Source organism: Cervus elaphus, chromosome 1 (assembly GCF_910594005.1).
Source record: "Cervus elaphus chromosome 1, mCerEla1.1, whole genome shotgun sequence".
Lineage (NCBI taxonomy): Eukaryota > Metazoa > Chordata > Mammalia > Artiodactyla > Cervidae > Cervus > Cervus elaphus.
The window spans coordinates 4552633-4623462 of NC_057815.1; positions in this window are offsets into that span (position 1 = coordinate 4552633).

Consider the following 70830-nt stretch of genomic DNA (forward strand, 5'->3'; position numbering starts at 1 on the left):
CTCGGGATTCTCCTCGAGGCTTGGCAGGGCAATTGGGACGCCTCTCCAGCTGAGGCGGGAGACCAAGGGTCCCTTTCTACGTGCCACAGGAATCCTGGGACTCCTATCAAGTTTGACGAGGAGTCAGGCATTGGCTCCTTTGGAGGCACTGATCTCCGCGTACCTCTGGAGTTTTCAAAGGATGTGAGGCCTCCGGTCGCGATGAGGTGGGGAACTAGGTCTTTCTCTGTGGTCTCCACAGGGGATTCAAACATCCTTTCGACTTGGGAGATGCAAGACGAGCCTGCATTCAAGTCACTGCAGGGATATCCGGCCTTATTTCGAGTCAGGGTATCGTGGTGTCTATTCGACTGGAGGCTACAAACTCAGGGTCCCTCTCACATACCTAGAGCTGAGAGAAGCCTCCTCTTGAGGTGCTTGTGGTAAGGTGGTATTCCTCTGGAGTCGAAGCCAGGGACTAACCCCTCATCTCGAGTTGATTTTTGTTCCACGGAGCTCTTTCGTGTTGCTACAGTGACCTCAGGATCCCTCTAGCCTTGAAACAGTGTTCTTGGGGTTTCTCTGGAGTGCCATCAAGGAAATCAAGGCTCATTTCATGTGTGATGTGCAACACGGAATTGCTCTGCACGCAGTGCAGGGGAATCGGGCCTCATCTCGCAGCGAGGGGGAAGTCTCATGGTTCTTCTCGAGTTGCGGCGGGAACATGGGGTATATTCTCGAGTTACGACGGGGATAGCCCTTCCACACACGTGTTTGTTCAGCCCCGTCAGGACTCCTGCCTAGTTGCGAGGGACAACTCGGGATTCTCCTCGAGGCTTGGCAGGGCAATTGGGACGCCTCTCCATCTGAGGCGGGAGACCAAGGGTCCCTTTCCACGTGCCACAGGAATCCTGGGACTCCTATCAAGTTTCACGAGGAGTCAGGCATCGTCTCCTTTGGCGGCACTGATCTCCGCGTACCTCTGGAGTTTTCAAAGGATGTGAGGCCTCCGGTCGCGATGAGGTGGGGAACTAGGTCTTTCTCTGTGGTCTCCACAGGGGATTCAGACATCCTTTCGTCTTGGGAGATGCAAGACGAGCCTGCATTCAAGTCACTGCAGGGATATCCGGCCTTATTTCGCGTCAGGGCATCACAGTGCCCATTCCACTTGAGGCCGCAAATTCAGGGTCCCTCTCACATACCTAGAGCAGAGAGAAGCCTCCTCTTGAGGTGCTTGTGGTAAGGTGGTATTCCTCTGGAGTCGAAGCCAGGGACTAACCTCTCATCTCGAGTTGATTCTTGGTCCACGGAGCTCTTTCATGTTGCTACAGTGACCTCAGGTTCCCTCTATCCTGGAAACAGTGTTCTTGGGGTTTCTCTGGAGTGCCATCAAGGAAATCAAGGCTCCTTTCATGTGTGATGTGCAACACGGCATTGCTCTGCACGCAGTGCAGGGGAATCGGGCCTCATCTCATGGCGAGGGGGAAGTCTCATGGTTTTTCTCGAGTTGCGGCGGGAACCTGGGGTATATTCTCGAGTTACGACGGGGATGGCCCTTCCACCCACGTGTTTCTTCAGCGACGTCAGGACTCCTGCCTAGTTGCGAGGGACAACTCGGGATTCTCCTCGAGGCTTGGCAGGGCAGTTGGGACGCCTCTCCATCTGTGGCGGTAGACCAAGTGTCCTTTCCATGTGCCACAGGAATCCTCGGACTCCTATCAAGTTTCACGAGGAGTCAGGCATCGTCTCCTTTGGAGGCACTGATCTCCGCGTACCTCTGGAGTTTTCAAAGGATGTGAGGCCTCCGGTCGCGATGAGGTGGGGAACTAGGTCTTTCTCTGTGGTCTCCACAGGGGATTCAGACATCCTTTCATCGTGAGAGATGCAAGACGAGCCTGCATTCAAGTCACTGCAGGGATATCCAGCCTTATTTCGAGCCAGGGCATCGCGGTGTCCATTCCACTTGAGGCCGCAAACTCAGGGTCCCTCTCACATACCTAGAGCTGAGAGAATCCTCCTCTTGAGGTGCTTGTGGTAAGGTGGTATTCCTCTGGAGTCGAAGCCAGGGACTACCCTCTCATCTCGAGTTGATTTTTGGTCCATGGAGCTCCTTTGTGTTGCTACAGTGACCTCAGGATCCCTCTAGCCTGGAAACAGTGTTCTTGGGGTTTCTCTGTAGTGCCATCAAGAAAATCAAGGCTCTTTTCATGTTTGATGTGCAACACGGAATTGCTCTGCACGCAGTGCAGGATATCGGGCCTCATTTTGCGGCGAGGGTGAAGTCTCATGGTTTTTCTCGAGTTACGGCGGGAACCTGGGGTATATTCTCGAGTTATGACGGGGATGGCCCTTCCACCCACGTGTTTGTTCAGCGACGTCAGGACTCCTGCCTAGTTGCGAGGGACAACTCGGGATTCTCCTCGAGGCTTGGTAGGGCAATTGAGTGCCTCTTCAGCTGAGGCGGGAGACCAAGTGTCCCTTTCCACGTTCCACAGGAATCCTGGGACTCCTATCAAGGTTCACGAGGAGTCAGGCATCGTCTCCTTTGGAGGCACTGATCTCCGCGTACCTCTGGAGTTTTCAAAGGATGTGAGGCCTCCGGTCGCGATGAGGTGGGGAACTAGGTCTTTCTCTGTGGTCTCAACAGGAGATTCAGACATCCTTTCATCGTGGGAGATGCAAGACGAGCCTGCATTCACGTCACTGCAGGGATATCCGGCCTTATTTCCCGTCAAGGCATCACAGTGTCCATTCCACTTGAGGCCGCAAACTCAGGGTCCCTCTCACATACCTAGAGCTTAGAGAAGCCTCCTCTTGAGGTGCTTGTGGTAAGGTGGTATTCCTCTGGAGTCGAAGCCAGGGACTAACCTCACATCTCGAGTTGATTCTTGGTCCACGGAGCTCTTTCATGTTGCTACAGTGACGTCAGGATCCCTCTAGCCTTGAAACAGTGTTCTTGGGGTTTCTCTGAAGTGCTATCAAGGAAATCAAGGCTCCATTCATGTGTGATGTGCAACACGGAATTGCTCTGCACGCAGTGCAGGGGAATCGGGCCTCATCTCTGGGCGAGGGGGAAGTCTCATTGTTTTTCTCGAGTTGCGGCGGGAACCTGGGGTATATTCTCGAGTTACGACGGGGATGGCCCTTCCACACACGTGTTTGTTCATCGACGGCAGGACTCCTGCCTAGTTGCGAGGGACAACTCGGGATTCTCCTCGAGGCTTGGCAGGGCAATTGGGACGCCTCTCCAGCTGAGGCGGGAGACCAAGGGTCCCTTTCCACGTGCCACAGGAATCCTGGGACTCCTATCAAGTTTCACGAGGAGTCAGGCATCATCTCCTTTGGAGGCACTGATCTCCGCGTACCTCTGGAGTTTTCAAAGGATGTGAGGCCTCCGGTCGCGATGAGGTGGGGAACCAGTTCTTTCTCTGTGGTCTCCACAGGGGATTCAGACATCCTTTCGTCTTGGGAGATGCAAGACGAGCCTGCATTCAAGTCACTGCAGGAATATCCAGCCTTATTTCAAGTCAGGGCATCGCGGTGTCAATTCCACTTGAGGACGCAAACTCAGGGTCCCTCTTACATACCTAGAGCTGAGAGAAGCCTCCTCTTGAGTTGCTTGTGGTAAGGTGGTATTCCTCTGGAGTCGAAGCCAGGGACTAACCTCTCATCTCGAGTTGATTTTTGATCCACGGAGTTCTTTCGTGTTGCTACAGTGACATCAGGATCCCTCTAGCCTTGAAAGAGTGTTCTTGGGGTTTCTCTGGAGTGCCATCAAGGAAATCAAGGCTCCTTTCATGGGTGATGTGCAACACGGAATTGCTCTTCACGCAGTGCAGGGGAATCCGGCCTCATCTCGCGGCGAGGGGGAAGTCTCATGGTTTATCTCGAGTTGCGGCGGGAACCTGGGGTATATTCTCGAGTTACGACGGGGATGGCCCTTCCACACACGTGTTTCTTCAGCGACTTCAGGACTCCTGCCTAGTTGCGAGGGACAATTAGGGATTCTCCTCGAGGCTTGGCAGGGCAATTGGGACGCCTCTCCAGCTGAGGCGGGAGACCAAGGGTCCCTTTCCACGTGCCACAGGAATCCTGGGACTCCTATCAAGTTTCACGAGGAGTCAGGCATCGTCTCCTTTGGAGGCACTGATCTCCGCGTACCTCTGGAGTTTTCAAAGGATGTGAGGCATCCGGTCGCGATGAGGTGGGTAACTAGGTCTTTCTGTGTGGTCTCCACAGGGGATTCAGACATCCTTTCGTCTTGGGAGATGCAAGACGAGCCTGCATTCAAGTCACTGCAGGGATATCCAGCCTTATTTCAAGTCAGGGCATCGCGGTGTCCATTCCACTTGAGGCCGCAAACTCAGGGTCCGTCTCACATAGCTAGAGCTGAGAGAAGCCTCCTCTTGAGGTGCTTGTGGTAAGGTGGTATTCCTCTGGAGTCGAAGCCAGGGACTAACCTCTCATCTCGAGTTGATTTTTGATCCACGGAGTTCTTTCGTGTTGCTACAGTGACCTCAGGATCCCTCTAGCCTTGAAACAGTGTTCTTGGGGTTTCTCTGGAGTGCCATCAAGGAAATCAAGGCTCCTTTCATGGGTGATGTGCAACACGGAATTGCTCTTCACGCAGTGCAGGGGAATCCGGCCTCATCTCACGGCGAGGGGGAAGTCTCATGGTTTATCTCGAGTTGAGGTGGGAACCTGGGGTATATTCTCGAGTTACGACGGGGATGGCCCTTCCACACACGTGTTTGTTCAGCGACGTCAGGACTCCTGCCTAGTTGCGAGGGACAATTCGGGATTCTCCTCGAGGCTTGGCAGGGCAATTGGGACGCCTCTCCAGCTGAGGCGGGAGACCAAGGGTCCCTTTCCACGTGCCACAGGAATCCTGGGACTCCTATCAAGTTTCACGAGGAGTCAGGCATCGTCTCCTTTGGAGGCACTGATCTCCGCGTACCTCTGGAGTTTTCAAAGGATGTGAGGCATCCGGTCGCGATGAGGTGGGTAACTAGGTCTTTCTCTGTGGTCTCCACAGGGGATTCAGACATCCTTTCGTCTTGGGAGATGCAAGACGAGCCTGCATTCAAGTCACTGCAGGGATATCCAGCCTTATTTCGAGTCAGGGCATTGCGGTGTCCATTCCACTTGAGGCCGCAAACTCAGGGTCCGTCTCCCATAGCTAGAGCTGAGAGAAGCCTCCTCTTGAGGTGCTTGTGGTAAGGTGGTATTCCTCTGGAGTCGAAGCCAGGGACTAACCTCTCATCTCGAGTTGATTTTTGGTCCACGGAGCTCTTTCGTGTTGCTACAGTGACCTCAGGATCCCTCTGGCCTTGAAACAGTGTTCTTGGGGTTTCTCTGAAGTGCCATCAAGGAAATCAAGGCTCCTTTCATGCGTGATGTGCAACACGGAATTGCTCTTCACGCAGTGCAGGGGAATCCGGCCTCATCTCGCGGCGAGGGGGAAGTCTCATGGTTTTTCTCGAGTTGCGGCGGGAACCTGGGGTATATTCTCGAGTTACGACGGGGATGGCCCTTCCACACATGTGTTTGTTCAGCGACGTCAGGACTCCTGGCTAGTTGCGAAGGACAACTCGGGATTCTCCTCGACGCTTGGCAGGGCAATTGGGACGCCTTTCCAGCTGAGGCGGGAGACCAAGGGTCCCTTTCCACGTGCCACAGGAATCCTGGGACTCCTATCATGTTTCACGAGGAGTCATTCATCGTCTCCTTTGGAGGCACTGATCTCCGCGTACCTCTGGAGTTTTCAAAGGACGTGAGGCCTCCGGTCGCGATGAGGTGGGTAACTAGGTCTTTCTCTGTGGTCTCCACAGGGGATTCAGACATCCTTTCGTCTTGGGAGATGCAAGACGAGCCTGCATTCAAGTCACTGCAGGGATATCTGGCCTTATTTCGAGTCAGGGCATCGCTGTATCCATTCCACTTAAGGCCGCAAACTCAGGGTCCCTCTCACATACCTAGAGCTGAGAGAAGCCTCCTCTTGAGGTGCTTGTGGTAAGGTGGTATTCCTCTGGAGTCGAAGCCAGGGACTAACCTCTCATCTCGAGTTGATTTTTGGTCCACGGAGATCTTTCTTTTTGCTACAGTGACCTCATTATCCCTCTAGCCTTGAAACAGTGTTCTTGGGTTTTCTCTGGAGTGCCATCAAGGAAATCAAGGCTCCTTTCATGTGTGATGTGCAACACGGAATTGCTCTGCACGCAGTTGAGGGGAATCGGGCCTCATCTCGCGGCGAGGGGGAAGTCTCATTGTTTTTCTCGAGTTGCGGCGGGAACCTGGGGTATATTCTCGAGTTACGACGGGGATGGCCCTTCCACCCACGTGTTTGTTCAGCGACGGCAGGACTCCTGCCTAGTTGCGAGGGACAACTCGGGATTCTCCTCGAGGCTTGGCAGGGCAATTGGGACGCCTCTCCAGCTGAGGCGGGAGACCAAGGGCCCCTTTCCACGTGCCACAGGAATCCTGGGACTCCTATCAAGTTTCACGAGGAGTCAGGCATCGTCTCCTTTGGAGACACTGATCTCGGCGTACCTCTGGATTTTTCAAAGGATGTGAGGCCTGGTCATGATGAGGTGGGAACTAGGTCTTTCTCTGTGGTCTCCACAGGGGATTCAGACATCCTTTCGTCCTGGGAGATGCAAGACGAGCCTGCATTCAAGTCACTGCAGGGATGTCCGGCCTTATTTCGAGTCAGGGCATCGCGGTGTCCATTCCACTTGAGGCCGCAAACTCAGGGTCCCTCTCACATAGCTAGAGCTGAGAGAAGCCACCTCTTGAGGTGCGTGTGGTAAGGTGGTATTCCTCTGGAGTCGAATCCAGGGACTAACCTCTCATCTCGAGTTGATTTTTGGTCCACGGAGCTCTTTCGTGTTGCTACAGTGACCTCAGGATCCCTCTAGCCTTGAAACAGTGTTCTTGGGGTTTCTCTGGAGTGCCAGTAAGGAAATCAAGGCTCCTTTCATGCGTGATGTGCAACACGGAATTGCTCTTCACGCAGTGCAGGGGAATCGGGCCTCATCTCGCGGCGAGGGGGAAGTCTCATGGTTTTTCTCGAGTTGCGGCGGGAACCTGGGGTATATTCTCGAGTTACGACGGGGATGGCCCTTCCACCCACGTGTTTCTTCAGCGACGTCAGGACTCCTGCCTAGTTGCGAGGGACAACTCGGGATTCTCCTCGAGGCTTGGCAGGGCAATTGGGACGCCTCTCCAGCTGAGGCGGGAGACCAAGGGTCCCTTTCCACGTGCCACAGCAATCCTGGGACTCCTATCAAGTTTCACGAGGAGTCAGTCATCGTCTCCTTTGGAGGCACTGATCTCCGCGTACCTCTGGAGTTTTCACAGGATGTGAGGCCTCCGGTCGCGATGAGGTGGGGAACTAGGTCTTTCTCTGTGGTCTCCACAGGGGATTCAGCCATCCTTTCGTTTGGGAGATGCAAGACGAGCCTGCATTCAAGTCACTGCAGGGATATCCGGCCTTATTTCGAGTCAGGGCATCGCGGTGTCCATTCCACTTGAGGCCGCAAACTCAGGGTCCCTCTCACATACCTAGAGCTGAGAGAAGCCTCTTCTTGAGGTGCTTGTGGTAAGGTGGTATTCCTCTGGAGTCGAAGCCAGGGACTAACCTCTCATCTCGAGTTGATTTTTGGTCCACGGAGCTCTTTCGTGTTGCTACAGTGACCTCAGGATCCCTCTGGCCTTGAAACAGTGTTCTTGGGGTTTCTCTGGAGTGCCATCAAGGAAATCAAGGCTCCTTTCATGTGTGATGTGCAACACGGAATTGCTCTGCACGCAGTGCAGGGGAAACGGGCCTCATCTCGCGGCGAGGGGGAAGTCTCATGGTTTTTCTCGAGTTGCGGCGGGAACCTGGGGTATATTCTCGAGTTACGACGGGGATTGCCCTCCCACACACGTGTTTGTTCAGCGACGGCAGGACTCCTGCCTAGTTGCGAGGAACAACTCGGGATTCTCCTCGAGGCTTGGCAGGGCAATTGGGACGCCTCTCCAGCTGAGACGGGAGACCAAGGGTCCCTTTCCACGTGCTACAGGAATCCTGGGACTCCTATCAAGTTTAACAAAGAGTCAGGAATCGTCTCCTTTGGAGGCACTGATCTCTGCATACCTCTGGATTTTTCAAAGGATGTGAGGCCTCCGGTCGCGATGAGGTGGCGAACTAGGTCTTTCTCTGTGGTCTCCACAGGGGATTCAGACATCCTTTCGTCTTGGGAGATGCAAGACGAGCCTGCATTCAAGTCACTGCAGGCATATTCGGCCTTATTTCGAGTCAGGGCATCGCGGTGTCCATTCCACTTGAGGCCGCAAACTCAGGGTCCCTCTCACATAGCTAGAGCTGAGAGAAGCCTCCACTTGAGGTGCTTGTGGTAAGGTGGTATTCGTCTGGAGTCGAAGCCAGGGACTAACCTCTCATCTCGAGTTGTTTTTTGGTCCACAGAGCTCTTTCGTGTTGCTACAGTGACCTCAGGATCCCTCTAGCCTTGAAACAGTGCTCTTGGGGTTTCTCTGGAGTGCCATCAAGGAAATCAAGGCTCCTTTCATGTGTGATGTGCAACACGGAATTGCTCTGCATGCAGTGCAGGGGAATCAGTACTCATCTAACGGCGAGGGGGAAGTCTCATGGTTTTCTCGAGTTGTGGCGGGAACCAGGGGTATATTCTCGAGTTACGACAGGGATGGCCCTTCCACCCACGTGTTTATTCAGCAACGTCAGGACTCCTAGCTAGTCGCGAGGGACACCTCGGGATTCTCCTCGAGGCTTGGCAGGGCAATTGGGACGCCTCTCCAGCTGAGGCGGGAGACCAAGTTTCCCTTTCCACGTTCCACAGGAATCCTGGGACTCCTATCAAGTTTCACGAGGAGTCAGGCATCGTCTCCTTTGGAGGCACTGATCTCCGCGTACCTCTGGAGTTTTCAAAGGATATAAGGAATCCGGTCGCCATGAGGTGGGGAACTAGGTCTTTCTGTGTGGCCTCCACAGGGGATTCAGACATCCTTTCGTCTTGGGAGATGCAAAACGAGCCTGCATTCAAGTCACTGCAGGGATATCCGGCCTTATTTCGAGTCAGGGCATCCCGGTGTCCATTCCACTTGAGGCCGCAAACTCAGGGCCCCTCTCACATACCTAGAGCTGAGAGAAGCCTCCTCTTGAGGTGCTTGTGGTAAGGTGGTATTCCTCTGGAGTCGAAGCCAGGGACTAAGCTCTCATCTCGAGTTGATTTTTGGTCCACGGAGTTCTTTCCTGTTGCTACAGTGACGTCAGGATCCCTCTAGCCTTGAAACAGTGTTCTTGTTATTTCTCTGGAGTGCCACCAAGGAAATCAAGGCTCCTTTCATGTGTGATGTGCAACACGGAATTGCTCTGCACGCAATGCAGGGGAATCGGGCCTCATCTCGCGGCGAGGGGGAAGTCTCATGGTTTTTCTCGAGTTGCGGCGGGAACCTGGGGTATATTCTCGAATTACGACGGGGATGGCCCTTCCACCCACGTGTTTCTTCAGCGACGTCAGGACTCCTGCCTAGTTGCGAGGGACAACTCGGGATTCTCCTCGAGGCTTGGCAGGGCAATTGGGATGCCTCTCCAGCTGAGGCGGGAGACCAAGGGTCCCTTTCCACGTGCCACAGGAATCCTGGGACTCCTATCAATTTCACGAGGAGTCAGGCATCGTCTCCTTTGGAGGCACTGATGTCCGCGTACCTCTGGAGTTTTCAAAGGATGTGAGGCCTCCGGTCGCGATAAGGTGGGGAACTAGGTCTTTCTCTGTGGTCTCCACAGGGGATTCAGACATCCTTTCGTCTTTGGAGATGCAAGACTAGCCGGCATTCAAGTCACTGCAGGGATATCCGGCCTTATTTCGAGCCAGGGCAGCGCGGTGTCCATTCCACTTGAGGCCGCAAACTCAGGGTCCCTCTCACATACCTAGAGCTGAGAGAAGCCTCCTCTTGAGGTGCTTGTGGTAAGGTGGTATTCCTCTGGAGTCGAAGCCAGGGACTAACCTCTCATCTCGAGTTGATTTTTGGTCCACGCAGCTCTTTCGTGTTGCTACATTGACCTCAGGATCCCTCTAGCCTTGAAACAGTGTTCTTGGGGTTTCTCTGGAGTGCCCCCAAGGAAATCAAGGCTCCTTTCATGTGTGATGTGCAAGACGGAATTGCTCTGCACGCAGTGCAGGGGAATCGGGCCTCATCTCGCGGCGAGGGGGAAGTCTCATAGTTTTTCTCGAGTTGCGGCGAGAACATGGGGTATATTCTCGAGTTACGACGGGGATGGCCCTTCCACCCACGTGTTTGTTCAGCAAAGGCAGGACTCCTGCCTAGTTGCGAGGGACAACTCGGGATTCTCCTCGAGGCTTGGCAGGGCAATTGGGACGCCTCTCCAGCTGAGGCGGGAGACCAAGGGTCCCTATCCACGTGCACAGGAATCCTGGGACTCCTATCAAGTTTCATGAGGAGTCAGGCATCGTCTCCTTTGGAGGCACTAATCTCCGCGTACCTCTGGAGTTTTCAAAGGATGTGAGGCCTCTGGTCGCGATGAGGTGGGTAACTAGGTCTTTCTCTGTGGTCTCCACAGGGGATTCAGACATCCTTTCATCTTGGGAGATGCAAGACGAGCCTGCATTCAGGTCACTGCAGGGATATACGGCCTTATTTCGAGTCAGGGCATCGCGGTGTCCATTCCACTTGAGGCCGCAAACTCAGGGTCCCTCACACATACCTAGAGCTGAGAGAAGCCTCCTCTTGAAGTGCTTGTGGTAAGGTGGTATTCCTCTGGAGTCGAAGCCAGGGACTAACCTCTCATCTCGAGTTGATTTTTGGTCCACGGAGCTCTTTCGTGTTGCTACAGTGACCTCAGGATGCCTCTAGCCTTGAAACAGTGTTCTTGGGGTTTCTCTGGAGTGCCCCCAAGGAAATCAAGGCTCCTTTCATGTGTGATGTGCAACACGGAATTGGTCTGCACGCAGTGCAGGGGAATCGGGCCTCATCTCCCGGCGAGGGGGAAGTCTCATGATTTTTCTCGAGTTGCGGCGGTAACCTGGGGTATATTCTCGAGTTACGATGGGGATGGCCCTTCCACACACGTGTTTCTTCAGCGACGTCAGGACTCATGCATAGTTGCGAGGGACAACTCGGGATTCTCCTCGAGGCTTGGCAGGGCAATTGGGACGCCTGTCCATCTGAGGCGGGAGACCAAGGGTCCCTTTCCACGTGCCACAGGAATCCTGGGACTCCTATCAAGTTTCACGAGGAGTCAGGCATCATCTCCTTTTGAGGCACGGATCTCCGCGTACTTCTGGAGTTTTCAAAGGATGTGAGGCCTCCGGTCGTGATGAGGTGGGGAACTAGGTCTTTCTCTGTGGTCTCCACAGGGGATTCAGACATCCTTTCGTCTTGGGAGATGCAAGACGAGCCTGCATTCAAGTCACTGCAGGGATATCCGGCCTTATTTCGAGTCAGGGCATCGCGGTGTCCATTCCACTTGAGGCCGCAAACTCAGGGCCCCTCTCACATACCTAGAGCTGAGAGAAGCCTCCTCTTGAGGTGCTTGTGGTAAGGTGGTATTCCTCTGGAGTCGAAGCCAGGGACTAAGCTCTCATCTCGAGTTGATTTTTGGTCCACGGAGCTCTTTCCTGTTGCTACAGTGACGTCAGGATCCCTCTAGCCTTGAAACAGTGTTCTTGGGGTTTCTCTGGAGTGCCACCAAGGAAATCAAGGCTCCTTTCATGTGTGATGTGCAACACGGAATTGCTCTGCACGCAGTGCAGGGGAATCGGGCCTCATCTCGCGGCGAGGGGGAAGTCTCATGGTTTTTCTCGAGTTGCGGCGGGAACCTGGGGTATATTCTCGAGTTACGACGGGGATGGCCCTTCCTCCCACGTGTTTGTTCAGCGACGGCAGGACTCCTGCCTAGTTGCGAGGGACAACTCGGGATTCTCCTCGAGGCTTGGCAGGGCAATTGGGACGCCTCTCCAGCTGAGGCGGGAGACCAAGGGTCCCTTTCCACATGCCACAGGAATCCTGGGACTCCTATCAAGTTTCACGAGGAGTCAGGCATCGTCTCCTTTGGAGGCAGTGATCTCCGCGTACCTCACGAGTTTTCAAAGGATATAAGGAATTCGGTCGCGATGAGGTGGGGAACTAGGTCTTTCTCTGTGGTCTCCACAGGGGATTCAGACATCCTTTCGTCTTGGGAGATGCAAGACGAGCCTGCATTCAAGTCACTGCAGGGATATCCGGCCTTTTTTCGAGTCAGGGCATCGCGGTGTCCATTCCACTTGAGGCCGCAAACTCAGGGTCCCTCTCACATACCTAGAGCTGAGAGAAGCCTCCTCTTGAGGTGCTTGTGGTAAAGTGGTATTCCTCTGGAGTCGAAGCCAGGGACTAACCTCTCATCTCGAGTTGATTTTTGGTCCACAGAGCTCTTTCGTGTTGCTACAGTGACCTCAGGATCCCTCTAGCCTTGGAACAGTGTTCTTGGGGTTTCTCTGGAGTGCCATCAAGGACATCAAGGCTCCTTTCATGTGTGATGTGCAACACGGAATTGCTCTGCACGCAGTGCAGGGGAATCGGGCCTCATCTCGCGGCGAGGGGGAAGTCTCATGGTTTTTCTCGAGTTGTGGCGGGAACCTGGGGTATATTCTCGAGTTACGACGGGAATGCCCCTTCCACCCACGTGATTGTTCAGCGTCGTCAGGACTCCTGCCTAGTTGCGAGGGACAACTGGGATTCTCCTCGAGGCTTGGCAGGGCAATTGGGACGCCTCTCCAGCTGAGGCGGGAGACCAAGGGTCCCTTTCCACGTGCCACAGGAATCCTGGGACTCCTATCAAGTTTCACGAGGAGTCAGGCATCGTCTCCTTTGGAGGCACTGATCTCCGCGTACCTCTGAAGTTTTCAAAGGATATAAGGAATCCGGTCGCGATGAGATGGGGAACTAGGTCTTTCTCTGTGGTCTCCACAGGGGATTCAGACATCCTTTCGTCTTGGGAGATGCAAGACGAGCCTGCATTCAAGTCACTGCAGGGATATCCGGCCTTATTTCGAGTCAGGGCATCGCGGTGTCCTTTCCACTTGAGGCCGCAAACTCAGGGTCCCTCTCACATAGCTAGAGCTGAGAGAAGCCTCCTCTTGAGGTGCTTGTGGTAAGGTGGTATTCCTCTGGAGTCGAAGCCAGGGACTAACCTCTCATCTCGAGTTGATTTTTGGTCCACGGAGCTCTTTCGTGTTGCTACAGTGACCTCAGGATCCTTCTGGCCTTGAAACAGTGTTCTTGGGGTTTCTCTGGAGTGACATCAAGGAAATCAAGGGTCCTTTCATGTGTGATGTGCAACACGGAATTGCTCTGCACGCAGTGCAGGGGAATCGGGCCTCATCTCGCGGCGAGGGGGAAGTCTCATGGTTTTTCTCGAGTTGCGGCGGGAACCTGGGGTATATTCTCGAGGTACGACGGGAATGGCCCTTCCAACCACGTGTTTGATCAGCGACGTCAGGACTCCTGCCTAGTTGCGAGGGACAACTCGGGATTCTCCTCGAGGCTTGGCAGGGCAATTGGGACGCCTCTCCAGCTGAGGAGGGAGACAAAGAGTCCCTTTCCACGTGCACAGGAATTCTGGGACTCCTATCAAGTTTCACGAGGAGTCAGGCATCGTCTCCTTTGGAGGCACTGATCTCCTCGTACCTCTGGAGTTTTCAAAGTATGTGAGGCATCCGGTCGCGATGAGGTGGGGAACTAGGTCTTTCTCTGTGGTCTCCACAGGGGATTCAGACATCCTTTCGTCTTGGGAGATGCAAGACGAGCCTGCATTCAAGTCACTGCAGGGATATCCGGCCTTATTTCGAGCCAGAGCATCGCGGTGTCCATTCCAGTTGAGGCCGCAAACTCAGGGTCCCTCTCACATAGCTAAAGCTGAGAGAAGCCTCCTCTTGAAGTGCTTGTGGTAAGGTGGTATTCCTCTGGAGTCGAAGCCAGGGACTAACCTCTCATCTCGAGTTGATTTTTGGTCCATGGAGCTCTATCGTGTTGCTACAGTGACCTCAGGATCCCCCTAGCCTTGAAAGAGTGTTCTTGGGGTTTCTCTGGAGTGCCATCAAGGACATCAAGGCTCCTTTCATGTGTGATGTGCAACACGGAATTGCTCTGCACGCAGTGCAGGGGAATTGGGCCTCATCTCGCGGCGAGGCGGAAGTCTCATGGTTTTTCTCGAGTTGCGGCGGGAACCTTGGTTATATTCTCGAGTTACGATGGGGATGGCCCTTCCACCCACGTGTTTGATCAGCGTCGTCAGGACTCCTGCCTAGTTGCGAGGGACAACTCGGGATTCTCCTCGAGGCTTGACAGGGCAACTGGGACGTCTCCCCAGCTGAAGCGGGAGACCAAGGGTCCCTTTCCACGTGCCACAGGAATCCTGGGACTCCTATCAAGTTTCACGAGGAGTCAGGCATCGTCTCCTTTGGAGGCACTAATCTCCGCGTACCTCTGGAGTTTTCAAAGGATGTGAGGCCTCCGGTCGCCATGAGGTGGGGAACTAGGTCTTTCTCTGTGGTCTCCACAGGGGATTCAGACATCCTTTCATCTTTGGAGATGCAAGACGAGCCTGCATTCAAGTCACTGCAGGGATATCCAGCCTTATTTCGAGTTAGGGCATCGCGGTGTCCATTCCACTTGAGGCCGCAAACTCAGGGTCCCTCTCACATAGCTAGAGCTGAGAGAAGACTCCTCTTGTGTTGCTTGTGGTAAGGTGATATTCCTCTGGAGTCGAAGCCAGGGACTAACCTCTCATCTCGAGTTGATTTTTGGTCCACGGAGCTCTTTCGTGCTGCTACAGTGACCTCAGGATCCCTCTAGCCTTGAAAGAGTGTTCTTGGTGTTACTCTGGAGTGCCGTCAAGAAAATCAAGGCTCCTTTCATGTGTGATGTGCAACACGGAATTTCTCTGCACGCAGTGCAGGGGAATCGGGCCTAATTTTGCTTCGAGGGGGATGTCTCATGGTTTTTCTCGAGTTGCGGCGGGATCCTGGTGTATATTCTCGAGTTACGACGGGGATGGCCCTTCCACACACGTGTTTCTTCAGCCACGGCAGGACTCCTGCCTAGGTGCGAGGGACAACTCGGGATTCTCCTCGAGGCTTGGCAGGGCAATTGGGACGCCTCTCCAGCTGAGGCGGGAGACCAAGGGTCCCTTTCCACGTGCCACAGGAATCCTGGGACTCCTATCAAGTTTCACGAGGAGTCAGGCATCGTCTCCTTTGGAGGCACTGATCTCCGCGTACCTCTGAAGTTTTCAAAGGATATAAGGAATCCGGTCGCGACGAGGTGGGGACTAGGTCTTTCTCTGTGGTCTCCACAGGGGATTCAGACATCCTTTCGTCTTGGGAGATGCAAGACGAGCCTGCATTCAAGTCACTGCAGGGATGTCCGGCCTTATTTCGAGTCAGGGCATCGCGGTGTCCATTCCACTTGAGGCCGCAAACTCAGGGCCCCTGTCACATACCTGGAGCTGAGAGAAGCCTCCTCTTGAGGTGCTTGTGGTAAGGTGGTATTCCTCTGGAGTCGAAGCCAGGGACTAACCTCTCATCTCGAGTTGATTTTTGGTCCAGGGAGCTCTTTCCTGTTGCTATAGTGACGTCAGGATCCCTCTAGCCTTGAAACAGTGTTCTTGGGGTTTCTCTGGAATGTCACCAAGGAAATCAAGGCTCCTTTCATGTGTGATGTGCAACACGGAATTGCTCTGCACGCAGTGCAGGGGAATCGGGCCTCATCTCACGGCGAGGGGGAAGTCTCATGGTTTTTCTCGAGTTGCGGCGGGAACCTGGGGTATATTCTCGAGTTACGACTGTGTTGGCCCTTCCACACACGTGTTTGTTCAACGACGGGAGGACTCCTGCCTAGTTGCGAGGGACAACTCGGGATTCTCCTCGAGGCTTGGCAGGGCAATTGGGACGCCTCTCCAGCTGAGGCGGGAGACCAAGAGTCCCTTTCCACGTGCCACAGGAATCCTGGGACTCCTATCAAGTTTCACGAGGAGTCAGGCATCGTCTCCTTTGGAGGCACTGATCTCCGCGTACCTCTGGAGTTTTCAAAGGATGTGAGGCCTCCGGTCGCGATGAGGTGGGGAACTAGGTATTTCTCTGTGGTCTCCACAGGGGATTCAGACATCCTTTCGTCTTCGGAGATGCAAGACGAGACTGCATTCAAGTCACTGCAGGGATATCCTGCCTTGTTTCACGTCAGGGCATCGCAGTGTCCATTCCACTTGAGGCCGCAAAATCAGGGTCCCTCTCACATACCTAGAGCTGAGAGAAGCCTCCTCTTGAGGTGCTTGTGGTAAGGTGGTATTCCTCTGGAGTCGAAGCCAGGGACTAACCTCTCATCTCGAGTTGATTTCTGGTCCACGGAGCTCTTTCGTGTTGCTACAGTGACCTCAGAATCCCTCTAGCCTTGAAACAGTGTTCTTGGGGTTTCTCTGGAGTGCCACCAAGGAAATCAAGGCTCCTTTCATGTGTGATGTGCAAGACGGAATTGCTCTGCACGCAGTTCAGGGGAATCGGGCCTCATCTCGCGGCGAGGGGGAAGTCTCATGGTTTTTCTCGAGTTGCGGCGGGAACCTGGGGTATATTCTCGAGTTACGACGGGGATGGCCCTTCCACCCACGTGATTGTTCAGCGACGTCAGGACTCCTGCCTAGTTGCGAGGGACAACTGGGATTCTCCTGGAGGCTTCGCAGGGCAATTGGGACGCCTCTCCAGCTGAGGCGGGAGACCAAGGTTCCCTTTCCACATGCCACAGGAATCCTGGGACTCCTATCAAGTTTCACGAGGAGTCAGGCATCGTCTCCTTTGGAGGCACTGATCTCTGCGTACCTCTGGAGTTTTCAAAGGATGTGAGGCCTCCGGTCGCGATGAGGTGGGGAACTAGGTCTTTCTCTGTGGTCTCCACAGGGGATTCAGACATCCTTTCGTTTTGAGAGATGCAAGACGAGTCTGCATTCAAGTCACTGCAGATATATCCGGCCTTATTTCGAGTCAGGGCATCGCGGTGTCCATTCCACTTGAGGCCGAAAACTCAGGGTCCCTCTCACATACCTAGAGCTGAGAGAAGCCTCCTCTTGAGGTGCTTGTGGTAAGGTGGTATTCCTCTGGAGTCGAAGCCAGGGACTAACCTCTAATCTCGAGTTGATTTTTGGTCCACGGAGCTCTTTCGTGTTGCTACAGTGACCTCAGGATGCCTCTAGCCTTGAAACAGTGTTCTTGCGGATTCTCTGGAGTGCCATCAAGGAAATGAAGGCTCCTTTGATGTGTGATGTGCAACACGGAATTGCTCTGCACGCAGTGCAGGGGAATCGGGCCTCATCTCGCGGCGAGGGGGAAGTCTCATGGTTTTTCTCGGGTTGCGGCGGGACCCTGGGGTATATTCTCGAGTTACGACGGGGGTGGCCCTTCCACACACTTGTTTGTTCAGCGACGTCAGGACTCCTGCCTAGTTGCGAGGGACAACTCGGGATTCTCCTCGAGGCTTGGCAGGGCAATTGGGACGCCTCTCCAGCTGAGGCGGGAGACCAAGGGTCCCTTTCCACGTGCCACAGGAATCCTGGGACTCCTATCAAGTTTCACGAGGAGTCAGGCATTGTCTCCTTTGGAGGCACTGATCTCCGCGTACCTCTGGAGTTTTCAAAGGATGTGAGGCCTCCGGTCGCGATGAGGTGGGGAACTAGGTCTTTCTCTGTGGTCTCCACAGGGGATTCAGACATCCTTACGTCTTGGGAGATGCAAGACGAGCCTGCATTCAAGTCACTGCAGGGATATCCTGCCTTGTTTCGTGTCAGGGCATCGCTGTGTCCATTCCACTTGAGGCCGCAAAATCAGGGTCCCTCTCACATACCTAGAGCTGAGAGAAGCCTCCTCTTGAGGTGCTTGTGGTAAGGTGGTATTCCTCTGGAGTGGAAGCCAGGGACTAACCTCTCATCTCGAGTTGATTTCTGGTCCACGGAGCTCTTTCGTGTTGCTACAGTGACCTCAGGATCCCTCTAGCCTTGAAACAGTGTTCTTGGGGTTTCTCTGGAGTGCCATCAAGGAAATCAAGGCTCCTTTCATGTGTGATGTGCAACACGGAATTGCTCTGCACGCAGTGCAGGGGAATCGGGCCTCATGTCGCGGCGAGGGTGAAGTCTCATGGTTTTTCTCGAGTTGCGGCAGGAACCTGGGGTATATTCTCGAGTTACGACGGGGATCGCCCTTCCACACACGTGTTTCTTCAGCGACGTAAGGACTCCTGCCTAGTTGCGAGGGACAATTCGGGATTCTCCTTGAGGCTTGGCAGGGCAAATGGGACGCCTCTCCAGCTGTGGCGGGAGACCAAGGGTCCCTTTCCACGTGCCACAGTTATCCTGGGACTCCTATCAAGTTTCACGAGGAGTCAGGCATCGTCTCCTTTGGAGGCACTGATCTCCGCGTACCTCTGGAGTTTTCAAAGGATGTGAGGCCTCCGGTCATGATGAGGTGGGAACTAGGTCTTTCTCTGTGGTCTCCACAGGGGATTCAGACATCCTTTCGTCTTGGGAGATGCAAGACGAGCCTGCATTCAAGTCACTGCAGGGATATCTGGCCTTATTTCGAGTCAGGGCATCGCGGTGTCCATTCCACTTGAGGCCACAGACTCAGGGTCCCTCTCACATACCTAGAGCTGAGAGAAGCCTCCTCTTGAGGTGCTTGTGGTAAGGTGGTATTCCTCTGGAGTCGAAGCCAGGGACTAACCTCTCACCTCGAGTTGATTTCTGGTCCACGGAGCTCTTTCGTGTTGCTACAGTGACCTCAGTATCCCTCTAGCCTTGAAACAGTGTTCTTGGGGTTTCTCTGGAGGGCCATCAAGGAAATCAAGGCTCCTTTCATGTGTGATGTGCAACACGGAATTGCTCTGCACGCAGTGCAGGGGAATCGGGCCTCATCTCGCGGCGAGGGTGAAGTCTCATGGTTTTTCTCGACTTGCGGCGGGATCCTGGGGAATATTCTCGAGTTACGACGGGGAAGGCCCTTCCACACACGTGCTTGTTCAGCGACGTCATGTCTCCTGCCTAGTTGCGAGGGACAACTCGGGATTCTCCTCGAGGCTTGGCAGGGCAATTCGGAGGCCTCTCCAGCTGAGGCCGGAGACCAAGTGTCCCTTTCCACGTGCCACAGGAATCCTGGGACTCCTATCAAGTTTCACGAGGAGTCAGGCGTCGTCTCCTTTGGAGGCACTGATCTCTGCGTACCTCTGGAGTTTTCAAAAGATGTGAGGCTTCCGGTCACGATGAGGTGGGGAACTAGGTCTTTCTCTGTGGTCTCCACAGCAGTTCAGCCATCCTTTCGTCTTGGGGGATGCAAGACGAGCCTGCATTCAAGTCACTGCAGGGATATCCGGCCTTATTTCGAGTCAGGGCATCGCGGTGTCCATTCCACTTGAGGCCGCAAACTCAGGGTCCCTCTCACATACCTAGAGCTGAGAGAAGCCTCCTCTTGAGGTGCTTCTGGTAAGGTGGTGTTCCTCTGGAGTCGAAGCCAGGGACTAACCTCTCATCTCGAGTTGATATTTGGTCCACGGAGCTCTTTCGTGTTGCTACAGTGACCTCAGGATCCCTCTAGCCTTGAAACAGTGTTCTTGGGGTTTCTCTGGAGTGCCATCAACGAAATCAAGGCTCCTTTCATGCGTGATGTGCAACACGGAATTGCTCTTCACGCAGTGCAGGGGAATCGGGCCTCATGTCGCGGCGAGGGGGAAGTCTCATGGTTTTTCTCGAGTTGCGGCAGGAACCTGAGGTATATTCTCGAGTTACGACGGGGATCGCCCTCCCACACACGTGTTTGTTCAGCGACGGCAGGACTCCTGGCTAGTTGCGAGGGACAACTCGGGATTCTCCTCGAGGCTTGGCAGGGCAATTGGGACGCCTCTCCAGCTGAGGCGGGAGACCAAGGGTCCCTTTCCACGTGCCACAGGAATCCTGGGACTCCTATCAAGTTTCACGAGGAGTCAGGCATCGTCTCCTTTGGAGGCACTGATCTCCGCGTACCTCTGGAGTTTTCAAAGGATGTGAGGCCTCCGGTCGCGATGAGGTGGGGAACTAGGTCTTTCTCTGTGGCCTCCACAGGGGACTCAGACATCCTTTCTTCTTGGGAGATGCAAAACGAGCCTGCATTCAAGTCACTGCAGGGATATCCGGCCTCAATTCGCGTCAGGGCATCGCAGTGTCCATTCCACTTGAGGCCGCAAAATCAGGGTCCCTCTCACATACCTAGAGCTGAGAGAAGCCTCCTCTTGAGGTGCTTGTGGTAAGGTGTTATTCCTCTGGAGTCGAAGCCAGGGACTAACCTCTCATCTCGAGTTGATTTCTGGTCCACGGAGCTCTTTCGTGTTGCTACAGTGACCTCAGGATCCCTCTAGCCTTGAAACAGTGTTCTTGGGGTTTCTCTGGAGTGCCATCAAGAAAATTAAGGCTCCTTTCATGTGTGATGTGCAACACGGAATTGCTCTGCACGCAGTGCAGGGGAATCGGGCCTCATCTCGCGGCGAGGGGCAAGTCTCATGGTTTTTCTCGAGTTGCTGCGGGATCCTGGGGTATATTCTCGAGTTACGACGGGGATGGCCCTTCCACCCACGTGTTTGTTCAGCAAAGGCAGGACTCCTGCCTAGTTGCGAGGGACAACTCGGGATTCTCCTCGAGGCTTGGCAGGGCAATTGGGACGCCTCTCCAGCTGAGGCGGGAGACCAAGTGTCCCTTTCCACGTGCCACAGGAATCCTGGGACTCCTATCAAGTTTCACGAGGAGTCAGGCATCGTCTCCTTTGGAGGCACTGATCTCCGCGTACCTCTGGAGTTTTCAAAGGATGTGAGGCCTCCGGTCGCGATGAGGTGGGGAACTAGGTTTTTCTCTGTGGTCTCCACAGGGGATTCAGACATCCTTTCGTCTTCGGAGATGCAAGACGAGCCTGCATTCAAGTCACTGCAGGGATATCCTGCCTTGTTTCTTGTCAGGGCATCGCTGTGTCCATTCCACTTGAGGCCACAAAATCAGGGTCCCTCTCACATACCTAGAGCTGAGAGAAGCCTCCTCTTGAGGTGCTTCTGGTAAGGTGGTATTCCTCTGGAGTCGAAGCCAGGGACTAACCTCTCACCTCGAGTTGATTTCTGGTCCACGGAGCTCTTTCGTGTTTCTACAGTGACCTCAGTATCCCTCTAGCCTTGAAACAGTGTTCTTGGGGTTTCTCTGGAGTGCCATCAAGGAAATTAAGGCTCCTTTCATGCGTGATGTGCAACACGGAATTGCTCTTCACGCAGTGCAGGGGAATTGGGCCTCATGTCGCGGCGAGGGGGAAGTCTCATGGATTTTCTCGAGTTGCGGCAGGAACCTGGGGTATATTCTCGAGTTACGACGGGGATCGCCCTTCCACACACGTGTTTCTTCAGCGACATAAGGACTCCTGCCTAGTTTCGAGGGACAATTCGGGATTCTCCTTGAGGCTTGGCAGGGCAAATGGGACGCCTCTCCAGCTGAGGCGGGAGACCAAGGGTCCCTTTCCACGTGCCACAGGTATCCTGGGACTCCTATCAAGTTTCACGAGGAGTCAGGCATCGTCTCCTTTGGAGGCACTGATCTCCGCGTACCTCTGGAGTTTTAAAAGGATGTGAGGCCTCCGGTCATGATGAGGTGAGAACTAGGTCTTTCTCTGTGGTCTCCACAGGGGATTCAGACATCCTTTCATCTTGGGAGATGCAAGACGAGCCTGCATTCAAGTCACTGCAGGGATATCCGTCCTTATTTCGAGTCAGGGCATCGCGGTGTCCATTCCACTTGAGGCCGCAGACTCAGGGTCCCTCTCACATACCTAGAGCTGAGAGAAGCCTCCTCTTGAGGTGCTTGTGGTAAGGTGGTATTCCTCTGGAGTCGAAGCCAGGGACTAACCTCTCATCTCGAGTTGATTTCTGGTCCACGGAGCTCTTTCGTGTTGCTACAGTGACCTCAGGATCCCTCTAGCCTTGAAACAGTGTTCTTGGGATTTCTCTGGAGTGCCATCAAGGAAATCAAGGCTCCTTTCATGTGTGATGTGGAACACGGAATTGCTCTGCACGCAGTGCAGGGGAATCGGGCCTCATCTCGCGGCGAGTGCGAAGTCTCATGGTTTTTCTCGAGTTGCGGCGGGAACCTGGGGTATATTCTCGAGTTATGACGGGGTTGGCGCTCCCACACACGTGTTTGTTCAGCGACGGCAGGACTCCTGCCTAGTTGCGAGGGACAACTCGGGATTCTCCTCGAGGCTTGGCAGGGCAATTGGGACGCCTCTCCAGCTGAGGCGGGAGACCAAGTGTCCCTTTCCACGTGCCACAGGAATCCTGGGACTCCTATCAAGTTTCACGAGGAGTCAGGCATCGTCTCCTTTGGAGGCACTGATCTCCGCGTACCTCTGGAGTTTTCAAAGGATGTGAGGCCTCCGGTCGCGATGGGGTGGGGAACTAGGTCTTTCGCTGTGGTCTCCACAGGGGATTCAGACATCCTTTCGTCTTGGGAGATGCAAGACGAGCCTGCATTCAAGTCACTGCAGGGAAATCCAGCCTTATTTCGAGTCAGGGCATCGCGGTGTCCATTTCACTTGAGGCCGCAAAATCAGGGTCCCTCTCACATACCTAGAGCTGAGAGAAGCCTCCTCTTGAGGTGCTTGTGGTAAGGTGGTATTCCTCTGGAGTAGAAGCCAGGGACTAACCTCTCATCTCGAGTTGATTTCTGGTCCACGGAGCTCTTTCGTGTTGCTACAGTGACCTCAGGATCCCTCTAGCCTTGAAACAGTGTTCTTGGGGTTTCTCTGGAGTGCCATCAAGAAAATTAAGGTTCCTTTCATGTGTGATGTGCAACACGGAATTGCTCTGCACGCAGTGCAGGGGAATCGGGCCTCATCTCTCGGCGAGAGTGACGTCTCATGGTTTTTCTCGAGTTGCGGCGGGAACCTGGGGAATATTCTCGAGTTACGACGGGGAAGGCCCTTCCACACACGTGCTTGTTCAGCGATGTCAGGACTCCTGCCTAGTTGCGAGGGACAACTCGGGATTCTCTTCCAGGCTTGGCAGGGCAACTGGTAGGCCTCTCCACCTGACGCGGGAGACCAAGGGTCCCTTTCCACGTGCCACAGGAATCCTGGGACTCCTATCAAGTTTCACGAGGAGTCAGGCATCGTCTCCTTTGGAGGCACTGATCTCCGCGTACCTCTGGAGTTTTCAAAGGATGTGAGGCCTCCGGTCGCCATGAGGTGGGGAACTAGGTCTTTCTCTGTGGTCTCCACAGGGGACTCAGACATCCTTTCTTCTTGGGAGATGCAAAACGAGCCTGGATTCAAGTCACTGCAGGGATACCCGGCCTTGTTTCGAGTCAGGGCATCGCGGTATCCATTCCACTTGAGGCCGCAAACTCAGGGTCCCTCTCACATACCTAGAGCTGAGAGAAGCCTCCTCTTGAGTTGCTTGTGGTAAGGTGGTATTCCTCTGGAGTCGAGCCAGGGACTAACCTATCATCTCGAGTTGAATTTTGGTACATGGAGCTCTTTCGTGTTGCTAAGTGACCTCAGGATCCCTCTAGCCTTGAAACAGTGTTCTTGCGGTTTCTTTGGAGTGCCATCAAGGAAATCAAGGCTCCTTTCCTGTGTGATGTGCAACACGGAATTGTTCTGCACGCAGTGCAGGGGAATCGGGCCTCATCTCGCGGCGAGGGGGAAGTCTCATGGTTTTTCTCGAGTTGCGGCGGGAACCTGGGGTATATTCTCGAGTTACGACGGGGATGGCCCTTCCACACACGTGTTTGTTCAGCGACGTGAGGACTCCTGCCTAGTTGCGAGGGACAACTCGGGATACTCCTCGAGGCTTGGCAGGGCAATTGGGACGCCTCTCCAGCTGAGGCGGGAGACCAAGGGTCCCTTTCCACGTGCTACAGGAATCCTGGGACTCCTATCAAGTTTCACGAGGAGTCAGGCATCCTCTCCTTTGGAGGCACTGATCTCCGTGTACCTCTGAAGTTTTGAACGGATGTGAGGCATCCGGTCGCGATGAGGTGGGGAACTAGGTCTTTCTCTGTGGTCTACACAGGGGATTCAGACATCCTTTCATCTTGGGAGATGCAAGGCGAGCCTGCATTCAAGTCACTGCAGGGATATCCGGCCTTATTTCTAGTCAGGTCATCGCGGTGTCCATTACACCTGAGGCCGCAAACTCAGGATCCCTCTCACATACCTAGAGCTGAGAGAAGCCTCCTCTTGAGGTGCTTGTGGTAAGGTGGTATTCCTCTGGAGTCGAAGCCAGGGACTAACCTCTCATCTCGAGTTGATATTTGGTCCACGCAGCTCTTTCGTGTTGCTACATTGACCTCAGAATCCCTGTAGCCTTGAAACAGTGTTCTTGGGGTTTCTCTGGAGTGCCACCAAGGAAATCAAGGCTCCTTTCATGTGTGATGTGCAACACGGAATTGTTCTGCACGCAGTGCAGGGGAATCGGGCCTCATCTCGCGGCGAGGCGGAAGTCTCATGGTTTTTCTCGAGTTGCGGCGGGAACCTGGGGTATATTCTCGAGTTACGACGGGGATGGCCCTTCCACACAAGTGTTTGTTCAGCGAAGGCAGGACTCCTCCTTAGTTGCGAGGGACAACTCGGGATTCTCCTCGAGGCTTGGCAGGGCAATTGGGACGCCTCTCCAGCTGAGGCGGGAGACCAACGTTCCCTTTCCACGTGCCACAGGAATCCAGGGACTCCTATCAAGTTTCACGAGGAGTCAGGCATCGTCTCCTTTGGGGGCACTGACCTCCGCGTACCTCTGGAGTTTTCAAAGGATGTGAGGCCTCCGGTCGCGATGAGGTGTGGAACTAGGTCTTTCTCTGTGTTCTCCACAGGGGATTCAGACATCCTTTCGTCTTGGGAGATGCAAGACGAGCCTGCATTCAAGTCACTGCAGGGATATCCGGCCTTATTTCGAGTCAGGGCATCGCGGTGTCCATTCCACTTGAGGCCGCAAACTCAGGGTCCCTCTCACATAGCTAGAGCTGAGAGAAGCCTCCTCTTGAGGTGCTTGTGGTAAGGTGGTATTCCTCTGGAGTTGAAGCCAGGGACTAAACTCTCATCTCGAGTTGATTTTTGGTCCACGGAGCTCTTTCGTGTTGCTACAGTGACCTCAGGATGCCTCTAGCCTTGAAAGAGTGTTCTTGGGGTTTCTCTGGAGTGCCATCAAGGAAATCAAGGCTCCTTTCATGTGTGATGTGCAACACGGAATTGCTCTGCACGCAGTGCAGGGGAATCGGGCCTCATCTCGCGGCGAAGGGAAGTCTCATGGTTTTTCTCGAGTTGCGGCGGGAACCTGGGGTATATTCTCGAGTTACGACGGGGATGGCCCTTCCACCCACGTGATTCTTCAGCGACGTCAGGACTCCTGCCTAGTCGCGAGGGACAACTCGGGATTCTCTTCGAGGCTTGGCAGGGCAATTGGGACGCCTCTCCCGCTGAGGCGGGAGAGCAAGTGTCCCTTTCCACGTGCCAGAGGAATCCTGGGACTCCTAAGAAGTTTCACGAGGAGTCAGGCATCGTCTCCTTTGGAGGCACTGATCTCCGCGTACCTCTGGAGTTTTCAAAGGATGTGAGGCCTCTGGTCGCGATGAGGTGGGGAACTAGGTCTTTCTTTGTGGTCTCCACAGGGGATTCAGACATCCTTTCATCTTGGGAGATGCAAGACGAGCCTGCATTCAAGTCACTGCAGGGATATCCGGCCTTATTTCGAGTCAGTTCATCGCGGTGTCCATTCCACTTAAGGCTGCAAACTCAGGGTCCCTCTCACTTAGCTAGAGCTGAGAGAAGCCTCCTCTTGAGGTGCTTGTGGTAAGGTGGTATTCCTCTGGAGTCGAAGCCAGGAACTAACCTCTCATCTCGAGTTGATTTTTGGTCCACGGAGCTCTTTCGTGTTGCTAGAGTGACCTCAGGATCCCTCTAGCCTTGAAAGAGTGTTCTTGGGGTTTCTCTGGAGTGCCATCAAGGAAATCAAGGCTCCTTTCATGTGTGATGTGCAACACGGAATTGCTCTGCACGCAGTGCAGGGGAATCGGGCCTCATCTCGCGGCGAGGGGGAAGTCTCATGGTTTTTCTCGAGTTGCGGCGGGAACCTGGGGTATATTCTCGAGTTATGACGGGGATGGCCCTCCCACACACGTGTTTGTTCAGCGACGGCAGGACTCCTGCCTAGTTGCGAGGGACAACTCGGGATTCTCCTCGAGGCTTGGCAGGGCAATTGGGACGCCTCTCCAGCTGAGGTGGGAGACCAAGGGTCCCTTTCCACGTGCCACAGGAATCCTGGGACTCCTATCAAGTTTCACGAGGAGTCAGGCATCGTCTCCTTTGGAGGCCCTGATCTCCGCGTACCTCTGGAGTTTTCAAAGGATGTGAGGCCTCCGGTCGCGATGAGGTGGGGAACTAGGTCTTTCTCTGTGGTCTACACAGGGGATTCAGACATCCTTTCGTCTTGGGAGATGCAAGACGAGCCTGCATTCAAGTCACTGCAAGGAAATCCAGCATTATTTCGAGTCAGGGCATCGCGGTGTCCATTCCACTTGAGGCCGCAAACTCAGGGTCCCTCTCACATACCTAGAGCTGAGAGAAGCCTCCTCTTGAGGTGCTTGTTTTAAGGTGGTATTCCTCTGGAGTCGAAGCCAGGGACTAACCTCTCATCTCGAGTTGATTTTTGGTCCACGGAGCTCTTTCGTGTTGCTACAGTGACCTCACGATGCCTCTAGCCTTGAAACAGTGTTCTTGGGGTTTCTCTGGAGTGCCATCAAGGAAATCAAGGCTCCTTTCATGTGTGATGTGCAACACGGAATTGCTCTGCACGCAGTGCAGGGGAATCGGGCCTCATTTTGCTTCGAGGGGGAAGTCTCATGGTTTTTCTCGAGTTGCGGCGGGAACCTGGGGTATATTCTCGAGTTACGACGGGGATGGCCCTTCCACAGACGTGTTTGTTCAGCGACATCAGGACTTCTGCCTAGTTGCGAGGGACAACTCGGGATTCTCCTCGAGGCTTGGCAGGGCAATTGGGATGCCTCTCCAGCTGAGGCGGGAGACCAAGGGTTCCTTTCCACGTGCCACAGGAATCCTGGGCCTCCTATCAAGTTTCACGAGGAATCAGGCATCGTCTCCTTTGGAGGAACTGATCTCCGCGTACCTCTGGAGTTTTCAAAGTATGTGAGGCCTCCTGTCATCATGAGGTGGGGAATTAGGTCTTTCTCTGTGGTCTACACAGGGGATTCAGACATCCTTTCGTCTTGGGAGATGCAAGACGAGCCTGCATTCAAGTCACTGCAGGGATATCCGGCCTTATTTCGAGTCAGGGCATCGCGGTGTCCATTCCACTTGAGGCCGCAAACTCAGGGTCCCTCTCACATACCTAGAGCTGAGAGAAGCCTCCTCTTGAGGTGCTTGTGGTAAGGTGGTATTCCTCTGGAGTCGAAGCCAGGGACTAACATCTCATCTCGAGTTGATTTTTGGTCCACGGAGCTCTTTCGTGTTGCTACAGTGACCTCAGGATCCCTCTAGCCTTGAAAGAGTGTTCTTGGGGTTTCTCTGGAGTGCCACGAAAGAAATCAAGGCTCCTTTCATGTGTGATGTGCAACACGGAATTGCTCTGCACGCAGTGCAGGGGAATCGGGCCTCATCTCGCGGCGAGGGGGAAGTCTCATGGTTTTTCTCGAGTTGCGGCGGGAACCTGGGGTATATTCTCGAGTTACGACGGGAATGGCCCTTCCACACACGTGTTTGTTCAGCGACGGCAGGACTCCTGCCTAGATGCCACGGACAACTCGGGATTCTCCTCGAGGCTTGGCAGGGCAATTGGGACGCCTCTCCAACTGAGGCGGGAGACCAAGGGTCCCTTTCCACGTGCCACAGGAATCCTGGGACTCCTATCAAGTTTCACGAGGAGTCAGGCATCGTCTCCTTTGGAGGCACTGATCTCCGCGTACCTCTGGAGTTTTCAAAGGATGTGAGGCCTCCGGTCGCGATGAGGTGGGGAACTAGGTCTTTCTCTGTGGTCTACACAGGGGATTCAGACATCCTTTCGTCTTGGGAGATGCAAGACGAGCCTGCATTCAAGTCACTGCAAGGAAATCCAGCATTATTTCGAGTCAGGGCATCGCGGTGTCCATTCCACTTGAGGCCGCAAACTCAGGGTCCCTCTCACATACCTAGAGCTGAGAGAAGCCTCCTCTTGAGGTGCTTGTTTTAAGGTGGTATTCCTCTGGAGTCGAAGCCAGGGACTAACCTCTCATCTCGAGTTGATTTTTGGTCCACGGAGCTCTTTCGTGTTGCTACAGTGACCTCAGGATCCCTCTAGCCTTGAAACAGTGTTCTTGGGGTTTCTCTGGAGTGCCATCAAGGAAATCAAGGCTCCTTTCATGTGTGATGTGCAACACGGAATTGCTCTGCACGCAGTGCAGGGGAATCGGGCCTCATTTTGCTTCGAGGGGGAAGTCTCATGGTTTTTCTCGAGTTGCGGCGGGAACCTGGGGTATATTCTCGAGTTACGACGGGGATGGCCCTTCCACACACGTGTTTGTTCAGCGACATCAGGACTTCTGCCTAGTTGCGAGGGACAACTCGGGATTCTCCTCGAGGCTTGGCAGGGCAATTGGGATGCCTCTCCAGCTGAGGCGGGAGACCAAGGGTCCCTTTCCACGTGCCACAGGAATCCTGGGCCTCCTATCAAGTTTCACGAGGAATCAGGCATCGTCTCCTTTGGAGGAACTGATCTCCGCGTACCTCTGGAGTTTTCAAAGTATGTGAGGCCTCCTGTCATCATGAGGTGGGGAATTAGGTCTTTCTCTGTGGTCTACACAGGGGATTCAGACATCCTTTCGTCTTGGGAGATGCAAGACGAGCCTGCATTCAAGTCACTGCAGGGATATCCGGCCTTATTTCGAGTCAGGGCATCGCGGTGTCCATTCCACTTGAGTCCGCAAACTCAGGGTCCCTCTCACATACCTAGAGCTGAGAGAAGCCTCCTCTTGAGGTGCTTGTGGTAAGGTGGTATTCCTCTGGAGTCGAAGCCAGGGACTAACATCTCATCTCGAGTTGATTTTTGGTCCACGGAGCTCTTTCGTGTTGCTACAGTGACCTCAGGATCCCTCTAGCCTTGAAAGAGTGTTCTTGGGGTTTCTCTGGAGTGCCACCAAAGAAATCAAGGCTCCTTTCATGTGTGATGTGCAACACGGAATTGCTCTGCACGCAGTGCAGGGGAATCGGGCCTCATCTCGCGGCGAGGGGGAAGTCTCATGGTTTTTCTCGAGTTGCGGCGGGAACCTGGGGTATATTCTCGAGTTACGACGGGAATGGCCCTTCCACACACGTGTTTGTTCAGCGACGGCAGGACTCCTGCCTAGATGCCACGGACAACTCGGGATTCTCCTCGAGGCTTGGCAGGGCAATTGGGACGCCTCTCCAACTGAGGCGGGAGACCAAGGGTCCCTTTCCACGTGCCACAGGAATCCTGGGACTCCTATCAAGTTTCACGAGGAGTCAGGCATCGTCTCCTTTGGAGGCACTGATCTCCGCGTACCTCTGGAGTTTTCAAAGGATGTGAGGCCTCCGGTCGCGAAGAGGTGGGGAACTAGGTTTTTCTCTGTGGTCTCCACAGGGGATTCAGACATCCTTTCGTCTTGGGAGATGCAAGATGAGCCTGCATTCAAGTCACTGCAGGGATATCCGGCCTTATTTCGAGTCAGGGCGTCGCGGTGTCCATTCCACTTGAGGCCACAAACTCAGGTTCCCTCTCACATAGCTAGAGCTGAGAGAAGCCTCCTCTTGAGGTGCTTGTGGTAAGGTGGTATTCCTCTGGAGTCGAAGCCAGGGACTAACCTCTCATCTCGAGTTGATTTTTGGTCCACGGAGCTCTTTCGTGTTGCTACAGTAACCTCAGGATCCCTCTAGCCTTGAAACAGTGTTCTTGGGGTTTCTCTGGAGTGCCATCAAGGAAATCAAGGCTCCTTTCATGTGTGATGTGCAACACGGAATTGCTCTGCACGCAGTGCAGGGGAATCGGGCCTCATTTTGCTTCGAGGGGGAAGTCTCATGGTTTTTCTCGAGTTGCGGCGGGAACCTGGGGTATATTCTCGAGTTACGACGGGGATGGCCCTTCCACACACGTGTTTGTTCAGCGACATCAGGACTTCTGCCTAGTTGCGAGGGACAACTCGGGATTCTCCTCGAGGCTTGGCAGGGCCATTGGGATGCCTCTCCAGCTGAGGCGGGAGAACAAGGGTCCCTTTCCACGTGCCACAGGAATCCTGGGACTCCTATCAAGTTTCACGAGGAATCAGGCATCGTCTCCTTTGGAGGAACTGATCTCCGCGTACCTCTGGAGTTTTCAAAGTATGTGAGGCCTCCGGTCATCATGAGGTGGGGAATTAGGTCTTTCTCTGTGGTCTCCACAGGGAATTCAGACATCCTTTCGTCTTGGGAGATGCAAGACGAGCCTGCATTCAAGTCACTGCAGGGATATCCGGCCTTATTTCGAGTCAGGGCATCGCGGTGTCCATTCCACTTGAGTCCGCAAACTCAGGGTCCCTCTCACATAGCTAGAGCTGAGAGAAGCCTCCTCTTGAGGTGCTTGTGGTAAGGTGGTATTCCTCTGGAGTCGAAGCCAGGGACTAACCTCTCATCTCGAGTTGATTTTTGGTCCACAGAGCTCATTCGTGTTGCTACAGTGACCTCAGGATCCCTCTAGCCTTGAAAGAGTGTTCTTGGGGTTTCTCTGGAGTGCCATCAAGGAAATCAAGGCTCCTTTCATGTGTGATGTGCAACACGGAATTGCTCTGCACGCAGTGCAGGGGAATCGGGCCTCATATCGCGGCGAGGGGGAAGTCTCATGGTTTTTCTCGAGTTGCGGCGGGAACCTGGGGTATATTCTCGAGTTACGACGGGAATGGCCCTTCCACACACGTGTTTGTTCAGCGACGGCAGGACTCCTGCCTAGATGCGAGGGACAACTCGGGATTCTCCTCGAGGCTTGGCAGGGTAATTGGGACCCCTCTCCAGCTGAGGCGGGAGACCAAGGGTCCCTTTCCACGTGCCACAGGAATACTGGGACTCCTATCAAGTTTCACGAGGTGTCAGGCATCGTCTCCTTTGGAGGCACTGATCTCCGCGTACCTCTGGAGTTTTCAAAGGATGTGAGGCCTCCGGTCGCGATGAGGTGGGGAACTAGGTCTATCTCTGTGGTCTACACTGGGGATTCAGACATCCTTTCATCTTGGGAGATGCAAGACGAGCCTACATTCAAGTCACTGCAAGGATGTTCGGCCTTATTTCGAGTCAGGGCATCGCGGTGTCCATTCCACTTGAGGCCGCAAATTCAGGGTCCCTCTCACATACCTAGAGCTGAGAGAAGCCTCCTCTTGAGGTGCTTGTGGTAAGGTGGTATTCCTCTGGAGTCGAAGCCAGGGACTAACCTCTCATCTCGAGTTGATTTTTGGTCCACGGAGCTCATTCGTGTTGCTACAGTGACCTCAGGATCCCTCTAGCCTTGAAACAGTGTTCTTGGGGTTTCTCTGGAGTGCCATCAAGGAAATCAAGGCTCCTTTCATGTGTGATGTGCAAGACGGAATTGCTCTGCACGCAGTGCAGGGGAATCGGGCCTCATCTCGCGGCGAGGGGGAAGTCTCATACTTTTTCTCGAGTTGCGGCGAGAACCTGGGGTATATTCTCGAGTTACGACGGGGATGGCCGTTCCACCCACGTGTTTGTTCAGCGACGGCAGGACTCCTGCCTAGTTTCGAGGGACAACTCGGGATTCTCCTCGAGGCTTGGCAGGGCAATTGGGACGCCTCTCCAGCTGAGGCGGGAGACCAAGAGTCCCTATCCACGTGCACAGGAATGCTGGGACTCCTATCAAGTTTCAGGAAGAGTCAGGCATCGTCTCCTTTGGAGGCACTGATGTCCGCGTACCTCTGGAGTTTTCAAAGGATGTGAGGCCTCCGGTCGCGATGAGGTGGGGTAGTAGGTCTTTCTCTGTGGTCTCCACAGGGGTTTCAGACATCCTTTCGTCTTGGGAAATGCAAGACGAGCCTGCATTCAAGTCACTGTAGGGATATCTGGCCTTATTTCGAGTCAGGGCATTGCGGTGTCCATTCCACTTGAGGCCGCAAACTCAGGGTCCCTCTCACATACCTAGAGCTGAGAGAAGCCTCCTCTTGAGGTGCTTGTGGTAAGGTGGTATACCTCTGGAGTCGAAGCCAGGGACTAACCTCTCATCTCGAGTTGATTTTTAGTCCACGGAGCTCTTTCGTGTTGCTACAGTGACCTCAGGATCCCTCTAGCCTTGAAACAGTGTTCTTGGGTTTTCTCTGGAGTGCCATCAAGGAAATCAAGGCTCCTTTCATGTGTGATGTGCAACACGGAATTGCTCTGCACGCAGTGCAGGGGAATCGGGCCTCATCTCGCGGCGAGGGGGAAGTCTCATGGTTTTTCTCGAGTTGCCGCGGGAACCTGGGGTATATTCTCGAGTTACGACGGGGATGGCCCTTCCACACACGTTTTTGTTCAGCGACGTCAGGACTCTTGCCTAGTTGCCAGGGACAACTCTGGATTCTCCTCGAGGCTTCGCAGGGCAATTGGGACGCCTCTCCAGCTGAGGCGGGAGACCAAGGGTCCCTTTCCACGTGCCACAGGAATCTTGGGACTCCTATCAAGTTTCACGAGGAGTCAGGCATCGTCTCCTTTGGAGGCACTGATCTCCGCGTACCTCTGAAGTTTTCAAAGGATGTGAGGCCTCCGGTCGCGATGAAGTGGGGAACTAGGTTTTTCTCTGTGGTCTCCACAGGGGATTCAGACATCCTTTCGTCTTGGGAGATGCAAGACGAGCCTGCATTCAAGTCACTGCAGGGATATCCGGCCTTATTTCGAGGCAGGGCATCGCGGTGTCCATTCCACTTGAGGCCACAAACTCAGCACATAGCTAGAGCTGAGAGAAGCCTCCTCTTGAGGTGCTTGTGGTAAGGTGGTATTCCTCTGCAGTCGAAGCCAGGGACCAACCTCTCATCTCGAGTTGATTGTTGGTCCACGGAGCTCTTTCGTGTTGCTACATTGACCTCAGGATCCCGCTAGCCTTGAAACAGTGTTCTTGGGGTTTCTCTGGAGTTCCATCAAGGAAATCAAGGCTCCTTTCATGTGTGATGTGCAACACGGAATTTCTCTGCACGCAGTGCAGGGGAATCGGGCCTCATCTCGCGGCGAGGGGGAAGTCTCATGGTTTTTCTCGAGTTGCGGCGGGAACCTGGGGTATATTCTCGAGTTACGACGGGGATGGCCCTTCCACCCACGTGTTTGTTCAGCGACGGCAGGACTCCTACCTAGTTGCGAGGGACAACTCGGGATTCCCCTCAAGGCTTGGCAGGGCAACTGGGACGCCTCTCCATCTGAGGCGGGAGACCAAGGGTCCCTTTCCACGTGCCACAGGAATCCTGGGACTCCTATCAAGTTTCACGAGGAGTCAGGCATCGTCTCCTTTGGAGGCACTGATCTCCGTGACCTCTGGAGTTTTCAAAGTATGTGAGTCCTCCGGTCGCGATGAGGTGGGGAACTAGGTCTATCTCTGTGGTCTACACTGGGGATTCAGACATCCTTTCATCTTGGGAGATGCAAGACGAGCCTACATTCAAGTCACTGCAAGGATGTTCGGCCTTATTTCGAGTCAGGGCATCGCGGTGTCCATTCCACTTGAGGCCGCAAAATCAGGGTCCCTCTCACATACCTAGAGCTGAGAGAAGCCTCCTCTTGAGGTGCTTGTGGTAAGGTGGTATTCCTCTGGAGTCGAAGCCAGGGACTAACCTCTCATCTCGAGTTGATTTTTGGTCCACGGAGCTCTTTCGTGTTGCTACAGTGACCTCAGGATCCCTCTAGCCTTGAAACAGTGTTCTTGGGGTTTCTCTGGAGTGCCATCAAGGAAATCAAGGCTCCTTTCATGTGTGATGTGCAAGACGGAATTGCTCTGCACGCAGTGCAGGGGAATCGGGCCTCATCTCGCGGCGAGGGGGAAGTCTCATACTTTTTCTCGAGTTGCGGCGAGAACCTGGGGTATATTCTCGAGTTACGACGGGGATGGCCGTTCCACCCACGTGTTTGTTCAGCGACGGCAGGACTCCTGCCTAGTTTCGAGGGACAACTCGGGATTCTCCTCGAGGCTTGGCAGGGCAATTGGGATGCCTCTCCACCTGAGGCGGGAGACCAAGGGTCCCTATCCACGTGCACAGGAATGCTGGGACTCCTATCAAGTTTCAGGAAGAGTCAGGCATCGTCTCCTTTGGAGGCACTGATGTCCGCGTACCTCTGGAGTTTTCAAAGGATGTGAGGCCTCCGGTCGCGATGAGGTGGGGAACTAGGTCTTTCTCTGTGGTCTCCACAGGGGATTCAGACATCCTTTCTTCTTGGGAGATGCAAGACGAGCCTGCATTCAAGTCACTGCAGGGATATCCGCCTTATTTCGAGCCAGGGCATCGCGGTGTCCATTCCACTTGAGGCCGCAAGCTCAGGGTCCCTCTCACATACCTAGAGCTGAGAGAAGCCTCCTCTTGAGGTGCTTGTGGTAAGGTGGTATTCCTCTGGAGTCGAAGCCAAGGACTAACCTCTCATCTCGAGTTGATTTTTGGTCCACGGAGCTCTTTCGTGTTGCTACAGTGACCTCAGGATCCCTCTAGCCTTGAAACAGTGTTCTAGGGGTTTCTCTGGAGTGCCATCAAGGAAATCAAGGCTCCTTTCATGTGTGATGTGCAACACGGAGTTGCTCTGCACGCAGTGCAGGGGAATCGGGCCTCATCTCACGGAGAAGGGTAAGTCTCATGGTTTGTCTCGAGTTGCGGCGGGAACCTGGGGTATATTCTCGAGTTACGACGGGGATGGCCCTTCCACCCACGTGTTTCTTCAGCGACGTCAGGACTCCTGCCTAGTTGCGAGGGACAACTCGGGATTCTCCTCGAGGCTTGGCAGGGCAATTGGGACGCCTCTCCAGCTGAGGGGGGCGACCAAGTGTCCCTTTCCATGTGCCACAGGAATCCTGGGACTCCTATCAAGTTTCACGAGGAGTCAGGCATCGTCTCCTTTGGAGGCACTGATCTCCGCGTACCTCTGGAGTTTTCAAAGGATGTGAGGCCTCCGGTCGCGATGAGGTGGGGTAGTAGGTCTTTCTCTGTGGTCTCCACAGGGGTTTCAGACATCCTTTCGTCTTGGGAAATGCAAGACGAGCCTGCATTCAAGTCACTGTAGGGATATCTGGCCTTATTTCGAGTCAGGGCATTGCGGTGTCCATTCCACTTGAGGCCGCAAACTCAGGGTCCCTCTCACATACCTAGAGCTGAGAGAAGCCTCCTCTTGAGGTGCTTGTGGTAAGGTGGTATACCTCTGGAGTCGAAGCCAGGGACTAACCTCTCATCTCGAGTTGATTTTTAGTCCACGGAGCTCTTTCGTGTTGCTACAGTGACCTCAGGATCCCTCTAGCCTTGAAACAGTGTTCTTGGGTTTTCTCTGGAGTGCCATCAAGGAAATCAAGGCTCCTTTCATGTGTGATGTGCAACACGGAATTGCTCTGCACGCAGTGCAGGGGAATCGGGCCTCATCTCGCGGCGAGGGGGAAGTCTCATGGTTTTTCTCGAGTTGCCGCGGGAACCTGGGGTATATTCTCGAGTTACGACGGGGATGGCCCTTCCACACACGTTTTTGTTCAGCGACGTCAGGACTCTTGCCTAGTTGCCAGGGACAACTCTGGATTCTCCTCGAGGCTTCGCAGGGCAATTGGGACGCCTCTCCAGCTGAGGCGGGAGACCAAGGGTCCCTTTCCACGTGCCACAGGAATCTTGGGACTCCTATCAAGTTTCACGAGGAGTCAGGCATCGTCTCCTTTGGAGGCACTGATCTCCGCGTACCTCTGAAGTTTTCAAAGGATGTGAGGCCTCCGGTCGCGATGAAGTGGGGAACTAGGTTTTTCTCTGTGGTCTCCACAGGGGATTCAGACATCCTTTCGTCTTGGGAGATGCAAGACGAGCCTGCATTCAAGTCACTGCAGGGATATCCGGCCTTATTTCGAGGCAGGGCATCGCGGTGTCCATTCCACTTGAGGCCACAAACTCAGCACATAGCTAGAGCTGAGAGAAGCCTCCTCTTGAGGTGCTTGTGGTAAGGTGGTATTCCTCTGCAGTCGAAGCCAGGGACCAACCTCTCATCTCGAGTTGATTGTTGGTCCACGGAGCTCTTTCGTGTTGCTACATTGACCTCAGGATCCCGCTAGCCTTGAAACAGTGTTCTTGGGGTTTCTCTGGAGTTCCATCAAGGAAATCAAGGCTCCTTTCATGTGTGATGTGCAACACGGAATTTCTCTGCACGCAGTGCAGGGGAATCGGGCCTCATCTCGCGGCGAGGGGGAAGTCTCATGGTTTTTCTCGAGTTGCGGCGGGAACCTGGGGTATATTCTCGAGTTACGACGGGGATGGCCCTTCCACCCACGTGTTTGTTCAGCGACGGCAGGACTCCTACCTAGTTGCGAGGGACAACTCGGGATTCTCCTCAAGGCTTGGCAGGGCAATTGGGACGCCTCTCCATCTGAGGCGGGAGACCAAGGGTCCCTTTCCACGTGCCACAGGAATCCTGGGACTCCTATCAAGTTTCACGAGGAGTCAGGCATCGTCTCCTTTGGAGGCACTGATCTCCGTGACCTCTGGAGTTTTCAAAGTATGTGAGTCCTCCGGTCGCGATGAGGTGGGGAACTAGGTCTATCTCTGTGGTCTACACTGGGGATTCAGACATCCTTTCATCTTGGGAGATGCAAGACGAGCCTACATTCAAGTCACTGCAAGGATGTTCGGCCTTATTTCGAGTCAGGGCATCGCGGTGTCCATTCCACTTGAGGCCGCAAATTCAGGGTCCCTCTCACATACCTAGAGCTGAGAGAAGCCTCCTCTTGAGGTGCTTGTGGTAAGGTGGTATTCCTCTGGAGTCGAAGCCAGGGACTAACCTCTCATCTCGAGTTGATTTTTGGTCCACGGAGCTCTTTCGTGTTGCTACAGTGACCTCAGGATCCCTCTAGCCTTGAAACAGTGTTCTTGGGGTTTCTCTGGAGTGCCATCAAGGAAATCAAGGCTCCTTTCATGTGTGATGTGCAAGACGGAATTGCTCTGCACGCAGTGCAGGGGAATCGGGCCTCATCTCGCGGCGAGGGGGAAGTCTCATACTTTTTCTCGAGTTGCGGCGAGAACCTGGGGTATATTCTCGAGTTACGACGGGGATGGCCGTTCCACCCACGTGTTTGTTCAGCGACGGCAGGACTCCTGCCTAGTTTCGAGGGACAACTCGGGATTCTCCTCGAGGCTTGGCAGGGCAATTGGGACGCCTCTCCACCTGAGGCGGGAGACCAAGGGTCCCTATCCACGTGCACAGGAATGCTGGGACTCCTATCAAGTTTCAGGAAGAGTCAGGCATCGTCTCCTTTGGAGGCACTGATGTCCGCGTACCTCTGGAGTTTTCAAAGGATGTGAGGCCTCCGGTCGCGATGAGGTGGGGAACTAGGTCTTTCTCTGTGGTCTCCACAGGGGATTCAGACATCCTTTCTTCTTGGGAGATGCAAGACGAGCCTGCATTCAAGTCACTGCAGGGATATCCGCCTTATTTCGAGCCAGGGCATCGCGGTGTCCATTCCACTTGAGGCCGCAAGCTCAGGGTCCCTCTCACATACCTAGAGCTGAGAGAAGCCTCCTCTTGAGGTGCTTGTGGTAAGGTGGTATTCCTCTGGAGTCGAAGACAAGGACTAACCTCTCATCTCGAGTTGATTTTTGGTCCACGGAGCTCTTTCGTGTTGCTACAGTGACCTCAGGATCCCTCTAGCCTTGAAACAGTGTTCTAGGGGTTTCTCTGGAGTGCCATCAAGGAAATCAAGGCTCCTTTCATGTGTGATGTGCAACACGGAGTTGCTCTGCACGCAGTGCAGGGGAATCGGGCCTCATCTCACGGAGAAGGGGAAGTCTCATGGTTTGTCTCGAGTTGCGGCGGGAACCTGGGGTATATTCTCGAGTTACGACGGGGATGGCCCTTCCACCCACGTGTTTCTTCAGCGACGTCAGGACTCCTGCCTAGTTGCGAGGGACAACTCGGGATTCTCCTCGAGGCTTCGCAGGGCAATTGGGACGCCTCTCCAGCTGAGGCGGGAGACCAAGGGTCCCTTTCCACGTGCCACAGGAATCTTGGGACTCCTATCAAGTTTCACGAGGAGTCAGGCATCGTCTCCTTTGGAGGCACTGATCTCCGCGTACCTCTGAAGTTTTCAAAGGATGTGAGGCCTCCGGTCGCGATGAAGTGGGGAACTAGGTTTTTCTCTGTGGTCTCCACAGGGGATTCAGACATCCTTTCGTCTTGGGAGATGCAAGACGAGCCTGCATTCAAGTCACTGCAGGGATATCCGGCCTTATTTCGAGTCAGGGCATCGCGGTGTCCATTCCACTTGAGGCCGCAAACTCAGCACATAGCTAGAGCTGAGAGAAGCCTCCTCTTGAGGTGCTTGTGGTAAGGTGGTATTCCTCTGGAGTCGAAGCCAGGGACCAACCTCTCATCTCGAGTTGATTGTTGGTCCACGGAGCTCTTTCGTGTTGCTACATTGACCTCAGGATCCCGCTAGCCTTGAAACAGTGTTCTTGGGGTTTCTCTGGAGTGCCATCAAGGAAATCAAGGCTCCTTTTATGTGTGATGTGCAACACGGAAGTTCTCTGCACGCAGTGCAGGGGAATCGGGCCTCATCTCGCGGCGAGGGGGAAGTCTCATGGTTTTTCTCGAGTTGCGGCGGGAACCTGGGGTATATTCTCGAGTTACGACGGGGATGGCCCTTCCACCCACGTGTTTGTTCAGCGACGGCAGGACTCCTGCCTAGTTGCGAGGGACAACTCGGGATTCTCCTCGAGGCTTGGCAGGGCAATTGGGACGCCTCTCCAGCTGAGGGGGGCGACCAAGTGTCCCTTTCCATGTGCCACAGGAATCCTGGGACTCCTATCAAGTTTCACGAGGAGTCAGGCATCGTCTCCTTTGGAGGCACTGATCTCCGCGTACCTCTGGAGTTTTCAAAGGATGTGAGGCCTCCGGTCGCGATGAGGTGGGGAACTAGGTCTTTCTCTGTGGTCTCCACAGTGGATTCAGACATCCTTTTGTCTTGGGAGATGCAAGACGAGCCTGCATTCAAGTCACTGCAGGGATATCCGGCCTTATTTTGAGCCAGGGCATCGCGGTGTCCATTCCACTTGAGGCCGCAAACTCAGGGTCCCTCTCACATACCTAGAGCTGAGAGAAGCCTCCTCTTGAGGTGCTTGTGGTAAGGTGGTATTCCTCTGGAGTCGAAGCCAGGGAATAACCTCTCATCTTGAGTTGATTTTTGGTCCACGGAGCTCTTTCATGTTGCTAGAGTGACCTCAGGATCCCTCTATCCTTGAAACAGTGTTCTTGGGTTTTCTCTGGAGTGCCATCAAAGAAATCAAGGCTCCTTTCATGTGTGATATGCAACACGGAATTGCTCTGCACGCAGTGCAGGGGAATCGGGCCTCATCTCCCGGCGAGGGGGAAGTCTCATGGTTTTTCTCGAGTTGCGGCGGGAACCTGGGGTATATTCTCGAATAACGACGGGGATGGCCCTTCCAAACACGTGTTTGTTCAGCGACGTCAGGACTCCTGCCTAGTTGTGAGGGACAACTCGGGATTCTCCTCGAGGCTTGGCAGGGCAATTGGGACGCCTCTCCAGCTGAGGCGGGAGACCAAGGGTCCCTTTCCACGTGCCACAAGAATCCTGGGACTCCTATCAAGTTTCACGAGGAGTCACGAGTCGTCTCCTTTGGAGGAACTGATCTCTGCGTATCTCTGGAGTTTTCAAAGGATGTGAGGCCTCCGGTCGCGATGAGGTGGGGAACTAGGTTTTTCTCTGTAGCCTCCACAGGGGATTCAGATATCCTTTCGTCTTGGGAGATGCAAGACGAGCCTGCATTCAAGTCACTGCAGGGATATCCGGCCTTATATCGAGTCAGGGCATCGCAGTGTCCTTTCCACTTGAGGCCGCAAACTCAGGGTCCCTCTCACATACCTAGAGCTGAGAGAAGCCTCCTCTTGAGGTGCTTGTGGTAAGGTGGTATTCCTCTGGAGTCGAAGCCAGGGGCTAACTTCTCATCTCGAGTTGATTCTTAGTCCACGGAGCTCTTTCGTGTTGCTACAGTGACCTCAGGATCCCTCTAGCCTTGAAACAGTGTTCTTCGGCTTTCTCTGGAGTGCCATCAAGGAAATCAAGGCTCCTTTCATGTGTGATGTGCAACACGGAATTGCTCTTCACGCAGTGCAGGGGAATCGGGCCTCATCTCGCGGAGAGGGGGAAGTCTCATGGTTTTTCTCGAGTTGCGGCGGGAACCTGGGGTATATTCTCGAGTTACGACGGGGATGGCCCTTCCACCCACGTGTTTGTTCAGCGACGGCAGGACTCCTGCCTAGTTGCGAGGGACAACTCGGGATTCTCCTCGAGGCTTGGCAGGGCAATTGGGACGCCTCTCCAGCTGAGGCGGGAGACCAAGGGTCCCTTTCCACGTGCCACAGGAATCCTGGGACTCCTATCAAGTTTCACGAGGAATCAGGCATCGTCTCCATTGGAGTCACTGATCTCCGCGAACCTCTGGACTTTTCAAAGGATGTGAGGCCTCCGGTCGCGATGAGGTGGGGAACTAGGTTTTTCTCTGTGTTCTCCACAGGGGATTCAGACATCTTTTCGTCTTGGGAGATGCAAGACGAGCCTGCATTCAAGTCACTGCAGGGATATCCGGCCTTATTTCGAGCCAGGGCATCGCGGTGTCCATTCCACTTGAGGCCGCAAACTCATCACATACCTAGAGCTGAGAGAAGCCTCCTCTTGAGGTGCTTGTGGTAAGGTGGTATTCCTCTGGAGTCGAAGCCAGGGACTAACCTCTCATCTCGAGTTGATTTTTAGTCCACGGAACTCTTTCGTGTTGCTACTGTGACCTCAGGATCCCTCTAGCCTTGAACCAGTGTTCTTGGGGTTTCTCTGGAGTGCCATCAAGGAAATCAAGGCTCCTTTCATGTGTGATGTGCAACACGGAATTGCTCTGCACCCAGTGCAGGGGAATCGGGCCTCATCTCGCGGCGAAGGGGAAGTGTCATGGTTTTTCTCGGGTTGCCGCAGGAACCTGGGGTATATTCTCGAGTTACGACGGGGATGGCCCTTCCACACACGTTTTTGTTCAGCGACGACAGGACTCCTGCCTAGTTGCGAGGGACAAGTCGGGATTCTCCTCGAGGCTTGGCAGGGCAATTGGGACGCCTCTCCAGCTGAGGCGGGAGACCAAGGGTCCCTTTCCACGTGCCACAGGAATCCTGGGACTCCTATCAAGTTTCAGGAGGAGTCAGGCATCGTCTCCTTTGGAGGCACTGATCTCCGCGAACCTCTGAAGTTTTCAAAGGATGTGAGGCCTCCGGTCGCGATGAAGTGGGGAACTAGGTTTTTCTCTGTGGTCTCCACAGGGGATTCAGACATCCTTTTGTCTTGGGAGATGCAAGACGAGCCTCCATTCAAGTCACTGCAGGGTTATCCGGCCTTATTTCGAGTCAGGGCATCGCGGTGTCCATTCCACTTGAGGCCGCAAACTCAGGGTCCCTCTCACATACCTAGAGCTGAGAGAAGCCTCCTCTTGAGATGCTTGTGGTAAGGTGGTATTCCTCTGGAGTCGAAGCCAGGGACTAACCTCTCATCTCGAGTTGATTTTTGGTCCACGGAGCTCTTTCGTGTTGCTACAGTGACCTCAGGATCCCTCTAGCCTTGAAAGAGTGTTCTTAGGGTTTCTCTGGAGTGCCATCAAGGAATTCAAAGCTCCTTTCATGTGTGATGTGCAACACGGAATTGCTCTGCACGCAGTGCAGGAGAATCGGGCCTCATCTCGCGGCGAGGGGAAAGTCTCATGGTTTTTCTCGAGTTGCAGCGGGAACCTGGGGTATATTCTCGAGTTATAATGGGGATGGCCCTTCCACCCACGTGTTTGTTCAGCGACATCAGGACTCCTGCCTAGTTGCGAGGTACAACTCGGGATTCTCCTCGAGGCTTGGCAGGGCAATTGGGACGCCTCTCCAGCTGAGGCGGGAGACCAAGGGTCCCTTTCCACGTGCCACAGGAATCCTGGGACTCCTATCAAGTTTCACGAGGAGTCAGGCATCGTCTCCTTTGGAGGCACTGATCTCCGCGTACCTCTGGAGTTTTCAAAGGATGTGAGGCCTCCGGTCGCGATGAGGTGGTTTAGTAGGTCTTTCTCTGTGGTCTCCACAGGGGATTCAGACATCCTTTCGTCTTGGGAGATGCAAGACGAGCCTGCATTCAAGTCACTGCAGGGATATCCGGCCTTATTTCGACTCAGGGCATCGCGGTGTCCATTCCACTTGAGGCCGCAAACTCAGGGTCCCTCTCACATACCTAGAGCTGAGAGAAGCCTCCTCTTGAGGTGCTTGTGGTAAGGTGGTATTCCTCTGGAGTCGAAGCCAGGGACTAACCTCTCATCTCGAGTTGATTTTTAGTCCACGGAGCTCTTTCGTGTTGCTACAGTGACCTCAGGATCCCTCTAGCCTTGAACCAGTGTTCTTGGGGTTTCTCTGGCGTGGCATCAAGGAAATCAAGGCTCCTTTCATGTGTGATGTGCAACACGGAATTGCTCTGCACGCAGTGCAGGGGAATCGGGCCTCATCTCGCGGCGAAGGGGAAGTGTCATGGTTTTTCTCGGGTTGCCGCAGGAACCTGGGGTATATTCTCGAGTTACGACGGGGATCGCCCTTCCACACACGTTTTTGTTCAGCGACGGCAGGACTCCTGCCTAGTTGCGAGGGACAACTCGGGATTCTCCTCGAGGCTTCGCAGGGCAATTGGGACGCCTCTCCAGCTGAGGCGGGAGACCAAGGGTCCCTTTCCACGTGCCACAGGAATCCTGGGACTCCTATCAAGTTTCACGAGGAGTCAGGCATCGTCTCCTTTGGAGGCACTGATCTCCGCGTACCTCTGAAGTTTTCAAAGGATGTGAGGCCTCCGGTCGCGATGAAGTGGGGAACTAGGTTTTTCTCTGTGGTCTCCACAGGGGATTCAGACATCCTTTTGTCTTGGGAGATGCAAGACGAGCCTCCATTCAAGTCACTGCATGGTTATCCGGCCTTATTTCGAGTCAGGGCATCGCGGTGTCCATTCCACTTGAGGCCGCAAACTCATCACATAGCTAGAGCTGAGAGAAGCCTCCTCTTGAGGTGCTTGTGGTAAGGTGGTATTCCTCTGGAGTCGAAGCCAGGGACCAACCTCTCATCTCGAGTTGATTGTTGGTCCACGGAGCTCTTTCGTGTTGCTACATTGACCTCAGGATCCCGTTAGCCTTGAAACAGTGTTCTTGGGGTTTCTCTGGAGTGGCATCAAGGAAATCAAGGCTCCTTTCATGTGTGATGTGCAACACGGAGTTGCTCTGCACGCAGTGCAGGGGAATCGGGCCACATCTCGCGGCGAAGGGGAAGTGTCATGGTTTTTCTCGAGTTGAGGCGGGAACCTGGGGTATATTCTCCAGTTACGACGGGCATGGCCTTTCCACACACGTGTTTGTTCAGCGACGTCAGGACTCCTGCCTAGTTGCGAGGGACAACTCGGAATTCTCTTCGAGGCTTGGCAGGGCAATTGGGACGCCTCCTCAGCTGAGGCAGGAGACCAAGGGTCCCTTTCCACGTGCCACAGGAATCCTGGGACTCCTATCAAATTTCATGAGGAGTCAGGCATCGTCTCCTTTGGAGGCACTTATCTCCACGGACCTCTGGAGCTTTCAAAGAATGTGAGGCCTCCGGTCGCGATGACGTGGGGAACTAGGTCTTTCTCTGTGGTCTCCACAGGGGATTCAGACATCCTTTCGTCTTGGGACATGCAAGACGAGCCTGCATTCAAGTCACTGCAGGGATATCCGGCCTTATTTCGCGTCAGGGCATCGCAGTGTCCATTCCACTTGAGGCCGCAAACTCAGGGTCCCTCTCACATACCTAGAGCTGAGAGAAGCCTCCTCTTGAGGTGCTTGTGGTAAGGTGGTATTCCTCTGGAGTCGAATCCAGGGACGAACCTCTCATCTCGAGTTGATTTTTGTCAACGGAGCTCTTTCGTGTTGCTACAGTGACCTCAGGATCCCTCTAGCCTGGAAACAGTGTTCTTGGGGTTTCTCTGGAGTGCCATCAAGGAAATCAAGGCTCCTTTCATGTGTGATGTGCAACACGGAATTGCTCTGCACGCAGTGCAGGGGAATCGGGCCTCATCTCGCGGCGAGGGGGAAGTCTCATGGTTTTTCTCGAGTTGCGGCGGGAACCTGGGGTATATTCTCGAGTTACGACGAGAATGGCCCTTCCACCCACGTGTTTGTTCAGCGACGGCAGGACTCCTGCCTAGTTTCAAGGGACAACTCGGGATTCTCCTCGAGGCTTGGCAGGGCAATTGGGACGCCTCTCCAGCTGAGGCGGGAGACCAAGGGTCCCTTTCCACGTGCCACAGGAATCCTGGGACTCCTATCAAGTTTGACGAGGAGTCAGGCATTGGCTCCTTTGGAGGCACTGATCACCGCGTACCTCTGGAGTTTTCAAAGGATGTGAGGCCTCCGGTCGCGATGAGGTGGGGAACTAGGTCTTTCTCTGTGGTCTCCACAGGGGATTCAGACATCCTTTCGTCTTGGGAGATGCAAGACGAGCCTGCATTCAAGTCACTGCAGGGATATCCGGCATTATTTCGAGTCAGGGCATCGTGGTGTCCATTTGACTTGAGGCTGCAAACTCAGGGTCCCACTCACATACCTAGAGCTGAGAGAAGCCTCCTCTTGAGGTGCTTGTGGTAAGGTGGTATTCCTCTGGAGTCGAAGCCAGGGACTAACCTCTCATCTCGAGTTGATTTTTGGTCCACGGAGCTCTTTCGTGTTCCTACAGTGACCTCAGGATCCCTCTAGCCTGGAAACAGTGTTCTTGGGGTTTCTCTGGAGTGCCATGAAGGAAATCAAGGTTCCTTTCATGTGTGATATGCAACACGGAATTTCTCTGCCCGCAGTGTAATGGAATCGGGCCTCATCTCACAGCGAGGGGGAAGTCTCATGGTTTTTCTCGAGTTGCGGCGGGAACCTGGGGTATATTCTCGAGTTACGACGGGGATGGCCCTTCCACCCAAGTGTTTGTCCAGCCATGTCAGGACTCCTGCCTAGTTGCGAGGGAGAAATCGGGATTCTCCTCGAGGCTTGGCAGGGCAATTGGGACGCCTCTCCAGCTGAGGCGGGAGACCAAGGGTCCCTTTCCACGTGCCACAAGAATCCTGGGACTCCTATCAAGTTTGACGAGGAGTCAGGCATCGTCTCCTTTGGAGGCACTGATCTCCGCGTACCTCTGGAGTTTTCAAAGGATGTGAGGCCTCCGGTCGCGATGAGGTGGGGAACTAGGTCTTTCTCTGTGGTCTCCACAGAGGATTCAGAAATCCTTTCATCTTGGGAGATGCAAGACGAGCCTGCATTTATGTCAATGCAGGGTTATCCGGCCTTATTTCGAGTCAGGCCATTGCGGTGTCCATTCCACTTGAGGCTGCAATCTCAGGATCCCTCTCACATACCTAAGGCTGCGAGAAGCCTCCTCTTGAGGTGCTTGTGGTTAGGTGATATTCCTCTGGAGTCGAAGTTAGGGACTAACCTCTCATCTCGAGATGATTTTTGGTCCACAGATTTCTTTCTTGTTGCTACAGTGACCTCAGGATCCCTCTAGCCTTGAAACAGTGTTCTTGGGGTTTCTCTGGAGTGCCATGAAGGAAATCAAGGCTCCTTTCATGTGTGATGTGCAACACGGAATTTCTCTGCCCGCAGTGTAGGGGAATCGGGCCTCATCTCGCGGAGAGTGGGAAGTTTCATGGTTTATCTCGAGTTGCGGCGGGAACCTGGGATATTATCGAGTTACGATGTGAATGGCACATCCACCCACGTGTTTGTTCAGCGACGTCAGGACTCCTGCCTAGTTGCGAGGAACAACTCGGGATTCTCCTCGAGGCTTGGCAGGGCAATTGGGATGCCTCTCCAGCTGAGGCGGGAGACCAAGTGTCCCTTTCCACGTGCCACAGGAATCCTGGGACTCCTATCAAGTTTCCCGAGGAGTCAGGCATTCTCTCCTTTGGAGGCACTGATCTCCGCGTACCTCTGGAGTTTTCAAAGGATGTGAGGCCTCCGGTCGCGATAAGGTGGGGAACTAGGTCTTTCTCTGTGGTCTCCACAGGGGATTCAGACATCCTTTCGTCTTGGGAGATGCAAGACGAGCCTGCATGCAAGTCACTGCAGGGATATCCGGCCTTATTTCGAGTCAGGGCATCGCGGTGTCCATTGCACTTGAAGCCGCAAACTCAGGGTCCCTCTCACACACTTAGAGCTGAGAGAAGCCTCCTCTTGAGGTGCTTGTGGTAAGGTGGCAGTCCTCTGGAGTCGAAGCCAGGGACTAACCTCTCATCTCGAGTTGATTCTTGGTCCACGGAGCTCTTTCGTGTTACTACAGCGACCTCAGGATCCCTTTAGCCTTGAAACAGTGTTCCTGGGGTTTCTCTGGAGTGCCATCAAGGAAATCAAGGTTCCTTTCATGTGTGATGTGCAACACGGTATTGCTCTGCACGCAGTGCAGGGGAATCGGGCCTCATCTCGCGGCGAGGGGGAAGTCTCATGGTTTTTCTCGAGTTGCCCACGGAACCTGGGGTATATTCTCGAGTTAGGACGGGGATGGCCCTTCCTCCCACGTGTTTGTTCAGCGACGTCAGGACTCTTGCCTAGTTGCGAGGGACAACTCGGGATTCTCCTCGAGGCTTGGCAGGGCAATTGGGACGCCTCTCCAGCTGAGGCGGGAGACCAAGGGTCCCTTTCCTCTTGCCACAGGAATCCTGGGACTCCTATCAAGTTTCACGAGGAGTCAGGCATCGTCTCCTTTGGAGGCACTGATCTCCGCGTACCTCTGGACTTTTCAAAGGATGTGAGGCCTCCGGTCGCGATGAGGTGGGGAACTAGGTCTTTCTCTGTGGTCTCCACAGGGGATTCAGACATCCTTTCGTCTTGGGAGATGCAAGACGAGCCTCCATTCAAGTCACTGCATGGTTATCCGGCCTTATTTCGAGTCAGGGCATCGCGGTGTCCATTCCACTTGAGGCCGCAAACTCATCACATAGCTAGAGCTGAGAGAAGCCTCCTCTTGAGGTGCTTGTGGTAAGGTGGTATTCCTCTCGAGTCGAAGCCAGGGACCAACCTCTCATCTCGAGTTGATTGTTGGTCCACGGAGCTCTTTCGTGTTGCTACATTGACCTCAGGATCCCGTTAGCCTTGAAACAGTGTTCTTGGGGTTTCTCTGGAGTGGCATCAAGGAAATCAAGGCTCCTTTCATGTGTGATGTGCAACACGGAATTGCTCTGCATGCAGTGCAGGGGAATCGGGCCACATCTCGCGGCGAAGGGGAAGTGTCATGGTTTTTCTCGAGTTGAGGCGGGAACCTGGGGTATATTCTCCAGTTACGACGGGCATGGCCTTTCCACCCACGTGTTTGTTCAGCGACGTCAGGACTCCTGCCTAGTTGCGAGGGACAACTCGGGATTCTCTTCGAGGCTTGGCAGGGCAATTGGGACGCCTCTTCAGCTGAGGCAGGAGACCAAGGGTCCCTTTCCACGTGCCACAGGAATCCTGGGACTCCTATCAAATTTCATGAGGAGTCAGGCATCGTCTCCTTTGGAGGCACTTATCTCCGCGTACCTCTGGAGCTTTCAAAGAATGTGAGGCCTCCGGTCGCGATGACGTGGGGAACTAGGTCTTTCTCTGTGGTCTCCACAGGGGATTCAGACATCCTTTCGTCTTGGGACATGCAAGACGAGCCTGCATTCAAGTCACTGCAGGGATATCCGGCCTTATTTCGCGTCAGGGCATCGCAGTGTCCATTCCACTTGAGGCCGCAAACTCATGGTCCCTCTCACATAGATAGAGCTGAGAGAAGCCTCCTCTTGAGGTGCTTGTGGTAAGGTGGTATTCCTCTGGAGTCGAATCCAGGGACTAACCTCTCATCTCGAGTTGATTTTTGTCAACGGAGCTCTTTCGTGTTGCTACAGTGACCTCAGGATCCCTCTAGCCTGGAAACAGTGTTCTTGGGGTTTCTCTGGAGTGCCATCAAGGAAATCAAGGCTCCTTTCATGTGTGATGTGCAACACGGAATTGCTCTGCACGCAGTGCAGGGGAATCGGGCCTCATCTCGCGGCGAGGGGGAAGTCTCATGGTTTTTCTCGAGTTGCGGCGGGAACCTGGGGTATATTCTCGAGTTACGACGAGAATGGCCCTTCCACCCACGTGTTTGTTCAGCGACGGCAGGACTCCTGCCTAGTTGCGAGGGACAACTCGGGATTCTCCTCGAGGCTTGGCAGGGCAATTGGGACGCCTCTCCAGCTGAGGCGGGAGACCAAGGGTCCCTTTCCACGTGCCACAGGAATCCTGGGACTCCTATCAAGTTTGACGAGGAGTCAGGCATTGGCTCCTTTGGAGGCACTGATCTCCGCGTACCTCTGGAGTTTTCAAAGGATGTGAGGCCTCCGGTCACGATGAGGTGGGGAACTAGGTCTTTCTCTGTGGTCTCCACAGGGGATTCAGACATCCTTTCGTCTTGGGAGATGCAAGACGAGCCTGCATTCAAGTCACTGCAGGGATATCCGGCATTATTTCGAGTCAGGGCATCGTGGTGTCCATTTGACTTGAGGCTGCAAACTCAGGGTCCCACTCACATACCTAGAGCTGAGAGAAGCCTCCTCTTGAGGTGCTTGTGGTAAGGTGGTATTCCTCTGGAGTCGAAGCCAGGGACTAACCTCTCATCTCGAGTTGATTTTTGGTCCACGGAGCTCTTTCGTGTTCCTACAGTGACCTCAGGATCCCTCTAGCCTGGAAACAGTGTTCTTGGGGTTTCTCTGGAGTGCCATGAAGGAAATCAAGGTTCCTTTCATGTGTGATATGCAACACGGAATTTCTCTGCCCGCAGTGTAATGGAATCGGGCCTCATCTCGCAGCGAGGGGGAAGTCTCATGGTTTTTCTCGAGTTGCGGCGGGAACCTGGGGTATATTCTCGAGTTACGACGGGGATGGCCCTTCCACCCAAGTGTTTGTTCAGCCATGTCAGGACTCCTGCCTAGTTGCGAGGGAGAAATCGGGATTCTCCTCGAGGCTTGGCAGGGCAATTGGGACGCCTCTCCAGCTGAGGCGGGAGACCAAGGGTCCCTTTCCACGTGCCACAGGAATCCTGGGACTCCTATCAAGTTTGACGAGGAGTCAGGCATCGTCTCCTTTGGAGGCACTGATCTCCGCGTACCTCTGGAGTTTTCAAAGGATGTGAGGCCTCCGGTCGCGATGAGGTGGGGAACTAGGTCTTTCTCTGTGGTCTCCACAGAGGATTCAGAAATCCTTTCATCTTGGGAGATGCAAGACGAGCCTGCATTTATGTCAATGCAGGGTTATCCGGCCTTATTTCGAGTCAGGCCATTGCGGTGTCCATTCCACTTGAGGCTGCAATCTCAGGATCCCTCTCACATACCTAAGGCTGCGAGAAGCCTCCTCTTGAGGTGCTTGTGGTTAGGTGGTATTCCTCTGGAGTCGAAGTTAGGGACTAACCTCTCATCTCGAGATGATTTTTGGTCCACAGATTTCTTTCTTGTTGCTACAGTGACCTCAGGATCCCTCTAGCCTTGAAACAGTGTTCTTGGGGTCTCTCTGGAGTGCCATGAAGGAAATCAAGGCTCCTTTCATGTGTGATGTGCAACACGGAATTTCTCTGCCCGCAGTGTACGGGAATCGGGCCTCATCTCGCGGAGAGTGGGAAGTTTCATGGTTTATCTCGAGTTGCGGCGGGAACCTGGGATATTATCGAGTTACGATGTGAATGGCACATCCACCCACGTGTTTGTTCAGCGACGTCAGGACTCCTGCCTAGTTGCGAGGAACAACTCGGGATTCTCCTCGAGGCTTGGCAGGGCAATTGGGATGCCTCTCCAGCTGAGGCGGGAGACCAAGTGTCCCTTTCCACGTGCCACAGGAATCCTGGGACTCCTATCAAGTTTCCCGAGGAGTCAGGCATTCTCTCCTTTGGAGGCACTGATCTCCGCGTACCTCTGGAGTTTTCAAAGGATGTGAGGCCTCCGGTCGCGATAAGGTGGGGAACTAGGTCTTTCTCTGTGGTCTCCACAGGGGATTCAGACATCCTTTCGTCTTGGGAGATGCAAGACGAGCCTGCATGCAAGTCACTGCAGGGATATCCGGCCTTATTTCGAGTCAGGGCATCGCGGTGTCCATTGCACTTGAAGCCGCAAACTCAGGGTCCCTCTCACACACTTAGAGCTGAGAGAAGCCTCCTCTTGAGGTGCTTGTGGTAAGGTGGCAGTCCTCTGGAGTCGAAGCCAGGGACTAACCTCTCATCTCGAGTTGATTCTTGGTCCACGGAGCTCTTTCGTGTTACTACAGCGACCTCAGGATCCCTTTAGCCTTGAAACAGTGTTCCTGGGGTTTCTCTGGAGTGCCATCAAGGAAATCAAGGTTCCTTTCATGTGTGATGTGCAACACGGTATTGCTCTGCACGCAGTGCAGGGGAATCGGGCCTCATCTCGCGGCGAGGGGGAAGTCTCATGGTTTTTCTCGAGTTGCCCACGGAACCTGGGGTATATTCTCGAGTTACGACGGGGATGGCCCTTCCTCCCACGTGTTTGTTCAGCGACGTCAGGACTCCTGCCTAGTTGCGAGGGACAACTCGGGTTTCTCCTCGAGGCTTGGCAAGGCAATTGGGACGCCTCTCCAGCTGAGGCGGGAGACCAAGGGTCCCTTTCCACTTGCCACAGGAATCCTGGGACTCCTATCAAGTTTCACGAGGAGTCAGGCATCGTCTCCTTTGGAGGCACTGATCTCCGCGTACCTCTGGAGTTTTCAAAGGATGTGAGGCCTCCGGTCGCGATGAGGTGGGGAACTAGGTCTTTCTCTGTGGTCTCCACAGGGGATTCAGACATCCTTTCGTCTTGGGAGATGCAAGACGAGCCTGCATTCAAGTCACTGCAGGGATATCCGGCCTTATTTCGAGCCAGGGCATCGCGGTGTCCATTCCACTTGAGGCCGCAAACTCAGGGTCCCTCTCACATACCTAGAGCTGAGAGAAGCCTCCTCTTGAGGTGCTTGTCATAAGGTGGTAGTCCTCTGGATTCGAAGCCAGGGACTAACCTAACATCTCGAGTTGATTTTGGTCCACGGAGCTCTTTCGTGTTGCTACAGTGACCTCAGGATCCCTCTAGCCTTGAAACAGTGTTCTTGGGGTTTCTCTGGAGTGCCACCAAGGAAATGAAGGCTCCTTTCATGTGTGATGTGCAACACGGAATTGCTCTGCACGCAGTGCAGGGGAATCGGCCTCATCTCGCGGCGAGGGGGAAGTCTCATGGTTTTTCTCGAGTTGCGGCGGGAACCTGGGGTATATTCTCGAGTTACGACGGGGATGGCCCTTCCTCCCACGTGTTTGTTCAGCGACGTCAGGACACCTGCCTAGTTGCGAGGGACAACTCGGGATTCTCTTCGAGGCTTGGCAGGGCAATTGGGACGCCTCTCCAGCTGAGGCGGGAGACCAAGGGTCCCTTTCCACGTGCCACAGGAATCCTGGGACTCCTATCAAGTTTCACGAGGAGTCAGGCATCGTCTCCTGTGAAGGCACTGATCTCCTCGTACCTCTGGAGTTTTCAAAGGATGTGAGGCCTCCAGTCGCGATGAGGTGGGGAACTAGGTCTTTCTCTGTGGTCTCCACAGGGGATTCAGACATCCTATCATCTTGGGAGATGCAAGACGATCCTGCATTCAAGTCACTGCAGGGATATCCGGCCTTATTTCGAGCCAGGGCATCGCGGTGTCCATTCCACTTGAGGCCGCAAACTCAGGGTCCCTCTCACATAGATAGAGCTGAGAGAAGCCTCCTCTTGAGGTGCTTGTGGTAAGGTGGTATTCCTCTGGAGTCGAAGCCAGGGAATAACCTCTCATCTCGAGTTGATTTTTGGTCCACGGAGCTCTTTCGTGTTGCTACAGTGACCTCAGGATCCCTCTAGCCTTGAAACAGTGTTCTTGGGGTTTCTCTGGAGTGCCACCATGTAAATGAAGGCTCCTTTCATGTGTGATGTGCAACACGGAATTGCTCTGCATGCAGTGCAGGGGAATCGGGCCACATCTCGCGGCGAAGGGGAAGTGTCATGGTTTTTCTCGAGTTGAGGCGGGAACCTGGGGTATATTCTCCAGTTACGACGGGCATGGCCTTTCCACCCACGTGTTTGTTCAGCGACGTCAGGACTCCTGCCTAGTTGCGAGGAACAACTCGGGATTCTCTTCGAGGCTTGGCAGGGCAATTGGGACGCCTCTTCAGCTGAGGCAGGAGACCAAGGGTCCCTTTCCACGTGCCACAGGAATCCTGGGACTCCTATCAAATTTCATGAGGAGTCAGGCATCGTCTCCTTTGGAGGCACTTATCTCCGCGTACCTCTGGAGCTTTCAAAGAATGTGAGGCCTCCGGTCGCGATGACGTGGGGAACTAGGTCTTTCTCTGTGGTCTCCACAGGGGATTCAGACATCCTTTCGTCTTGGGACATGCAAGACGAGCCTGCATTCAAGTCACTGCAGGGATATCCGGCCTTATTTCGCGTCAGGGCATCGCAGTGTCCATTCCACTTGAGGCCGCAAACTCAGGGTCCCTCTCACATACCTAGAGCTGAGAGAAGCCTCCTCTTGAGGTGCTTGTGGTAAGGTGGTATTCCTCTGGAGTCGAATCCAGGGACTAACCTCTCATCTCGAGTTGATTTTTGTCAACGGAGCTCTTTCGTGTTGCTACAGTGACCTCAGGATCCCTCTAGCCTGGAAACAGTGTTCTTGGGGTTTCTCTGGAGTGCCATCAAGGAAATCAAGGCTCCTTTCATGTGTGATGTGCAACACGGAATTGCTCTGCACGCAGTGCAGGGGAATCGGGCCTCATCTCGCGGCGAGGGGGAAGTCTCATGGTTTTTCTCGAGTTGCGGCGGGAACCTGGGGTATATTCTCGAGTTACGACGAGAATGGCCCTTCCACCCACGTGTTTGTTCAGCGACGGCAGGACTCCTGCCTAGTTGCGAGGGACAACTCGGGATTCTCCTCGAGGCTTGGCAGGGCAATTGGGACGCCTCTCCAGCTGAGGCGGGAGACCAAGGGTCCCTTTCCACGTGCCACAGGAATCCTGGGACTCCTATCAAGTTTGACGAGGAGTCAGGCATTGGCTCCTTTGGAGGCACTGATCTCCGCGTACCTCTGGAGTTTTCAAAGGATGTGAGGCCTCCGGTCACGATGAGGTGGGGAACTAGGTCTTTCTCTGTGGTCTCCACAGGGGATTCAGACATCCTTTCGTCTTGGGAGATGCAAGACGAGCCTGCATTCAAGTCACTGCAGGGATATCCGGCATTATTTCGAGTCAGGGCATCGTGGTGTCCATTTGACTTGAGGCTGCAAACTCAGGGTCCCACTCACATACCTAGAGCTGAGAGAAGCCTCCTCTTGAGGTGCTTGTGGTAAGGTGGTATTCCTCTGGAGTCGAAGCCAGGGACTAACCTCTCATCTCGAGTTGATTTTTGGTCCACGGAGCTCTTTCGTGTTCCTACAGTGACCTCAGGATCCCTCTAGCCTGGAAACAGTGTTCTTGGGGTTTCTCTGGAGTGCCATGAAGGAAATCAAGGTTCCTTTCATGTGTGATATGCAACACGGAATTTCTCTGCCCGCAGTGTAATGGAATCGGGCCTCATCTCGCAGCGAGGGGGAAGTCTCATGGTTTTTCTCGAGTTGCGGCGGGAACCTGGGGTATATTCTCGAGTTACGACGGGGATGGCCCTTCCACCCAAGTGTTTGTTCAGCCATGTCAGGACTCCTGCCTAGTTGCGAGGGAGAAATCGGGATTCTCCTCGAGGCTTGGCAGGGCAATTGGGACGCCTCTCCAGCTGAGGCGGGAGACCAAGGGTCCCTTTCCACGTGCCACAGGAATCCTGGGACTCCTATCAAGTTTCACGAGGAGTCAGGCATCGTCTCCTTTGGAGGCACTGATCTCCGCGTACCTCTGGAGTTTTCAAAGGATGTGAGGCCTCCGGTCGCGATGAGGTGGGGAACTAGGTCTTTCTCTGTGGTCTCCACAGAGGATTCAGAAATCCTTTCATCTTGGGAGATGCAAGACGAGCCTGCATTTATGTCAATGCAGGGTTATCCGGCCTTATTTCGAGTCAGGCCATTGCGGTGTCCATTCCACTTGAGGCTGCAATCTCAGGATCCCTCTCACATACCTAAGGCTGCGAGAAGCCTCCTCTTGAGGTGCTTGTGATAAGGAGGTATTCCTCTGGAGTCGAAGTTAGGGACTAACCTCTCATCTCGAGATGATTTTTGGTCCACAGATTTCTTTCTTGTTGCTACAGTGACCTCAGGATCCCTCTAGCCTTGAAACAGTGTTCTTGGGGTCTCTCTGGAGTGCCATGAAGGAAATCAAGGCTCCTTTCATGTGTGATGTGCAACACGGAATTTCTCTGCCCGCAGTGTACGGGAATCGGGCCTCATCTCGCGGAGAGTGGGAAGTTTCATGGTTTATCTCGAGTTGCGGCGGGAACCTGGGATATTATCGAGTTACGATGTGAATGGCACATCCACCCACGTGTTTGTTCAGCGACGTCAGGACTCCTGCCTAGTTGCGAGGAACAACTCGGGATTCTCCTCGAGGCTTGGCAGGGCAATTGGGATGCCTCTCCAGCTGAGGCGGGAGACCAAGTGTCCCTTTCCACGTGCCACAGGAATCCTGGGACTCCTATCAAGTTTCCCGAGGAGTCAGGCATTCTCTCCTTTGGAGGCACTGATCTCCGCGTACCTCTGGAGTTTTCAAAGGATGTGAGGCCTCCGGTCGCGATAAGGTGGGGAACTAGGTCTTTCTCTGTGGTCTCCACAGGGGATTCAGACATCCTTTCGTCTTGGGAGATGCAAGACGAGCCTGCATGCAAGTCACTGCAGGGATATCCGGCCTTATTTCGAGTCAGGGCATCGCGGTGTCCATTGCACTTGAAGCCGCAAACTCAGGGTCCCTCTCACACACTTAGAGCTGAGAGAAGCCTCCTCTTGAGGTGTTTGTGGTAAGGTGGCAGTCCTCTGGAGTCGAAGCCAGGGACTAACCTCTCATCTCGAGTTGATTCTTGGTCCACGGAGCTCTTTCGTGTTACTACAGCGACCTCAGGATCCCTTTAGCCTTGAAACAGTGTTCCTGGGGTTTCTCTGGAGTGCCATCAAGGAAATCAAGGTTCCTTTCATGTGTGATGTGCAACACGGTATTGCTCTGCACGCAGTGCAGGGGAATCGGGCCTCATCTCGCGGCGAGGGGGAAGTCTCATGGTTTTTCTCGAGTTGCCCACGGAACCTGGGGTATATTCTCGAGTTACGACGGGGATGGCCCTTCCTCCCACGTGTTTGTTCAGCGACGTCAGGACTCCTGCCTAGTTGCGAGGGACAACTCGGGTTTCTCCTCGAGGCTTGGCAAGGCAATTGGGACGCCTCTCCAGCTGAGGCGGGAGACCAAGGGTCCCTTTCCACTTGCCACAGGAATCCTGGGACTCCTATCAAGTTTCACGAGGAGTCAGGCATCGTCTCCTTTGGAGGCACTGATCTCCGCGTACCTCTGGAGTTTTCAAAGGATGTGAGGCCTCCGGTCGCGATCAGGTGGGGAACTAGGTCTTTCTCTGTGGTCTCCACAGGGGATTCAGACATCCTTTCGTCTTGGGAGATGCAAGACGAGCCTGCATTCAAGTCACTGCAGGGATATCCGGCCTTATTTCGAGCCAGGGCATCGCGGTGTCCATTCCACTTGAGGCCGCAAACTCAGGGTCCCTCTCACATACCTAGAGCTGAGAGAAGCCTCCTCTTGAGGTGCTTGTCATAAGGTGGTAGTCCTCTGGAGTCGAAGCCAGGGACTAACCTAACATCTCGAGTTGATTTTGGTCCACGGAGCTCTTTCGTGTTGCTACAGTGACCTCAGGATCCCTCTAGCCTTGAAACAGTGTTCTTGGGGTTTCTCTGGAGTGCCACCAAGGAAATGAAGGCTCCTTTCATGTGTGATGTGCAACACGGAATTGCTCTGCACGCAGTGCAGGGGAATCGGGCCTCATCTCGCGGCGAGGGGGAAGTCTCATGGTTTTTCTCGAGTTGCGGCGGGAACCTGGGGTATATTCTCGAGTTACGACGGGGATGGCCCTTCCTCCCACGTGTTTGTTCAGCGACGTCAGGACACCTGCCTAGTTGCGAGGGACAACTCGGGATTCTCTTCGAGGCTTGGCAGGGCAATTGGGACGCCTCTCCAGCTGAGGCGGGAGACCAAGGGTCCCTTTCCACGTGCCACAGGAATCCTGGGACTCCTATCAAGTTTCACGAGGAGTCAGGCATCGTCTCCTGTGAAGGCACTGATCTCCTCGTACCTCTGGAGTTTTCAAAGGATGTGAGGCCTCCAGTCGCGATGAGGTGGGGAACTAGGTCTTTCTCTGTGGTCTCCACAGGGGATTCAGACATCCTATCATCTTGGGAGATGCAAGACGATCCTGCATTCAAGTCACTGCAGGGATATCCGGCCTTATTTCGAGCCAGGGCATCGCGGTGTCCATTCCACTTGAGGCCGCAAACTCAGGGTCCCTCTCACATAGATAGAGCTGAGAGAAGCCTCCTCTTGAGGTGCTTGTGGTAAGGTGGTATTCCTCTGGAGTCGAAGCCAGGGAATAACCTCTCATCTCGAGTTGATTTTTGGTCCACGGAGCTCTTTCGTGTTGCTACAGTGACCTCAGGATCCCTCTAGCCTTGAAACAGTGTTCTTGGGGTTTCTCTGGAGTGCCACCATGTAAATGAAGGCTCCTTTCATGTGTGATGTGCAACACGGAATTGCTCTCCACGCAGTGCAGGGGAATCGTGCCTCATCTCGCGGCGAGGGGGAAGTCTCATGGTTTTTCTCGAGTTGCGGCGGGAACCTGGGGTATATTCTCGAGTTACGATGGGGATGGCCCTTGCACACACGAGTTTGTTCAGCGACGGCAGGACTACTGCCTAGTTGCGAGGGACAACTCGGGATTCTCCTCGAGGCTTGGCAGGGCAATTGGGACGCCTCTCCAGCTGAGGCGGGAGACCAAGGGTCCTTTTCCACGTGCCACAGGAATCCTGGGACTCCTATCAAGTTTCACGAGGAGTCAGGCATCGTCTCCTTTGGAGGCACTGATCTCCGCGTACCTCTGGAATTTTCAAAAGATGTGAGGCCTCTGGTCGCGATGAGGTGGGGAACTAGGTCTTTCTCTGTGATCTACACAGAGGATTCAGACATCCTTTCATCTTGGGAGATGCAAGACAAGCCTGCATTCAAGTCACTGCAGGGATATCCGGCCTTATTTCGAGTCAGGGCATCGCGGTGTCCATTCCACTTGAGGCCGCAAACTCAGGGTCCCTCTCACATACCTAGAGCTGAGAGAAGCCTCCTCTTGAGGTGATTGTGGTAAGGTGGTGTTCCTCTGGAGTCGAAGCCAGGGACTAACCTCTCATCTCGAGTTGATTTTTGGTCTACGGAGCTCTTTCGTGTTGCTACAGTGACCTCAGGATCCCTCTAGCCTTGAAACAGTGTTCTTGGGGTTTCTCTGGCTTGCCACCAAGGAAATGAAGGCTCCTTTCATGTGTGATGTGCAACACGGAATTGCTCTGCACGCAGTGCAGGGGAATCGGGCCTCATCTCGTGGCGAGGGGGAAGTCTCATGGTTTTTCTCGAGTTGCGGCAGGAACCTGGGGTATATTCTCGAGTTACGACGGGGATGGCCCTTCCTCTCACGTGTTTGTTCAGCGACGTCAGGACTCCTGCCTAGTTGCGAGGGACAACTCGGGATTCTCCTCGAGGCTTGGCAGGGCAATTGGGACGCCTCTCCAGCTGAGGCGGGAGACCAAGGGTCCCTTTCCACGTGCCACAGGAATCCTGGGACTCCTATCAAGTTTCACGAGAAGTCAGGCATCGTCTCCTTTGGAGGCACTGATCTCCGCGTACCTCTGGAGTTTTCAAAGGATGTGAGGCCTCCGGTCGCGATGAGGTGGGGAACTAGGTCTTTCTCTGTCATCTCCACAGGGGATTCAGACATCCTTTCGTCTTGGGAGATGCAAGACGAGCCTGCATTCAAGTCACTGCAGGGTTATCCGGCCTTATTTCGAGCCAGGGCATCGCGGTGTCCATTCCACTTGAGGCCGCAAACTCAGGGTCCCTCTCACATAGCTAGAGCTGAGAGAAGCCTCCTCTTGAGGTGCTTGTGGTAAGGTGGTATTCCTCTGGAGATGAAGCCAGGGACTAACTTCTCATCTCGAGTTGATTCTTGGTCCACGGAGCTCTTTCTTGTTGCTATGGTGACCTCAGGATCCCTCTAGCTTTGAAACAGTGTTCTTGGGGTTTCTCTGGAGTGCCATCAAGGAAATCAAGGCTCCTTTCATGTGTGATGTGCAACACGGAATTGCTCTGCACGCAGTGCAGGGGAATCGGGCCTCATCTCGCGGCGAGGGGGAAGTCTCATGGTTTTTCTCGAGTTGCGGCGGGAACCTGGGGTATATTCTCGAGTTACGACGAGAATGGCCCTTCCACCCACGTGTTTGTTCAGCGACGGCAGGACTCCTGCCTAGTTTCAAGGGACAACTCGGGATTCTCCTCGAGGCTTGCCAGGGCAATTGGGACGCCTCTCCAGCTGAGGCGGGAGACCAAGGGTCCCTTTCCACGTGCCACAGGAATCCTGGGACTCCTATCAAGTTTGACGAGGAGTCAGGCATTGGCTCCTTTGGAGGCACTGATCTCCGCGTACCTCTGGAATTTTCAAAGGATGTGAGGCCTCCGGTCGCGATGAGGTGGGGAACTAGGTCTTTCTCTGTGGTCTCCACAGGGGATTCAGACATCCTTTCGTCTTGGGAGATGCAAGACGAGCCTGCATTCAAGTCACTGCAGGGATATCCGGCATTATTTCGAGTCAGGGCATCGTGGTGTCCACTTGACTTGAGGCTGCAAACTCAGGGTCCCACTCACATACCTAGAGCTGAGAGAAGCCTCCTCTTGAGGTGCTTGTGGTAAGGTGGTATTCCTCTGGAGTCGAAGCCAGGGACTAACCTCTCATCTCGAGTTGATTTTTGGTCCACGGAGCTCTTTCGTGTTCCTACAGTGACCTCAGGATCCCTCTAGCCTGGAAACAGTGTTCTTGGGGTTTCTCTGGAGTGCCATGAAGGAAATCAAGGTTCCTTTCATGTGTGATATGCAACACGGAATTTCTCTGCCCGCAGTGTAATGGAATCGGGCCTCATCTCGCAGCGAGGGGGAAGTCTCATGGTTTTTCTCGAGTTGCGGCGGGAACCTGGGGTATATTCTCGAGTTACGACGGGGATGGCCCTTCCACCCAAGTGTTTGTTCAGCCATGTCAGGACTCCTGCCTAGTTGCGAGGGAGAAATCGGGATTCTCCTCGAGGCTTGGCAGGGCAATTGGGACGCCTCTCCAGCTGAGGCGGGAGACCAAGGGTCCCTTTCCACGTGCAACAGGAATCCTGGGACTCCTATCAAGTTTGACGAGGAGTCAGGCATCGTCTCCTTTGGAGGCACTGATCTCCGCGTACCTCTGGAGTTTTCAAAGGATGTGAGGCCTCCGGTCGCGATGAGGTGGGGAACTAGGTCTTTCTCTGTGGTCTCCACAGAGGATTCAGAAATCCTTTCATCTTGGGAGATGCAAGACGAGCCTGCATTTATGTCAATGCAGGGTTATCCGGCCTTATTTCGAGTCAGGCCATTGCGGTGTCCATTCCACTTGAGGCTGCAATCTCAGGATCCCTCTCACATACCTAAGGCTGCGAGAAGCCTCCTCTTGAGGTGCTTGTGGTTAGGTGGTATTCCTCTGGAGTCGAAGTTAGGGACTAACCTCTCATCTCGAGATGATTTTTGGTCCACAGATTTCTTTCTTGTTGCTACAGTGACCTCAGGATCCCTCTAGCCTTGAAACAGTGTTCTTGGGGTTTCTCTGGAGTGCCATGAAGGAAATCAAGGCTCCTTTCATGTGTGATGTGCAACACGGAATTTCTCTGCCCGCAGTGTAGGGGAATCGGGCCTCATCTCGCGGAGAGTGGGAAGTTTCATGGTTTATCTCGAGTTGCGGCGGGAACCTGGGATATTATCGAGTTACGATGTGAATGGCACATCCACCCACGTGTTTGTTCAGCGACGTCAGGACTCCTGCCTAGTTGCGAGGAACAACTCGGGATTCTCCTCGAGGCTTGGCAGGGCAATTGGGATGCCTCTCCAGCTGAGGCGGGAGACCAAGTGTCCCTTTCCACGTGCCGCAGGAATCCTGGGACTCCTATCAAGTTTCCCGAGGAGTCAGGCATTCTCTCCTTTGGAGGCACTGATCTCCGCGTACCTCTGGAGTTTTCAAAGGATGTGAGGCCTCCGGTCGCGATAAGGTGGGGAACTAGGTCTTTCTCTGTGGTCTCCACAGGGGATTCAGACATCCTTTCGTCTTGGGAGATGCAAGACGAGCCTGCATGCAAGTCACTGCAGGGATATCCGGCCTTATTTCGAGTCAGGGCATCGCGGTGTCCATTGCACTTGAAGCCGCAAACTCAGGGTCCCTCTCACACACTTAGAGCTGAGAGAAGCCTCCTCTTGAGGTGCTTGTGGTAAGGTGGCAGTCCTCTGGAGTCGAAGCCAGGGACTAACCTCTCATCTCGAGTTGATTCTTGGTCCACGGAGCTCTTTCGTGTTACTACAGCGACCTCAGGATCCCTTTAGCCTTGAAACAGTGTTCCTGGGGTTTCTCTGGAGTGCCATCAAGGAAATCAAGGCTCCTTTCATGTGTGATGTGCAACACGGAATTGCTCTGCACGCAGTGCAGGGGAATCGGGCCTCATCTCGCGGCGAGGGGGAAGTCTCATGGTTTTTCTCGAGTTGCCCACGGAACCTGGGGTATATTCTCGAGTTACGACGGGGATGGCCCTTCCTCCCACGTGTTTGTTCAGCGACGTCAGGACTCCTGCCTAGTTGCGAGGGACAACTCGGGTTTCTCCTCGAGGCTTGGCAGGGCAATTGGGACGCCTCTCCAGCTGAGGCGGGAGACCAAGGGTCCCTTTCCACTTGCCACAGGAATTCTGGGACTCCTATCAAGTTTCACGAGGAGTCAGGCATCGTCTCCTTTGGAGGCACTGATCTCCACGTACCTCTGGAGTTTTCAAAGGATGTGAGGCCTCCGGTCGCGATGAGGTGGGGAACTAGGTCTTTCTCTGTGGTCTCCACAGGGGATTCAGACATCCTTTCGTCTTGGGAGATGCAAGACGAGCCTGCATTCAAGTCACTGCAGGGATATCCGGCCTTATTTCGAGCCAGGGCATCGCGGTGTCCATTCCACTTGAGGCCGCAAACTCATGGTCCCTCTCACATAGATAGAGCTGAGAGAAGCCTCCTCTTGAGGTGCTTGTGGTAAGGTGGTATTCCTCTGGAGTCGAAGCCAGGGACTAACCTCTCATCTCGAGTTGATTTTTGGTCCACGGAGCTCTTTCGTGTTGCTACAGTGACCTCAGGATCCCTCTAGCCTTGAAAGAGTGTTCTTGGGGTTTCTCTGGAGTGCCACCAAGGAAATCAAGGCTCTTTTCATGTGTGATGTGCAACACGGAATTGCTCTCCACGCAGTGCAGGGGAATCGGGCCTCATCTCGCGGCAAGGGGGAAGTCTCATGGTTTTTCTCGAGTTGCGGCGGGAACCTGGGGTATATTCTCGAGTTACGACCGGGATGGCCCTTCCACACACGTGTTTGTTCAGCGACGGCAGGACTCTTGCCTAGTTGCGAGGGACAACTCGGGATTCTCCTCGAGGCTTGGCAGGGCAATTGGGACGCCTCTCCAGCTGAGGCGGGAGACCAAGGGTCCCTTTCCACGTGCCACAGGAATCCTGGGACCCCTATCAAGTTTCACGAGGAGTCAGGCATCGTCTCCTTTGGAGGCAATGATCTCTGTGTACCTCTGGAGTTTTCAAAGCATGTGAGGCCTCCGGTCGCGATGAGGTGGGGAACTAGGTCTTTCTCTGTGGTCTCCACATGGGATTCAGACATCCTTTCGTCTTGGGAGATGCAAGACGAGCCTGTATTAAAGTCACTGCAGGGATAACCAGCCTTATTTCGAGTCAGTGCATCGCGGTCTCCATTCCACTTGAGGCCGCAAACTCAGGGTCCCTCTCACATAGCTAGAGCTGAGAGAAGCCTCCTCTTGAGGTGCTTGTGGTAAGGTGGTATTCCTCTGGACTCGAAGCCAGGGATTAACCTCACATCTCGAGTTGATTTTTGGTCCACGGGCTCTTTCGTGTTGCTACAGTGACCTCAGGATCCCTCTAGCCTTGAAACAGTGTTCCTGGGGTTTCTCTGGAGAGCCATCAAGGAAATCAAGGCTCCTTTCATGTTTGATGTGCAACACGGAATTGCTCTGCATGCAGCGCAGGGGAATCGGGCCTCATCTCATGGCGAGGGGTAAGTCTCATGGTATTTCTCGAGTTGCAGCGGGAACCTGGGGTATATTCTCGAGTTATGACTGGGATGGCCCTTCCACCCACGTGTTTCTTCAGCGACGTCAGGACTCCTGCCTAGTTGCGAGGGACAACTCGGGATTCTCCTCGAGGCTTGGCAGGGCAATTGGGACACCTCTCCAGCTGAGGCGGGAGACCAAAGGTCGCTTTCCACGTGCCACAGGAATCCTGGGACTCTTATCAATTTTCACGAGGAGTCAGGCATCGTCTCCTTTGGAGTCACTGATCTCCGCATACCTCTGGAGTTTTCAAAGGATGTGAGGCCTCCGGTCGCGATGAGATGGGGAACTAGGTCTTTCTCTGTGGTCTCCACAGGGGATTCAGACATCCTTTCGTCTTGGGAGATGCAAAACGAGCCAGGATTCAAGTCACTGCAGGGATATCCGGCCTTATTTCGAGTCAGGGCATCGCGGTGTCCTTTTCACTTGAGGCCGCAAACTCAGGGTCCTTCTCACATACCTAGAACTGAGAGAAGTCTCCTCTTGAGGTGTTTGTGGTAAGGTGGTATTTCTCTGGAGTCGATGCCAGGGGCTAACCTCTCATCTCGCGTTGATTCTTGGTCCATGGAGCTCTTTCGTGTTGCTACAGTGACCTCAGGATCCCTCTAGCCTTGAAACAGTGTTCTTGGGGTTTCTCTGGAGTGCCATCAAGGAAATCAAGGCTCCTTTCATGTGTGATATGCAACACGGAATTGCTCTGCACGCAGTGCAGGGGAATCGGACCTCATCTCGCGGCGAGGGGAAGTCTCATGGTTTTTCTCGTGTTGCGGCGGGAACCTGGGGTGTATTCTCGAGTTAACACGGGGATGGCCCTTCCACCCACGTGTTTCTTCAGCAACGTCAGGACTCCTGCCTAGTTGCGAGGGACAACTCGGGATTCTCCTCGAGGATTGGCAGGGCAATTGGGACGCCTCTCCAGCTGAGGCGGGAGACCAAGGGTCCCTTTCCACGTGCCACAGGAATCCTGGGATTCCTATCAAGTTTCACGAAGAGTCAGGCATCATCTCCTTTGGAGGCACTGATCTCCGCGTACCTCTGGAGTTTTCAAAGGATGTGAGGCCTCCGGTCGTGATGAGTTGGGGAACTAGGTCTTTCTCTGTGGTCTCCACAGGGGATTCAGACATCCTTTCGTCTTGGGAGATGCAAGACGAGCCTGCATTCAAGTCACTGCAGGGATATCCGGCCTTATTTCGAGCCAGGACATTGCGGTGTCCCTTCCACTTGAGGCCGCAAACTCAGGGTCCCTTTCACATACCTAGAGCTGAGAGAAGCCTCCTCTTGAGGTGCTTGTGGTAAGGTGGTATTCCTCTGGAGTCGAAGCCAGGGACTAACCTCTCATCTCGAGTTGATTTTTGATCCACGGAGCTCTTTCGTGTTGCTACAGTGACTCCAGGATCCCTCTAGCCTTGAAACAGTGTTCTTGGGGTTTCTCTGGAGTGCCACCAAGGAAATGAAGGCTCCTTTCATGTGTGATGTGCAACACGGAATTGCTCTGCACGCAGTGCAGGGGAATCGGGCCTCATCTCGCGGCGAGGGGGAAGTCTCATGGTTTTTCTCGAGTTGCGGCGGGAACCTGGGGTATATTCTCGAGTTACGACGGGAATGGCCCTTCGACAAACGTGTTTCTTCAGCGATGGCAGGACTCCTGCCTAGTTGCAAGGGACAACTCGGGATTCTCCTCGAGGCTTGGCAGGGCAATTGGGACGCTTCTCCAGCTGAGGCGGGAGACCAAGGGTCCCTTTCCACGTGCCACAGGAATCCTGGGACTCCTATCAAGTATCACGAGGAGTCAGGCATCGTCTCCTTTGGAGGCACTGATCTCCGCGTACCTCTGGAGTTTTCAAAGAATGTGAGGCCTCCAGTCGCGATGAGGTGGGGAACTAGGTCTATCTCTGTGGTCTACACTGGGGATTCAGACATCCTTTCGTCTTGGGAGATGCAAGACGAGCCTGCATTCAAGTCACTGCAGGGATATCCAGCCTTATTTCGAGTCAGGGCATCGCGGTGTCCATTCCACTTGAGGCCGCAAACGCAGGGTCCCTCTCACATACCTAGAGCTGAGAGAAGCCTCCTCTTGAGGTGCTTGTGGTAAGGTGGTATTCCTCTGGAGTCGAAGCCAGGGACTAACCTCTCATCTCGAGTTGATTTTTGGTCCACGGAGCTGTTTCGTGTTGCTACAGTGACCTCAGGATCCCTCTAGCCTTGAAACAGTGTTCTTGGTGTTTCTCTGGAGTGCCACCAAGGAAATCAAGGCTCCTTTCATGTGTGATGTGCAACACGGAATTGCTCTGCACGCAGTGCAGGGGAATCGGGCCTCATATCGCGGCGAGGGGGAAGTCTCATGGTTTTTCTCGAGTTGCCCACGGAACCTGGGGTATATTCTCGAGTTACGACGGGGATGGCCCTTTCAACCACGTGTTTGTTCAGCGACGTCAGGACTCCTGCCTAGTTGCGAGGGACAACTCGGGATTCTCCTCGAGGCTTGGCAGGGCAATTGGGACACCTCTCCAGGTGAGGCGGGAGACCAAGTTTCCCTTTCCACGTGCACAGGAATCCTGGGTCTCCTATCAAGATTCACGAGGAGTCATTCACCGTCTCCTTTGGAGGCACTGATCTCCGCGTACCTCTGAAGTTTTCAAAGGATGTGAGGCCTCCGGTAGCGATGAGGTGGGAAACTAGGTCTTTCCCTGTGGTCTCCACAGGGGATTCAGACATCCTTTCATCTTGGGAGATGCAAGACGAGCCTGCATTCAAGTCACTGCAGGGATATCCGGCCTTATTTCGAGTCAGGGCATCGCGGTGTCCATTTCACTTGAGGCCGCAAACTCAGGGTCCCTCTCACATACCTAGAGCTGAGAGAAGCCTCCTCTTGAGGTGCTTGTGGTAAGGTGGTATTCCTCTGGAGTCGAAGCCAGGGATTAACCTCTCATCTCGAGTTGATTTTTGGTCCATGGAGCTCTTTCGTGTTGCTACAGTGACCTCAGGATCCCTCTAGCCTTGAAACAGTGTTTTTGGGGTTTCTCTGGAGTGCCATGAAGGAAATCAAGGCTCCTTTCATGTGTGATGTGGAATACGGAAATGCTCTGCACACAGTGCAGGGGAATCGGGCCTCATCTCGCGGCGAGGGGGAAGTCTCATGGTTTTCCTCGAGTTGCGGCGGGAACCTGGGGTATATTCTCGAGTTACGAGGGGCATGACCCTTCCACCCACGAGTTTGTTCAGCGACGTCAGGACTCCTGCCTAGTTGCGAGGGACAACTCGGGATTCTCCTCGAGGCTTGGCAGGGCAATTGGGACGCCTCTCCAGCTGAGGCGGGAGACCAAGAGTCCCTTTCCACGTGCCACAGGAATCCTGGGACTCCTATCAAGTTTCACGAGGAGTCAGGCATCGTCTCCTTTGGAGGCACTGATCTCCGCGTACCTCTGAAGTTTTCAAAGGATGTGAGAACTCCGGTCGCGATGAGGTGGGGAACTAGGTCTTTCTCTGTGGTCTCCACAGGGGATTCAGACACCCTTTCGTCTTGGGAGATGCAAGACGAGCCTGCATTCAAGTCACTGCAGGGATATCCGGCCTTATTTCGAGTCAGGGGATCGCGTTGTCCATTCCACTTGAGGCCGCAAACTCAGGGTCCCTCTCACATACCTAGAGCTGAGAGAAGCCTCCTCTTGAGGTGCTTGTGGTAAGGTGGTATTCCTCTGGAGTCGAAGCCAGGGAATAACCTTTCATCTCGAGTTGATTTTTGGGCCACGGAGCTCTTTCGTGTTGCTACAGTGACCTCAGGATCCCTCTAGCCTTGAAACAGTGTTCTTGGGGTTTCTCTGGAGTGCAATAAAGGAAATCAAGGCTCCTTTCATATGTGATGTGCAACATGGAATTGCTCTGCACGTAGTGCAGGGGAATCGGGCCTCATCTCGCGGCGAGCAGGAAGTCTCAAGGTTGTTCTCGAGTTGCGTCGGGAACCTGGGGTATATTCTCGAGTTACGACGGGGATGGCCATTAGACCCACGTGTTTGTTCAGCGACGTCAGGACTCCTGCCTAGTTGCGAGGGACAACTCGGGATTCTCCTCGAGGATTGGCAGGGCAATTGGGACGCCTGTCCAGCTGAGGCATGAGACCAAGTGTCCCTTTTCACGTGCCACAGGAATCCTGGGACTCCTATCAAGTTTCACGAGGAGTCAGGCATCGTCTCCTTTGGAGGCACTGATCTCTGCGTACCTCTGGAGTTTTCAAAGGATGTGAGGCCTCCTGTTGGGATGAGGTGGCGAACTAGGTCTTTCTCTGTGGTCTCCACAGGGGATTCAGACATCCTTTCGTCTTGGGAGATGCAAGACGAGCCTGCATTCAAGTCACTGCAGGGATATCCGGCCTTATTTCACGTCAGGGCATCGCATTGTCCATTCCACTTGAGGCCGCAAAATCAGGGTCCCTCTCACATACCTAGAGCTGAGAGAAGCCTCCTTTTGAGGTGCTTGTGGTATGGTGGTATTCCTCTGGAGTCGAAGCCAGGGACTACCCTCTCTTCTCGAGTTGATTTTTGGTCCACGGAGCTCTTTCGTGTTGCTACATTTACCTCAGGATCCCTCTAGCCTTGAAACAGTGTTCTTGGGGTTTCTCTGGAGTGCCATCAAGGAAATCAAGGCTCCTTTCATGTGTGATGTGCAACACACAATTGCTCTGCACGCAGTGCAGGGGAATCGGGCCTCATCTCGCAGCGAGGGGGAAGTCTCAAGGTTTTTCTCGAGATGCGGCGGGAACCTGGGGTGTAATCTCGAGTTACGACGGGGATGGCCCTTCCACCCACGTGTTTGTTCAGCGACGTCAGGACTCCTACCTAGTTGCGAGGGACAACTCGGGATTCTCCTCAAGGCTTGGCAGGGCAATTGGGACGCCTCTCCATCTGAGGCGGGAGATCAAGGGTCCCTTTCCACGTGCCACAGGAATCCTGGGACTCCTATCAAGTTTCACGAGGAGTCAGGCATCGTCTCCTTTGGAGGCACTGATCTCCGTGACCTCTGGAGTTTTCAAAGGATGTCAGGCTTCCGGTCGCGATGAGGTGGGGAACTAGGTCTTTCTCTGTGGTCTCCACAGGGGATTCAGACATCCTTTCGTCTTGGGAGATGCAAGACGAGCCTGCATTCAAGTCACTGCAGGGATATCCGGCCTTATTTCGAGTCAGGGCATCGCGGTGTCCATTCCACTTGAGGCCGCAAACTCAGGGTCCCTCTCACATACCTAGAGCTGAGAGAAGCCTCCTCTTCAAGTGCTTGTGGTAAGGTGGTATTCCTCTGGAGTCGAAGCCAGGGACTAACCTCTCATTTCGAGTTGATTTTTGGTCCACGGAGCTCTTTCGTGTTGCTACAGTGATCTCAGGATCCCTCTAGCCTTGAAACAGTGTTCTTGGGCTTTCTCTGGAGTGCCATCAAAGAAATCAAGGCTCCTTTCATGTCTGATGTGCAACACGGAATTGCTCTGCACGCAGTTCAGGGGAATCGGGCCTCATCTCGCGGCGAGGGGGAAGTCTCATGGTTTTTCTCGAGTTGCCCACGGAACCTGGGGTATATTCTCGAGTTAGGACGGGGATGGCCCTTCCTCCCACGTGTTTGTTCAGCGACGTCAGGACTCCTGCCTAGTTGCGAGGGACAACTCGGGATTCTCCTCGAGGCTTGGCAGGGCAATTGGGACGCCTCTCCAGCTGAGGCGGGAGACCAAGGGTCCCTTTCCTCTTGCCACAGGAATCCTGGGACTCCTATCAAGTTTCACGAGGAGTCAGGCATCGTCTCCTTTGGAGGCACTGATCTCCGCGTACCTCTGGACTTTTCAAAGGATGTGAGGCCTCCGGTCGCGATGAGGTGGGGAACTAGGTCTTTCTCTGTGGTCTCCACAGGGGATTCAGACATCCTTTTGTCTTGGGAGATGCAAGACGAGCCTCCATTCAAGTCACTGCATGGTTATCCGGCCTTATTTCGAGTCAGGGCATCGCGGTGTCCATTCCACTTGAGGCCGCAAACTCATCACATAGCTAGAGCTGAGAGAAGCCTCCTCTTGAGGTGCTTGTGGTAAGGTGGTATTCCTCTCGAGTCGAAGCCAGGGACCAACCTCTCATCTCGAGTTGATTGTTGGTCCACGGAGCTCTTTCGTGTTGCTACATTGACCTCAGGATCCCGTTAGCCTTGAAACAGTGTTCTTGGGGTTTCTCTGGAGTGGCATCAAGGAAATCAAGGCTCCTTTCATGTGTGATGTGCAACACGGAATTGCTCTGCATGCAGTGCAGGGGAATCGGGCCACATCTCGCGGCGAAGGGGAAGTGTCATGGTTTTTCTCGAGTTGAGGCGGGAACCTGGGGTATATTCTCCAGTTACGACGTGCATGGCCTTTCCACCCACGTGTTTGTTCAGCGACGTCAGGACTCCTGCCTAGTTGCGAGGGACAACTCGGGATTCTCTTCGAGGCTTGGCAGGGCAATTGGGACGCCTCTTCAGCTGAGGCAGGAGACCAAGGGTCCCTTTCCACGTGCCACAGGAATCCTGGGACTCCTATCAAATTTCATGAGGAGTCAGGCATCGTCTCCTTTGGAGGCACTTATCTCCGCGTACCTCTGGAGCTTTCAAAGAATGTGAGGCCTCCGGTCGCGATGACGTGGGGAACTAGGTCTTTCTCTGTGGTCTCCACAGGGGATTCAGACATCCTTTCGTCTTGGGACATGCACGACGAGCCTGCATTCAAGTCACTGCAGGGATATCCGGCCTTATTTCGCGTCAGGGCATCGCAGTGTCCATTCCACTTGAGGCGGTCCCTCTCACATAGATAGAGCTGAGAGAAGCCCTCCTCTTGAGGTGCTTGTGGTAAGGTGGTATTCCTCTGGAGTCGAATCCAAGGGACTAACCTCTCATCTCGAGTTGATTTTTGTCAACGGAGCTCTTTCGTGTTGCTACAGTGACCTCAGGATCCCTCTAGCCTGGAAACAGTGTTCTTGGGGTTTCTCTGGAGTGCCATCAAGGAAATCAAGGCTCCTTTCATGTGTGATGTGCAACACGGAATTGCTCTGCACGCAGTGCAGGGGAATCGGGCCTCATCTCGCGGCGAGGGGGAAGTCTCATGGTTTTTCTCGAGTTGCGGCGGGAACCTGGGGGTATATTCTCGAGTTACGACGAGAATGGCCCTTCCACCCACGTGTTTGTTCAGCGACGGCAGGACTCCTGCCTAGTTTCAAGGGACAACTCGGGATTCTCCTCGAGGCTTGGCCAGGGCAATTGGGGACGCCTCTCCAGCTGAGGCGGGAGACCAAGGGTCCCTTTCCACGTGCCACAGGAATCCTGGGACTCCTATCAAGTTTGACGAGGAGTCAGGCATTGGCTCCTTTGGAGGCAATGATCTCCGCGTACCTCTGGAGTTTTCAAAGGATGTGAGGCCTCCGGTCGCGATGAGGTGGGGAACTAGGTCTTTCTCTGTGGTCTCCACAGGGGATTCAGACATCCTTTCGTCTTGGGAGATGCAAGACGAGCCTGCATTCAAGTCACTGCAGGGATATCCGGCATTATTTCGAGTCAGGGCATCGTGGTGTCCATTTGACTTGAGGCTGCAAACTCAGGGGTCCCACTCACATACCTAGAGCTGAGAGAAGCCTCCTCTTGAGGGTACTTGTGGTAAGGTGGGTATTCCTCTGGAGTCGAAGCCAGGGACTAACCTCTCATCTCGAGTTGATTTTTGGTCCACGGAGCTCTTTCGTGTTCCTACAGTGACCTCAGGATCCCTCTAGCCTGGAAACAGTCGTTCTTGGGGTTTCTCTGGAGTGCCATGAAGGAAATCAAGGTTCCTTTCATGTGTGATATGCAACACGGAATTTCTCTGGCCCGCAGTGTAATGGAATCGGGCCTCATCTCGCAGCGAGGGGGAAGTCTCATGGTTTTTCTCGAGTTGCGGCGGGAACCTGGGGTATATTCTCGAGTTACGACGGGGATGGCCCTTCCACCCAAGTGTTTGTTCAGCCATGTCAGGACTCCTGCCTAGTTGCGAGGGAGAAATCGGGATTCTCCTCGAGGCTTGGCAGGGCAATTGGGACGCCTCTCCAGCTGAGGCGGAGACCAAGGGTCCCTTTCCACGTGCCACAGGAATCCTG